The sequence below is a fragment of the Pseudophryne corroboree genome, chromosome 5, assembly GCF_028390025.1.
Source record: "Pseudophryne corroboree isolate aPseCor3 chromosome 5, aPseCor3.hap2, whole genome shotgun sequence".
In the NCBI taxonomy this organism is placed as follows: Eukaryota; Metazoa; Chordata; class Amphibia; order Anura; family Myobatrachidae; genus Pseudophryne; species Pseudophryne corroboree.
Genome location: NC_086448.1, coordinates 160,160,068 through 160,232,156, shown reverse-complemented (window position 1 = coordinate 160,232,156; position 72,089 = coordinate 160,160,068). Strand labels below are relative to the sequence as shown.

At 45.3% G+C, this 72,089-nt stretch overlaps 1 long non-coding RNA gene across 1 annotated transcript; it reads left to right on the top strand.

Moving 5' to 3' along the window:
• Positions 1-26,733: 26,733 nt before the first annotated feature.
• LOC134928882 (uncharacterized) lies at positions 26,734-52,998 on the top strand. The gene is made up of 3 exons (XR_010178097.1): positions 26,734-27,077; positions 44,075-44,238; positions 52,715-52,998. It is a non-coding gene; the product is annotated as an uncharacterized LOC134928882 (long non-coding RNA).
• Positions 52,999-72,089: the final 19,091 nt, after the last annotated feature.

Sequence of the window (72,089 nt, the reverse complement as noted above, 5' to 3'; positions counted from 1 at the left end):
GAGGTTGATCGCCCCCTACCTGAACAAGTGGCCCCCATAGTTCGAAGGTGTTGCTTTATTCAACCAACCCTTACGCAAACCAAAATGTTCAAAATAGGCTGACGGTGGCGGTTTACCGAGTACCCCACTCACTCGCCCACGCCGACCAATACGACCTGATCACACCGATATGGTGCTGGCGTACTCGACCTAGGGCCCCTGCGACTTGAACCTCTATTTACTGGAACCTGTGAGGGTGATCCGAAGAACACTTACTCTTTCCAGTAACTATTGGTTGTTGGATAGTTCCTGAGTGAGCAGCGAACCTCCCTTAAAATAAAAAAAATTACACAAATCACGTTAGAATGTACAAATAGCGTTTATGACCTTCGTACACAAATAGTACCGGTCAGGTTTACTAATGCACACAATTACGTGCGGTACAATCGTTCAGCACATAAGCAACTAATCTTATGTACGGAGCGACCAGTGGAATCGAAAATTGCGGCTGCGAATTCCTTCAGCCAGAGCTTGTATGGCCTATATGGGTGTTGCACCAACCCTTTCTTGGTGTTGTGCCTGTGGACTGTATAGCGGACTTCCTTGTCTGCTGTACCTGAACCTGCTGGTCTGCTATGACCTCCTGGTCTGTTACAGTATGACCTCCTGGTCTGCTACACTCTAATGCTCAAATTGTATGTTTTAACCAGGGATGCCTCCCTAGCCACCATGTACGTCACTTACACGCATGTACCTCACGAGAACTCGACTTTTCTTGTGGTTCAACCTCAAAAATTGTAAAAACAAACACTCACTCACCACATATACACTTTTGTTTCTATTTCTAGTTCTGCGCAGAAATTTCTCTTTAGACCAGATGTGTTACAAATTAGGAGAAGGATCTATTAATTTAAATTTCGAATTTTAAAATAGATTTGCGCGATTTATCGCCTTGCGTTATTTACTGCGTTGCGCTATTTATCGCGTTGAAAAAAAAAAATTAACGCTTGTGATTTGAGTTACGTAGGCGTACCCGTACGCTCCGTTGCGTAATATACGCTGCGTGCGTCGGCCCTTGGATTGCGTACACAAATCTCAGTCCTTTGTTAGAGACACGTGTATGCAAAGCAAAGATCCACCGTAACACAATTTATACGTTTATCAATGTAGATGATCCTTTATCATCTACCACGCACCACACTGACTTCGCCTTGTCTCTCAGGCACAGCTGTGTGTTTGTCTATACTTTAACTATATTACCTTTACTCTTAAACTATGAAATAGCGGCAAATCTCTCTCAGCACGTTTATCAACTATAAAACTGGCAAACAGGAGAGTGATATATGAAAATACACAAATGAAAAAAAAAGAAATGCAGATATGTGTGCGTGTGTACGCAAGACAGAAAAATAAACAGTTTTAAAAGAGACTAGCGTGTTGTTCTTACCTCCGGTTCCCGGATTCCTTCAGCACCCTTTACTAAGAGAAGCAGACGCTTATCCAAACAGCACTACGAGGAATATGATCTCCCGCCCTTTGCTGCTGGATAATGTCTGCTGAAATTACCTAGTGCAGATATGTGAAGGACAGGATGAGCCCGCAATTGCTAAAGCTAAATATTTATCTTATATAATACCCTTTATGAGGTCTAAGAACACTGTACGCTATCTACGTATGAAGTACCGTAAGGGTACGCACGTTGCGTAACAATCGCTTAGCCGTAGTCGAGACGCTCAAGCGTCACATTCGCTCACGGCCAAGAGATCACTGGCAGGCACGCTATTGGCTGCTGACTAACGTAATGATTCGCTATAGCGTAGCGGACGCTCGGGACCACGAGGAGATCACCAGCGGCGCTGACGCTCACAATGTTAAACCTTTATATCTAAACCATAAACAATGAAATATGCTGTAAAACCTTAGTGTAGAGATAGGGTGTAGATGCAACCTAGTGTAACCTTATTAACCCAAAAGCTGTCTGAGCGTCACCGACGCTCTGAGAATACTAAACACTATAAGAAATACACAGATACCGTGCTTAGGGTCCAACGCCTAATATATATATTATGAATGATATACTTGCAAAAGAATTAATACAAATACAAATCATACACTACAATATAACATAGACTACCTAACCAGATTAACTACACAGGAAATATAATACAATTACTATTTAAAGGAAAATAAGAGAGAAAGAGGAGAAGGGAGAGAGAGAGAGAGAAATTGGCCCACAATAACAAGAAGATCAATATAGTTGCGGAGAAACACTTACGCACAAGGGGAAACGATCGCATGCGCCTCGATATCCAGCTCCCGATTATCAGCAATGAGAACCGTTGAAGAGAGTGAACTGGATATGGTCGGCTTGCCTATTTATGCCCCACACACAATACAATTCAAGGGTCCCTACAATCTCATTGTTCATTGGACACAGGAATTCGGCTTCGCATTATAACAAAAGGTCATAGGTTGATTCATACAGGTGGGCTGTGACTGCTTCCAACTGTTCAGGTGGGTGGGACACTGAGTTTCCCGCCGCATGACTAAATAAGAACAAATAATAGTAAATGGACATAAACTTCTTATGTCCATAACTATTCGCACGAGCGATTAATCCGCTCCAAACCAACACCGGAATATTGCTATTTAAATACTCTTCCGATGGGTACCAAACACCACTGTATGACCCCTGTTAGACCCTTCGTACAATACAAAGAGGGATCTCTCTGTTCAGGAACATGCTATGTTAACTAAACTTTCAGAATCTATCAAAGGGACCATGATCTACAAAATACATTATATAGTGAAAATATGTAACGATTGAGTCGCACGCTACGATCACATAAACTCTACCGTAAATACGCATACCGTGCGCCTGCGGGTGCCCGCGACTGTGAGTATGCGCACGTACGGGAGAGCGCACGCATGCGCAGCACGGACCTGTGTGAGGTGCAAATATGGTAGTGTGCATAGAGATATTTTTCTGACTTTGACAACGGGTTGCCACTTGATGTGGTCTCTGACCGCGGATCCCAGTTTGTGGCCAAATTCTGGAGGGCATTTTGTTCCGATCTCCAGATTTCTGTCAGCTTGTCGTCAGGCTACCATCCGCAGTCTAATGGGCAGACTGAAAGGGTGAACCAGACCCTGGAGCAGTTCCTCAGGTGTTATGTCTCCAAGTGTCAGACTGACTGGGTTGCTCATCTGTCAATGGCGGAGTTTGCCTATAACAACGCGGCTCACTCTGCTACAGGGATCTCTCCCTTCCTTTGTGTGTATGGGCATCATCCTAAGGCCAATTCTTTTGACCCCCTGGACTCCACGCCTGGTGGTTCCTCTGTCATTTCGGTCCTTAGAGGTATTTGGAGGAAAGTGAAGAAAGCCCTTGTGTCTGTGTCATTAGTGACCAAAAGGGTTTTTGATAAGCGGAAAAGACCCTGCAGCTTCAAATTAGGAGACTTCGTCTGGTTGTCTACCAAGAATTTGAAGTTGAAACAGCCATCTCATAAGTTAGGCCCCCGGTTCATCGGCCCTTATAAGATCACCAGGGTTATCAATCCGGTGGCATTTCAGTTAGATCTGCCCCGTTCTTTAGGTATCAATAAAACATTTCATTGTTCCCTTTTAAAACGGGCGATTAGTAATCCTTCTTCCAGAGGAAGACCTTCCCCTCTTCTGATACGTGGCCAGAGGGAGTTTGTTGTTGAAAGGATTCTTGACTCCAAGATGGTTCGGGGTCGCCTGTCATTTTTGGTGCACTGGAAGGGGTATGGCCCGGAGGAGCGGTCGTGGGTGCGCAGTTGTGATCTTCATGCCTCCAGACTGATACGCTCTTTCTTCTCGCAGTTCTCCGATAAACCCGGTGGTAGGGGTTCTTTGACCCCTCGTCAGAGGGGGGGTACTGTTAGGGTCTCCTGCCCTGTGCTGCCACGTCGTCATGGCAACCGGGAGACAAGTGCTAGCGGAGTAACCTGAGCGCAGCTGATACTCCGGTTCGGGTCTTTTGCTGTGCAGTGGTTACAGGCATGGGATCCGGTGCTGGTTTTTGTGCTCACAGTCTGTGAGGTCTGAGGGGGGCGTGGACAGCACCTGCTTTATAAGGCCCCTTCTCAGCTTAAGCAGATGCTGCTGAATCTTTGTTGGTTAGTCAGTTCCTGAAAGTTAGCCAGTACTGTGTAGCTTTGTATTTTGTTGTTGCTTACTGCAAATAGGCCTGGGCATTTGGTACTACACTCTGCCAATCCAGACCTAGCAGTAAGACTGGAGTCAGTCGTTTAGCCTGCTGAGGTTCTTTTGCTATTCTGTGAACCCAGCAGGTTTGTGGCTGTACTTTCAGACCTGCCTGCATAATCCTCTCTCACTGTGCAGGGCGTCCATGTGTCAGTTTAGTGGCAGTAAGCTGAACCTGGGCCCTGCAAGTGAGAATTAGGATTGTGGAGACTGTCCTTGTGTCTATTATTCCATCTCTGACCAAGGAGTTTACTGCCACACCCGTTGGTAACCCTTTAGGGTTTTGCTGTTGCCCTTAGCAACAGCATTTCGGGTTCTCTACGTATTAAAACACAACATCTTGCTTTTTCCATCTAAGCATATCTAATACTAGGGAGACACCCAGTTTCTTAGCCTCTGGGCTTCTCTGTTCACTCTGTGTTGGTTTTGTTACCCTATCACCTTCTGTGTACGTTATGTCATATTTCCCAGTCTGTCTGTGAGTTCATTTGTTTTGCATCCCTCTCTGTTCAGACACCAGTACATTCCTGCAGGCACTGGTGTGTATAACAGTTCAAACACCAGTACATTCCTGCAGGCACTGGTGTGCATAACAGTGAGGGAGCCAGGAAGAAAAATCTTCCAAAAATTGTTTTGGATGCCCAGGTGGGCGGTAGATAGCTGCAACATGCAGAGAGAAAGGAGAGTAAACCCTAATGGAATGTACTTCAAATTATGTAAATGTGAGTGATGGAACCTGTGGTAGAACAGTGTATGCAAAAGATTGGGAAAGTAAAAGTCCAACTCCTCCTCCTCCTTTATGGTTATCGGGTCTGGAGGTGTGTGTAAAGTGGAGACCACCATGTGCCAGTGCTGTAGGGGAGGCTGTGTCAGATTGTGTGAGCCAGGTTTCTGTTATAGCCAGCAGATTGATGTTGTTGGATATGAACAGGTCATGGATGGATGTTAATTTGTTACAAACAGAGCGTGCATTCCATAAGGCACATTTTAGTGATCTGGAGGGTGATGGAAGACATGTGATGTTTATGAGGTTAGCTGGATTTCTATGTTGCTGTGAATCAGGTGAATGTGAGCGATGCAAGTGGCTGGGTCCTGGATTTGGTGAAATGTCACCAGCTATCAGAAGCAGAAGAGAGGGATAAATGTGGGTGTCAGAGGTTTGTGAAAGTTTTTTTTATGGTGAGAGGTTGTAGATGTTATTGTCAATGAGTATAGGGAAGTAAAAAATTAATGAGTGCTAATAAGAGGGGAGTGTAGAATTGAGGGGACAACATGTACAGAGGGCTGAGTTGCTGGGAGACTGAATGTGCAATGGTCTTTATGAATACTCCATGAAGAGCAATGCAGAAAATCAATTTGTGGAACATAGTTAGTTTGAGACGAAACCAGTGTTATCTAGGCTGAGAGTGTAAGGTTTCACTTGTTCAAGTTAAAAGTTCAGGTGCCTAATTACTGGTGTTGTTCTGCTGTATGTTAACTGTGCATGATAGAGCAAAGTGACAAACAGGTGGGGGTCATTCCGAGTTGTTCGCTCTGTATTTTTTTTCGCACCGCTTAGTGCGCATGCGCAATGTCCGCAGTGCGACTGCGCCAAGTAAATTTGCTATGCAGTTAGGAATTTTACTCACGGCTTTTTCATCGTTCTGGTGATCGTAGTGTGATTGACAGGAAGTGGGTGTTAATGGGCGGAAACTGGCCATTTTATGGGTGTGTGCGGAAAAACGCTACCGTTTCTGGGAAAAACGCGGAGTGGCTGGAGAAACGGAGGAGTGTCTGGGCGAACGCTGGGTGTGTTTATGACGTCAAACCAGAAACGACAAGCACTGAACTGATCGCAGATGCCGAGTAAGGTTGAAGCTACTCAGAAACTGCTAAGAGGTGTGTAATCGCAATTTTGAGAATCTTTCGTTCGCAATTTTAAGAAGCTAAGATTCACTCCCAGTAGGCGGCGGCTTAGCGTGAGTAAATCTGCTAAAAGCAGCTTGCGAGCAAACAACTCGGAATGAGGGCCAGGTATGTACAATCACATGCAAATCACAATGTAAATGGTTTTATACAAAATTGGTTGCATTTTGTTCTTAGAGGTCATGAGGATTGTACTTGGTAAAATATATACATACTAGTGGCAGCAGCTTCAGCACTAGGTGGAAGTGGATCTTGATCTTTCCCTATTTTACCCTCCAAATTTTTGTTCTCCATTTTTTAATGTGTGGAATTACATGCCAGTAATATATCTGGAATTAGACGGCAGTAATGTCTGGAATTAGATACCACTAGATAGATACCAGATCCCAATGTGACTGGAATGATGATGACCTATGCACAGTGACCGGACACTACCACAGCACCCTACAGCAACAAGATGCAGCACAAGACACTGTACTAGTATTAGTAATGTAGTATTACTGAGCACCACAAGACACTGAGCACTGATACTGAGCACTGATGATACTGAGCACTGATACTGAGCACTGATGATACTGAACACTGATAATGAACACTGATTATACTGAGCACTGATGATACTGAGCACTGATACTGAGCACTGATTATACTGAGCACTGATACTGAGCACTGATGATACTGAGCACTGATACTGAGCACTAATGATAGTGAGCACTGATGATACTGAGCACTGATACTGAGCACTGATGATACTGAGCTCTGATGATACTGAGCACTGATGATACTGAGCACTGGTATGGAGCACTGATGATACTGAGCACTGATAATGAACACTGATTATACTGAGCAATGATTATACTGAGCACTGATGATACTGAGCACTGATGATACTGAGCACTGATGGTACTGAGCACTGATACTGAGCACTGATGATACTGAGCACTGATGATACTGAGCACTGATACTGAGCACTGATGATACTGAGCTCTGATGATACTGAGCACTGATGATACTGAGCACTGGTACTGAGCACTGATGATACTGAGCACTGATACTGAGCACTGATGATACTGAGCACTGATGATACTGAGCACTGATTATACTGAGCACTGATACTGAGCACTGATTATACTGAGCACTGATGATACTGAGCACTGATGATACTGAGCACTGATAATACAGAGCACTGATACTGAGCACTGATGATACTGAGCACTGATTATACTGAGCATTGATGATACTGAGCACTGATACTGAACACTGATACTGAGCACTGATGATACTGAGCACTGATAATGCTGAGCACTGATGATACGAAGCACTGATACTGAGCACTGATGATACTGAGCACTGATACTGAGCACTGATGATACTGAGCTCTGATGAAACTGAGCACTGATGATGCTAAGCACTGATGATACTGAGCACTGATACTGAGCACTGATGATACTGAGCACTGATACTGAACACTGATAATACTGAGCTCTGATGATACTGAGCACTGATGATACTGAGCACTGATACTGAGCACTGATTATACTGAGCACTGATGATACTGAGCGCTGATTATACTGAGCACTGATTATACTGAGCACTGATGATACTGAGCACTGATACTGAGCACTGATGATACTGAGCACTGATACTGAGCACTGATGACACTGAGCACTGATTATACTGAGCACTGATGATACTGAACACTGATACTGAGCACTGAGGACACTGAGCACTGATACTGAGCACTGATGATGCTGAGCACTGATACTGAGCACTGATGATACTGAGCTCTGATGATACTGAGCACTGATGATACTGAGCACTGATACTGATCACTGATGATACTGAGCACTGATACTGAGCACTGATGATACTGAGCGCTGATTATACTGTGCACTGATTATACTGATCACTGATGATACTGAGCACTGATACTGAGCACTGATACTGAGCACTAATGATACTGAGCACTGATGATACTGAACACTGATACTGAGCACTGAGGACACTGAGCACTGATACTGAGCACTGATGATGCTGAGCACTGACGATACTGAGCACTGATACTAAGCACTGATGATACTGAGCACTGATACTGAGCACTGATTATACTGAGCACCGATGATACTGAGCACTGATACTGAGCACTGATGATACTGAGTACTGATACTGAGCACTGATGATACTGAGCACTGATGATACAGAGCACTGATACTGAGCACTGATGATACTGAGCACTGATTATACTGAACACTGATTAAACTGAGCACTGATGGTACTGAGCACTGATTATACTGAGCACTGATACTGAGCACTGATGATACTGAGCACTGATACTGAGCACTGATGATACTGAGCACTGATGATACTACAGAGAACTGACACTGAACAGCACAAGACACTGTACTAGTATTACTGAGCAGCATTAAAGCACTCTGGAATTGTCACCCCCCCCCCCCCCCAGATACCACTGTGACTGGAATGATGATGAACGATACACAGTCACAGGACACTACTACCACAGCACCCTACAGCAGCAAGATGCAGCACAAGACACTGTACTAGTATTACTGAGCAGCAATAAGCACTGATACTGAGCACTGATATTGAGATTTGCCACTGAGAGAATAAATAAATGATGACAATTATTCTTTAGTTTTACATAATAAGTGTAGCATTAGGAATTTTATTATATATACCATATTTTAATGCTTGTGTTATCTTGATGGATTAATGCTTAAGGTATCATAATTAAACAGGAGATTTATTTATGAGAACATTACCCATAAGATCTAAACACATTCAATGCAAAACTCTTCCTAAGGTGCAGCACACGAATAGGGATAGACCACCCTATAGAAACACAGTGGCCAATCACTCTGATACAGGGCCGGATTAAGCCTTGGGGGTGCCTGGGGCACTTAAGACAAGGGGGACCCTGGTGGAAGGCAGGGGAGTGTATTTTAGATTGTACATACCCCCCAACATGACCCATTCCAGGAGGGATAAAATACTGTTTACCTGCACTTCCTTCTTAATATATGATTGTTGTCACCTGTGTTGAACTATTTCATAGATATGAAAGGTGTTTTCAACACACGTGATTGCAATCATAACTTAATATACAGTAGCATGTTATCCCTCCAGGACTGAGTCATGTTAGGATGTATGGATTGTGTATATTAAATTTAATCCAATGGGGTATATTAGATATAAACTAATAGTTGAATAATGCCAGGTACATAGGACCCAGGCAGGGAGAAGGAGAAGATGGGATCCCTATGTCACTTACAGCTCTCTCCACCCTCCTATCTCTCCTCTGGTCGGAAAGCTCAATCGGTAGCTCATAAAACCTGATACTCTGCCTGTAATGCATACTGCCCTCCTCGCATTCTGGCTGTCTGGTTCTGCTACTGCGTGAGAGGGAAAGCTAACGATGTTGGTGTGCTCTGTATTGGGGGCCCCCTAACAAAGGGAGCCCGGGGTACTGTATGCCCTGCGACCCCCCCTTAATCTGGCTATGCTCTGATATTGGATAAGCTTTCCCTATGTAAACACTAATATTCTCACTGCTTAGGATCATTTTGAGGGCCAAACAAAGAAAATGACTGTCGGCTTAATTAGGCTTGAAACCCAACTACAGAGTTATTACAGTCTGCTGCATTAAATTCTGATTCTCAAAAATGTCATTCTTCTTTACCTTTTATAAAATGTAAAAAAATAAAGATTTGCAGTGTGATATTGGACAAAAAAAGGTAACAACTTTATTTTCAAAAGCAACAACTTAAGCACAAGTAACCCAGATCAACAAACATGGCTTGTGCTACCTTTCATGTAAGTACAGTACCACAAGATTGTCACCTAGAACCAGGGAATGGCACAACTAACCACTTCTTTATAGCATGAAGTCCATGTGACCCATCTGTTGAGGCAGAACTTAGCAGTTTGTCTTCTTGTCTATAATATCCACTTTTATCTTAAGGCTAGGCGTGCCTACTGGTACTGGGATGCCACCAGGACCTACGCTACTAAAGGTAGTACAAGCTTAAACCAGAGTGACCTGAATCAATGCCGGTATAGAGAAAGACTAAATAAGAGACAAGTAAACAGAAACCAGATAAAATAGGACAAAAGAAGAGACAGTGAGGATGAGGTCGAAAATATAAACTGAGCATAGTATGGGAGAACAGGTGTGCATGGAATATAAACCAGACAGGAAATTTGGGACAAAGAAAAATAAGATGTTAATGAAAGGACGGAGAGAGCCATCACTTAAACTAGCAGGAAAAGTACAGATAATGAGCTACCGCATTACTGGGATACCAAGCTAATGCTAGTGAGGGTTTGAAGAATAAACAGGAGTACTGGCACGCAGATGTGGTAAACAATACGTAGCAAACAGATAGAAGATAAGATAGTTACAAAGACAAGCAGTTCTGGAACAGGAACAGATATCAACTGCACACAGAATACTGGGGCAGATGTATTAAGTTCTGAGACTGCATAAGGAAGTGGTAAAGCAGTGATAAGCGCAATGTGATAAAAGCACCAGCCAGTCAGCTCCTAACTGTCATTTTTCAAATCCATAATGATTGGCTGGTGCGTTATCACCTAGCAGTGGGGCAGGTTAATACATCTGCCCCACTGCGAGGCTGGCCTGGACAAGAACCAGATTAAGTGCTTCAACCAGAAACTCTTATACAAAGAGACAAGGGCTCCTGCTGTGACCAGGCACTTTGACCAGCAAGGAGTGAGGGGCACACACAGAATATAAAGGGATCAAGAACCAATCACACACACACAGCCCAGACAAGCATCTCTTAATTAAATATACTGTGCAGCTGTCCCACTACACATACCACCCGTACCATGTCTCCCTAGCAACCCTGTGCGCCACACTGGCTAGCATCCCAGGTTGCCAAGGAGCCGTTGGCCGGGGATCGGAAGTTCGCTAGCGTCCAGTTAGCGACGACTAGACACTGCGGAAGTCACAGGCTGCAGCGGCTTGTGGCAGATACAAGGGAAGATGAAGGTAGACAAAGAGACAGAGAAACAGTGAATGGGTACAGAGACCAATTCAGTGGAGAAATTGCAGCAGGAGGGTATTTTCGAGAACAATAAGTATAGAGTAATAACCTTCTGATTTACCAGTGAGAAGCTCATTGGCGACCATAATGTGGGCAGATTAAGCGGAGTGGAAACTCTGTAAAGCAGATTGAAGTGGGTCTAAGAGGAGATGGGAGGAGAAGTATCAGATGAGGTAATTGTAGATAACCTGATCAAGGAGCCTGGAAGTATAGAGGAACAAAGACATTGTATAGGTGGGGCAGTAATTGAAGAGATTGACAATGTCAAGGGAGGGAATATGGTTAAGGGAGCAGGTGGAGGAGTAAAGGAGGGCACAACATTAACACCTGAAACAGACGGCCAGGTGGGGGATTGATGAAGGAGAATGATTGATGACGATGTTATGGTGGATGGAATTACTTTTGGAGGTGAAGTAGGAAGCAATGTCAGTTGCAGAGAGGGACAGACAGGGGGCTGAGAGGATGGAGATGAAGTTGGTGAAGAGGCGATGAGGTTTTGCATGTTGGAAATATGTGTGTATAGGCCTGAAATAAGAGCAGATTTCCTGTACACACCAGCAAATGCCCTAAGACAATGAAATGTCCAGTTACTTAACCAGTGGAGTGGTTTATTGAATAGCTAATGGAGCAGTCGTACTCACTGTTAAACATGCTGGTTGGATAGAGCGGAACTTGAGTGGAGCAGGGTGTCATACAGCTCACCAACTGGTGAGTGTATGTAGCTTGCGGGTAGCAGTGTAGGGTGCTGGAACAGTGTCAGGAAGGCAGATAAACACAGGTCTCACCATAACTACGTGAAAAACTACTTTCTCCACTGATGACACAGTGACATAATACTGCCGAGCATGCACAGTACTTAGGTCAGTGGCCATCTTAGTACAGGGAATAAAGTTTCCCTGTAGGAACAATATATAGTGGTCAGTGGCCATCTTAGTACAGGGAATAAAGCCTACCCATAGGAATAATATATACTTTGCTAAGTAGTGCACTCCATTTTCAACAATCCTGCTCACTTCAAGCTTCTTCATGTTTCTTAAATATTCAAATAAAGCATCTCTCTAGCAACCTCTACAAAATATAGGTTTAAACACAAGAAAATTTCAGTATATCACGTGGCTTTGGTCTGGTCTTCTGGGATGACATATCAGTAAGAGTTCCCTTACTGACAGCATGGACCATAGCAACACTCTCTTGTCTCACAAACTTGGGACTGCTGTCATGGTCACAATTTTTTTTTAATTGAGTCATTTTTATTGTTTTTTTTTTTTTTAAATAGACATCCACAAATACAATCAATTAATACAAACATTGCAGTACAATTCTTAAGTGTTAGGCCAATGTGCTTGGATTTTCAGAGCAGATCGTTTTCCAGGACAGTCAGTAAGTGATACATGTACAGTATATTACACTATTGATTAATTCATAAAAATAAATATATTTTATATAAAAAAAAGTATGTACAGTATTATAGTTAATTCCTTTATAGGATAAAAAGTAGGAGAAAGTGAATATATCCTTCTGAAATATATATACTGTACTTGTGACTATGTATCATGTATGTGAGGGAACCTAGGTGTATTTAATGTAAAAATTGCCATTTTAAATAGTAAGGGTGAGGATGTTTACATATATCATATATAATATTAAGTGGCTTAAGAGACAAAGGGGGTAATTCTGAGTTGATTGCAGCAGCAAGTTTGTTAGCAACTGGGCAAAACCATGTGCACTGCAGGAGGGGCAGATATAACATGTGCAGAGAGAGTTAGATTTGGGTGGGGTGTATTCAAACTAAAATCTAAATTGCAGTGTAAAAATAAAGCAGCCAGTATCAGTGGCAAACGCAGGATTTGCATGGGGGGGTTTCCAGAACTGGGCGGAGCCAATCACGGGGGTGGGGACTGAGGTGACCCAGTATATGCTGGGTCCGTAAAACTAGTGTGTTTGTGTGTGTGTGTGTGTGTGTGTGTGTGTGTGTGTGTGTGTATATATATATATATATATATATATATATCTACACACATATATATATATACAGGTTGAGTATCCCATATCCAAATATTCCGAAATACGGAATATTCCGAAATACGGACTTTTTTGAGTGAGAGTGAGATAGTGAAACCTTTGTTTTCTGATGGCTCAATGTACACAAACTTTGTTTAATACACAAAGTTATTAAAAATATTGTATTAAATGACCTTCAGGCTGTGTGTAAAAGGTGTATATGAAACATAAGTGAATTGTGTGAATGTACACACACTTTGTTTAATGTACAAAGTTATAAAAAATATTGGCTAAAATTACCTTCAGGCTGTGTGTATAAGGTGTATATGTAACATAAATGCATTCTGTGCTTAGACTTAGGTCCCATCACCATGATATCTCATTATAGTATGCAATTATTCCAAAATACGGAAAAATCCCATATCCAAAATATCTCTGGTCCCAAGCATTTTGGATAAGGGAGACTCAACCTGTATATATATATATATACATATATCTACACACACACATATATATATACATACACACACACATACATATACACGGGTGGTCTTCAGTATGCCGGCGGTCGGGCTCCCGGCGACCAGCATACCGGCGCCGGGAGCCTGACCGCCGGCATACCGACACTTATTCTCCCTCGTGGGGGTCCACGACCCCCCTGGAGGGAGAATAGAATAGTGTGGCGCACGTAGCGTGGCGAGCGCAGCGAGCCCGCAAGGGGCTCATTTGCGCTCGCCACACTGTTGGTAAGCCGGCGGCCGGCCTCCCGGCGCCGGTATGCTGGTCGCCAGGAGGCCAGCCGCCGGGAGATCGTAGTGAACCCATATACACATATACATAGCATATTAAACATGCATACATATATATATATATATACACACACACATACAGTACACATATATATACACATGTATATATATATATATATCATATGTGTGTGTGTGTGTGTGTGTGTGTGTGTGTGTGTGTGTGTTTATATGTATGTATGTATGTATATACATGTGTGTATATGTGTAGGCACATGGATATATATGTACTATAATTAAAATAAAGTAAACTTTTATTGCACTTGCAAGTGCCACCAGGAAGACAGCAGGCTGCAGAGGACGCTAGACAGTCATTAATAATACTCATGCAGCTTAAAAAAAAAAAAAAATTTTTTTTTTTTTTTTTTTTTTTTTAGTGGAGGGGGGTTTCTGGGTACTCGGAAACCCCCCCCTGGGTGCGCCACTGAGTATTTACCCTGCATAGAAACAATATAACCCACCCAAATCTAACTCTCTCTGCAAATGTTATATCTGTCCCCCCTGCAGTGCACCTGGTTTTGCCCAATTGCTAACAAACTTGCTGCTGCGATCAACTCAGAATTACTCCCTAAATGCATTCTATATTAGATGTGAAAATAGGTGATGGAGAAGAAAATTAACATACATAGGTATATCCTATATGAGATTATAAGAATAAGTGTAGATTGTGTTTGTTATGAGGGTGTGTGGTGCAATTGTGAGGAAATATATGTATCTTTATACAATTTAAATGTGAGTGTTGAAGGTAGATATAAATACATTTGTCCCATATAGAATTATAAATACTAATGATAAGATTGAAAGAAATTGAATTTGTCTTATATGGGATTGTGAGTGCTCATGATAAAGATGAAAGAATGTAAACTGTTTTATGTATCAAAGAAATAAAAAGGAATAGTGTAACACTTTTATACAGATTGTATATCTCTCCTCAGATCATTATCATGTACATTGACCAGTACAATCACATTGTAGCCCATATTGTTCATTTATACTGTATATTTGTTCTATCAATTTATAATTTATCATATCAATACAATCATAATATATCATCACAAAATACGGCCATATCTGAAGCTAATACTGCAGAAAAAAAAGGAAAAAAATTGAAAAAATAAAAATTAAATATTTAAAAAATAAATTATTATATTGATTATTTTGGAGTGTTATATACAGCTTGAATAATTACTAATATTGCTCATATGATTAGGGTCCTTCAGTTACAAGGTTCCCATTGCGTTCTTCCATATTGCAACTCTGGATTTAATCCAAGGATCCCATATATGATGGAACTTAGATTCCACTTCTCTGGCTTTATGCAGGTGGAGCCTCCCTCACCGTTACTGTTTCTCTGCCTAAATGGAGGATTAGTCATGCCTACGTGATAGCTCAGGTTGTTCAGTTGTTGCACGGACATGCGCGTTGAGGCATGACTACATACGCAGCATGCAATACACATCTTCACCACTGGGTGGCTAATGCTTCACTAATCCAGTACTGTAGAGTGAATAGCGGTGGATTGATCTACAAGCTCTGGCAAATGGTCAGTGATGACTGTAATGTGACTGTACACACAGACCAATCGTCAGACGGAGAGAATCAATTTAAAAAAAGAAATCAATTAATCAATCAATAAAATTAGTGTATACATACGCAAGCAATGGTCCATTGATGGGTTATGTAAACGTCCAAGTCCCGTATTCTAATCAATAAATAAAAATAGTGTATACAGATGCAATCGAACGTGTTAAAGCAATGGTCCATTGATGTTAGGCATACAGTACTCTATGTGAGCGTCCAAGTCTCATAGCCAATACAACAAAACCCATGGGAAGGGATAACTGCTTACATTTACACATGAGCTTGTGTCTCTATCACCAGGCATCATGGCTAAGCAGTGAAGTGTCCCGCACCCCATGCTCAGAGTCCCAGGTTCAATTCCCTAAGTGCAAATGGCTTTGTTTTTTTCTTTTTTTTTTCTTGACATTCATATATTTAAGAATCTTACATTCAATAGAATTATGCACACAGGAAAAGACCTGTTTCCATAACTAACTGTCGGGGCATCTGACACGCAAATCCATAGCACAGTACTGTACTGTTTTATGTACATTTACTCTTCCCCTCTCTAGTCCTTTCCCCCAACCAAAGCGACTATAGTATCAGCCCTTCATTTACATACTGTGTTGGCCTCCCTATGTTCCTGGATGCCAAAACACAGTGCTTAGCATCTCTGTACAGTATTTTCTATTTGAGTACTAAGTAGCATGAACAACTTGTAACGTATTCTGCTCTAAAGGCTACAACCGCAAATGTTATCTTTATAAGTATAATAGGGAGTGGTAAAAGCACCTTCCTAAGTTACTGGATACCAAAACACCAAGCTTAGTGTCTCTGTACAGTATTCTCTATCTAGCCAGAAACCCTGCACCCCGTGCAAGCTGGTCGGACAATTGGAGGGGACCCGTCACATGCTTGCTTGCTGTTTCCCTTTTCTGTGTCACATAAACTAGTGGCTAGTCTGTCCTGAAAGCCAAGATTCTCCTCTTTCGTATGGTACCAGTCTCGAGTCTCTGGGACACCCAGAACCAGAGATATCAGGGCACAAAATGGACCCATTTTCCCATAGTCTATAATGGGCCCATTAATTCAGACCCACCATGGGTTCTGACGCTTGCCATTAGCCTTGTGGGGATCACAGAAACTTGGGGTCAGTATCCTGTGGCAGTTAATCGTATCCCCTTCTATACCAACCTGGCTCTGAGCCAATTGGAACCCCAGAACTGGAGATATTAAGCTTTAAGCCCATTTTAATTTAATTTCATTTAATAGCTCACATAAACCTAACATCAATGGACCATTGCTTTAACACATTCATTTACGTCTGTATACACTATTTTTATTTATTGGTTTATCTATGGGACCTCATTGCCGCAGTGTATTTTAAATAGCATAATGATACGCACGTACAGCATTGCCCATACAATGTACAGTAAAGTAGTTCTTGTGCTGTAGTGCACTGTATTTCAATAGAGACCACATGCATGCGCAATGGTGACTTTAAAAAGTGACATCTGGTGGATGATCGCAGGTATTACACTCACTGGTAACGCCAACTGCCATGATAAAATCTGTGAGCCTCCCTATAACTAGGTATGCCGTCTTGCGCCCAGGCACGCTGCGATTCCGTGATCAGGACTAACGCCATAGACAGCATAGATGAGCGAGGCTTCATCTGTACACATATCTTTCATGTTGGACCATTATTCTAACCAGGGACATCCATGAGGAAAGGGCAGGGCTTTCAGGAGCCATCTATAGATGTGCTATGGAGACTCTAGCAAGTGCTCACATATTTGATATAAATTGCTGTTCACATTTATTAACAATATTTCCTGCCTTCACACCTAAACAACAGACCTGCAGAGTAATCAATACTTGGGGAATCCCTAGGTCACTTAAGACAGATTTAATTTGGTCCCAAAACAGGCTAATCTTGCTACAATCCCATATGAGATACCAGAACGTACCAACTCCTATTTTACATTTGGGGCATAATTCTAAAAATGTAACCAAATGGATGGAGTATAATATGTATGGTGTAATAAAAACAGTTGAATCTGCTAAAACATGGTCGAGGTAGTAGACCGTCTAGGTGATTCCAAAGCAGAGGCCAATGTCTCATCATCTAGAGGGCCCATGTCCCCTTCCCACTGGGATCTAAGATTAAGTAAATTATCAGTGTGATATGTAAAGCGCAATGGAATTTGCTGCGCTATATAAGAAACTGTTAATAAATAAATAAATAAATAATAAAATATAGGGACAGTATAAATGAATATGAAAGGGATAAAGATTTACGTGGATCTAAAGCTAGTAGAAACGATTTTAGTGTTGAGACAACCAAATCAGGAGGGGCCTCCAGATATTGCCTAAGCAAAGCATACCTAAACTGTAAATATCTAAAAAGTAACTGGAAGGTAACTGGTACTCCAGGCTAAGTTGGGGAAAAGAACGGAGAATACGATCATCATAAAGTTACCCAATAGTAGGTACACCCTAACTCCGGTAGAATCTTAAAGCTACATAGGGAGGTGTCTGTGTCTATCCCCGAGGACACTAACATAGAAAGCACCTGTTTCCAAACTCGTACCGCCTGCTGTAAAAGGGAAGGGCTAGTTTTAATAATATTACCACCCAACAAAGCCTGCAATGGGGTCAAACCTGGAGAAACAAGAATTGAATGTAAGGTGGCCACTGATGAGTCTTGTAGACACAGTTGTATATGAACCATTTAAGAAGCAGAATGGTAGTGCTGAAAATGTGAAAGTGCAAAACCTCCATCAAATTTGTGTCTAGTCAAAGTGTCATATCGTATACGAGGGCGGCGGCTCACCCAGAACAAGGAGGAGAGTAGGTTAGCCAATTTTCGAAAAACAAAAAGCGAAGGGATAATGGCCCTCATTCCGAGTTGATCGCTCACTAGCTACTTTTAGCAGCCGTGCAAACGCATAGTCGCCCCCCACGGGAGAGTGTATTTTCGCTTTGCAAGAGTGCGAACGCCTGTGCAGCCAAGCGGTACAAAAACATTTTGTGCAAAACAAGACCAGCCCTGTAGTTACTTATTCTGTACGATGATTGCTGCGACGAAGGACCCGGAATTGACGTCAGATAAACGCACTGCAAACGCCTGGACACGCCGCATTTTTCCAAACACTCCCAGAAAACGGTCAGTTGACACCCATAAATGCCTTCTTCCTGTAAATCTCCTTGCGATTGGCTGTGCGAATGGAATCGTTGCTAGAAGCAATGCAAACCACTGATGCTCTTTGTACCTGTACGCCGCGCGTGCGCATTGTGGTCCATACGCATGTGTAGTTTTTTTAAATGATCGCTACGCAGTGAACAACGGCAGCTAGCGATCAACTCGGAATGAGGGCCAAAGATTGGAGAATGCTGGAGGATATACAGTACAATTACTTAGTCTGTAAGACCATCTTAATTAGGTTTATTCTCAATGTAACTATAAGGGAAAAGGCAACTACAAGCTTTGACTCTATCTTTGACATATGCAAAAAAGGGATCTATATTAAGAGAAATAAAATCTGGGGTATTTGATTTCCAGATATTTAAATTGATCTACCCACCTTAAAGGAAGAGAAGTAAGCGGGATAGTGGGGCATCTATCTCAAAGAGGCATGACATATGATTTATCGCAGTTGCTCTTAAAGCCAGAAAATTCACCGAACTCATGTATGATATGAAAGGCTGCTGGAAGGGTATTAGAGTAATTGGCTAAAAATAGCAATAGGTCATCCGCATACAATGCAACTCTGTCCTATCGCCCAGACACCTGTAGGCCAACAATATCTGGATGTGATCTCAGTGTGCATGCCAGAGGTTCTATGGCTAGGGCGAACAGAGTTGGTGACAGAGGACATCCTTGGCGCATTCCTCGATATAAGGGGAAAGATGAAGAGAGCGAACCATTTACTAATATTCGAGTACAAGGCAGCTGCACCCACAGTGTAAACACTGGGCCTATACCCATATGTCACATTTCGTCCCACAGGAAGGGCCACACAATGGAATCTAATGCTTAACAGCATCGAGGGAGACCACAATGGATGAGGACTCCTCCCTATGGGAGATTTGGATATGAGTATGTAACCTTCTAAGATTGTCTAATCTGGACATACAGTACCAGGTATAAATTCTGATTGATCAGGGTGAACCACCTTCCTGATAACTCTATTAAGACTAGAGATGAGCGGGTTCGGTTCTCCGAGATCCAAACCCCCCCGAACTTCACCCATTTTACACGGGTCCGAGGCAGCCTCGGATCTTCCAGCCTTGCTCGGTTAACCCGAAGGCGCCCGAACGTCATCATCCTGTTGTCGGATTCTCGCGAGATTCGTATTCTATATAAAGAGCCGCGCGTCGCAGCCATTTTCACTCGTGCATTGGAGATTGAACGGAGAGGACGTGGCTGCGTTCTCTCCCTGAAAAGCTCCGTAATCTGTGCTCAGTGTGCTGCAAATATCTGTGCTCAGTTTACTGCAAATATCTGTGCTCAGTGTGCTGAAAATATCTACGTTCTCCACCTGAAAACGCTCCATGGGGGTAATTCCAAGTTGATCGCAGCAGGAATTCTGTTAGCAATTGGGAAAAACCATGTGCACTGCAGGGGAGGCAGATTTAACATGTGCAGAGAGAGATTGATTTGGGTGTGGTGTGTTCAATCTGCAATCTAAATTGCAGTGTAAAAATAAAGCAGCCAGTATTTACCCTGCACAGAAACAAAATAACCCACCCAAATCTAACTCTCTCTGCAAATGTTATATCTGCCCCCCCTGCAGTGCACATGGTTTTGCCCAACTGCTAAACAATTTCCTGCTGCGATCAACTTGGAATTACCACCCATATCTGTGCTCAGTGTGCTGCAAATATCTGTGCTCAGTGTGCTTTATTGTGGAGACTGGGGACCACCAGTATATAATTATACTTATAGTAGTACAGTACAGTAGGCCATTGCTGTATCTTGCAGCTCTGTGTCACTGCAAGTGTCCATTCCATATCTGTGCAGTATTTTTCTGAGCAATATATATAGTATTACAGTGCAGCATTTTGGTGACCCAACAGTATATAGTTGTGTACAGTAGGCCATTGCTGTGTCTTGCAGCTCTGTGTCACTGCAAGTATCCATTCCATATCTGTGCTGCATTTTTGTGAGCAGTATATATAGTATTACAGTGCAGCATTTTGGTGACCCAACAGTATTTAGTTGTGTACAGTAGGCCATTGCTGTATCTTGCAGCTCTGTGTCACTGCAAGTATCCATTCCATATCTGTGCTGCATTTTTGTGAGCAGTATATATAGTATTACAGTGCAGCATTTTGGTGACCCAACAGTATATAGTTGTGTACAGTAGGCCATTGCTGTATCTTGCAGTTCTGTGTCACTGCAAGTATCCATTCCATATCTGTGCTGCATTTTTCTGAGCAGTATATATAGTATTACAGTGCAGCATTTTGGTGACTCAACAGTATATAGTTGTGTACAGTAGGCCATTGCTGTATCTTGCAGCTCTGCGTCACTGCAAGTATCCATTCCATATCTGTGCAGCATTTTTGTGAGCAGTATATATAGTAATACAGTGCAGCATTTCGGTGACCCAACAGTATATAGTTGTGTACACTAGGCCATTGCTGTATCTTGCAGCTCTGTGTCACTGCAAGTATCCATTCCATATCTGTGCTGCATTTTTGTGAGCAGTATATATAGTATTACAGTGCAGCATTTTAATGACCCAACAGTATATAGTTGTGTACAGTTGGCCATTGCTGTATCTTGCAGCTCTGTGTCACTGCAATTATCCATTCCATATCTGTGCAGCATTTTTGTGAGCAATATATATAGCATTACAGTGCAGCATTTTGGTGACCCAACAGTATATAGTTGTGTACAGTAGGCCATTGCTGTATCTTGCAGCTCTGTGTCACTGCAAGTATCCATTCCATATCTGTGCTGCATTTTTGTGAGCAGTATATATAGTATTACAGTGCAGCATTTTGGTGACCCAACAGTATATAGTTGTGTACAGTAGGCCATTGCTGTATCTTGCAGCTCTGTGTCACTGCAAGTATCCATTCCATATCTTTGCAGCATTTTTGTGAGCAGTATATATAGTAATACAGTGCAGCATTTTGGTGACCCAACAGTATATAGTTGTGTACAGTAGGCCATTGCTGTATCTTGCAGCTCTGTGTCACTGCAAGTATCCATTCCATATCTGTGCTGTATTATTGTGAGCAGTATATAGTAGGACAGTGCAGCATTTTGGTGACCAGCAGTATACATATATAGTACAGTACAGTAGGCCATTGCTCTATCTTGCAGCTCTGTGTCACTTCTAGTATCCTGATCAGTGCTCAATATCTGCTGCATTGTTGTGACCAGTATGTATGATGTACTGTGCGACTTGTGTTATACACCTGGTGATTATACATCCTGTAATCTGTACTGAGCGATGTGTGAGATACACCTGGGGATTATACACCCTATATACTGTACTGTGTGATGTGTGAGATACACCTGGGGATTATACACCCTATATTATTATTATTATTATCCTTTATTTATATGGCGCCACTAGGGTTCTGCAGCGCCCAATTACAGAGTACATAAATAATCAAACAGGAAAACAGCAACTTACAGTTGATGACAGTATAGGACAAGTACAGGGTAAATACACATAGTTACATCAGCAGATGACACTGGAATAAGTATCAGGTGGCAGAAGACTGCTAGATGTGGTACAGTTGAAGATTATTAAAGTAAGACAAAGGATAAGCACATGAGGGAAGAGGGCCCTGCTCGTGAGAGCTTACAATCTAAAGGGGAGGGGTAGACAGACATGGGTGACACAGATGCGGTACATAGAGAACGTGGAACAGAGGGCTAGGATGAGATTTGGCTGGTTTGGTGAAGAAGTGGACCCCCAGAAGGCACAAGTCAATACTTAACATTGCAACATATTACTGGGCTATGCAGGAGAAAATTAAAAATAGGGAAAATAAATAAATAAAAGAATCGATAACTTCTACCGCTTTCAAAAAGGTCAATAGAAGCTGAAATAATGGATAACTACCTCATGGAAGCCAGATACAGTATACCAGACAGTACTTAGCAAAGTTAGGAATGAGTGCTTATGAAATACAGTAACATTTTGTCATAATATTTCAGAAACTGCATGGCTGGTCTCTTGCACTCTTTTGCTCTAATACACCACCTGCTTTAGGATTTATATTCAAAAACATTATGTCTCCATAATCCCAAAAACGTCAGTCTTCTTGGAAAGTGGTTTGTTCCTTTGTAAGGGAAAGAGAACAAATGTTCTCAAACAATGGTTTCTCAATTTCTTTTTCCTCTGGGAAGGGATTGTGGATTCGCAGGAATATCTGAGCATTTCTGTAATCAGAAAGCAGCGACTTTCTACAAATGTTTACGAATAATTCCAGTGATTTTGTCAGTTTCTTCCAGTGATTTGGACCAATAATACCATTGATTAGAACGAATAATTCCAGTGATTTGTTATTTTCTTCAAGTGATTTGGACCAATAATACCATTGATTAGAACGAATAATTCCAGTGATTTTGTCATTTTCTTCCAGTGATTTGAATTAATAATACCATTGATTAGAATGAATAATTCCTGTGATATTGAGGTGTTTGTGTCGCTTAGCTTAGCCGTCCAGCAACCACAGTGCACCTCTTTTTCTCTTTTCTTTGCATCATGTGCTGTTTGGGGCCAATTTTTTTAAGTGCCATCCTGTCTGACACTGCAGTGCCACTCCTAGATGGGCCAGGTGTTTGTGCCGCCCTCTTGGGTCGCTTTGCTTAGTCATCCAGCGACCTCGGTGCAAATTTTAGGACTAAAAATAGTATTTTGAGGTGTGAGGTGTTCAGAATAGACTGGAAATGAGTGGAAATTGTGGTTATTGAGGTTAATAATACTATAGGATCAAAATGACCCCCAAATTCTATGATTTAAGCTGTTTTTGAGGGGTTTTTGAAAAAAAAAAACACCTAAATCCAAAACACACCCGAATCCGACAAAAAAATTTCATGGAGGTTTTGCCAAAAACGCGTCCAAATCCAAAACACGGCCGCGGAACCTAATCCAAAACCAAGACACAAAACCTGAAAAATTTCCGGTGCACATCTCTAATTAAGACGAGTCAATAAATTTTTGGCTAAGATCTTGCTTCTGTGGAAATTAATGAGATGGGATGATAGGAGTCAGGAAGCTGGGAATTTTCCCCCGGTTTAGGTATGACAAGAATTATTGCCTCAGACATAGAGGAAGGGAGGGAGCCTTCTGCATATATGATATTAAAGAGGTTCAGTAACTGCGGAACAAATATTCTTGCATGTTTCTAATATATTTCAATAGATATTCCATCCGCCCCAGGGGCCTTACCACCTGGAATGAATTGATGGCTGCCTCCACTTCCTCCAGTGTCAAAGGATTATCCAGATATTCCCTATCCTCAACATAAAGTCGAGGGGATATATATATGAATATATATATATATATATATTTATACTCAAGGCATGAGAGTCACATGCTAACTGAGAAGTATAAAGGGTCTTATAGAAGGAGGTGAATATTTCTATTATCTCTAAATTCACTGTAGCTAAAGAGCCATCAAGTGACATTAGTTCTGGGATACAGTTATTAGGCCAAGCTTGTGCCAAGTGAGCTAGAAAACTAACTGCTCAGTCTGCCTACATATCTATTTTGTGTGATCAAAATAGCATTCTTCGACTAGCCATGTCTGTAAGATGGAGATTCCATGTCTCTTGGGCAGCTAACCACTAAATATGATCTAATTTAGACCTAAAATACTGCTTTTCTAAGTTTATACAGTACATCTAAATACCAGATCAGTCACCTTCTGCCTATAGGACCTTTTCAATTCTGCTACTCTAGGATCCACGTAAAAATGCCTTAAAGTCATCCCATACATATGACGTTGTAATACAAATTATATTATTGTGAAAAAATTCTTCCCAGAGTAACTCTAGCTCGGACCCCGCCCCCATTTTGAAGCAGCCATGTAGGGTGTAGTTTCCATAACCGTACGCCCTTAGGGCTTCCCAACTCTAAGTTTCTAAGCAATGGAGAATGGTCCGATATAGTTACATAGTTACATAGTCAGTGAGGTTGAAAAGAGGCAAAATGCCCATCGGGTTCAACCTGTATTCTGCATTAATCTGTTCATTTTATAATGTGCATGCTGAAGTAATGGTTTAGTGCCGATTTACAGCAATGATTCCTACCACTCCCAGATAATTTTAATGTCAATATGCTAAATCCTAAAGCCCTTGATACGTTTTCCTGTTAGAAATTTGTCCAATCCGTTTTTAGATGCATTTACAGAGTCTACCATTACTACTTCCTCCGGCAGTGAGTTCCAAATCTTTATTCCCCTTACGGAGAAGAACCCTTTCCTATGTTGCGTACGGAATTTTCTCTCTTCTAGCCTCAGTGAGTGCCCACGCGTCCTATACAGAGTTCTATACAGTACCTCTGGGTTTATATTCAGTTTGAGAGATTATAGGCAATAAGGTACTAGATAAAATATCATGTCTATGCAAGAAAAACAATTGATGGGCAGAAGAATAGCATGAATATTGACTAACCATAGAGTGCTTAAATCTCCAAGCATCTATCCATCCCAGTTCTGTTAAATACTTTGAAAACCCAGAGTCACCTTTATCAATGATGCCTGAAGAGGTACACCAACGATCAAGGGTAGGATCTATTATGGTATTGAAATCTCCAAGAGAAATTGTTGAGGTATCAGGAGAGGTGGCAATAAAAGTTGCTGCCCTTCTTAAAACATCATATGAAAATGGGTTTGGAATATACTGCCATTATGAACATGGGAGTTGCTAAGATGCAGCAATCGATAAAAACATAGCGATCATAAGGGTCTATCTGTACCGACTGTAACACAAATGGAACTGATTTGTTAATCAACACTGAAACTCTTCGGGAAGAGCCCACCCACGGGCGCTTAAGAGCTAGAGTTTAACCTCCTAACAAGTGTATCTCAGTAAGACTTGCTATATTTGGACCATATTGTTTGAGCATCTTGATAACCAATGACCTCTTCAGACAGTCATTGATACCTCTAACATTCCATGTAAGCAAATTACTGTAAGCATCTGTTAGGAAACAATAGATGTAGCCAGCGCAGCAGAGTAAAAAACAAAAAAAAACCATACAAATACAGTAATTACACAAGACATTCCCAAATCCCCACCGCCTCCCTGTACACCCCCCTCTTGTACACCCCCCTGGGGCTGAGGTATACGTAATGACTTAACCAGAAGCTAGCATTTGTGCGCTTCTGTGGGCATTCTTGTAGCTTGGGTTTTTGTACTTTAAATTTGTGTGCCTGGGACCATAACCTGTTGGAAATATTTGTGTACAGGCAGGAGGATATAGCAGAGTTTTTGTACACACCAGCGGCTGCCCTAAAACAACAAACAGCCCATTTGATTAACCAGTGGAGGCTTATTGAAGAGATAATGGGTACAACTGTACTCTGTGTTATACACACACACTGGTTGGATGGGACAGAACTTGAGTGGATACAGCTCACCAGCCGGTGAGTTTATGTATAGTAACTTTGCGGGTAATGGTGCATGATGCCTGGTATAGCGTCTTGGAGGCAGGTAATTGCAGGTCCCACCAGAGTTAAGTGGATGACCACTGTCTCTCACTGTTATGCTGTAACACAGTGACAAGATGACACTGCTCATGTGCAGTACTTAGGTCAGTGGCCATCTTGGTACAGGGAATGAAGCCTCCCTGGTGAAACAACATTGAGCCTGAGCAGTAGCACCAGGGTCGGCGCCACCATTAGGCAGCTTTAGGCAGCTGCCAGTGCCTATGGGCGCTGGCCACTGGAGGGCGGTATGCTCCACTTAAATACATTTTACTAAACAAATTCTATTTTTCTATGTAAGCCCGGGGGCGGCCGCGGCGAGTGTCTAGCCTGCCATAGCCATCACTCACCTCACCAATGGCAGTTGGTTTCCCTGCTCCATGTCTCTAACAGAAATAGACGGAGCTGCGGGTATGAGAGAGCAGGTCAGGAGACGGGCGCCACGCAGGCAGCCTAACAGGCATCCTAGGCGTCAGCGCTATGCCGTGCGCTTGTTTACAAGTGAGTGACTCACCCTGTGTGGCGCCCGTCTCCTGACCTGCTCTCTCATACCCCCAGCTCCGTCTATTTCTGTTAGAGAGGAAGAGCAGGGACAGGGCTGTCGGCATTATGCGGAGGAGCATCATTAGTAAGGACTGCAGCCCTTTTATCCCCGCCTCCGCCCTAGACTGCACAGCACTTCAAGTTCTCCCCTCTGGCTTCCATCAACGATCCCTCCCCCTAACATTATCATCATTACTACCGCCGGAAGCCCCAAGATGAGGATAGAATGGCAGAGGGGTGTCTTCTGCATCCGAAAGGCGAGAATGCACCGCTGTGGCACCAGGTTAGAACTCTGCTCCTGCACCCCCCAGTGATGTGCATGAGTTGTCACCATCACTGCCGCTGGACACATCCACTAGGGCTCATCTAGTTAGAGTTTCCTCAGGACTAGGATCAAGCTCAGCACACTGCCATAGAGAATCATACAGTATCAGTGTCTCTAATATGTTGCTCACTATGTCCACCCACTACACTCCCCCCTTTTCTCCTTCCTCAGCTTCTTTACTGGCAGTGAGGGGACTTTTGTCAGGCACACATGACCCAGGAAAAATACTGCAGGCACAGCACAATAAGTTGTACAAGAATATCAATATCTGCTTCTCTCTATCCCCTCCCTGCCACCCCGCGTCTCCTTATCCCCTCCCTGCCACCACGCATCTTCCTTTCCCCTCCCTGCCACCACGCATCTCCCTATCCCCTCCCTGCCACCACGCATCTCCCTATCCCCTCCCTGCCACCCCGCTGCCACCACGCATCTCCCTATCCCCTCCCTGCCACCACGCATCTCCCTATCCCCTCCCTGCCATCCCACGTCTCCCTATCCCAACCCTGCCATCCCACGTCTCCCCATCCCCTCCCTGCCACCACACATCTCTCTATCCCCTCCCTGCCATCCCACATCTCCCTATCCCAACCCTGCCATCCCACGTTTCCCTATCCCAACCCTGCCATCCCACGTCTCCCTATCCCAACCCTGCCATCCCACGTCTCCCTATCCCAACCCTGCCATCCCACGTCTCCCTATCCCCTCCCTGCAGCCCCGCGTCTCCCTATCATCCTACGTCTCCCTATCCCTTCCTTGCAGCCCCACGTCTCCCTATCCCCTCCCTGCCACCCGGCGTCTCCCTATCCCCTCCCTGCAGCCCCGCGTCTCCCTATCCCCTCCCTGCAGCCCCGCATCACCCTATCATCCTGCGTCTCCCTATTCCTTCCCTGCCGCCCTTTCAAGATTCTGCTACAGGGGCCCACAAAGTTCTACTTACAACCCTGGTGCCTATCTATAATACTGTATAAAACAACAGACTGTGGTATTATACTATATATGGATTTGGGGCTGGATGCATTTTAACTTGTGTGTATTTAATATAATATTTGTCGTAAGGGTTCTTTTTTCTGTTATTTTGCTGCTTCAGGAGGATCATCATACTGTTAACACAGCCTCTAGATAACGTGATCACTCCACTGTCCAAGCAACAGGGGGGGGGAGCAGAAATTTTGCCTAGGGTGCCGAGAAACCTTGCACCGGCCCTGAGTAGCACTCTCTATTTTCAACATGGAGCACTGGGAGGAGATGGGAAACTTAAAGTAGTATTATTTAGGTAAGTAGTGAAGAGGGAGAGAACGAATTTTAATTGAGGGAAGTCAGCAAAGGTGTGTAATTTCCTCCAGCGGCATTCAGCTGAGTGAGAGTATTTTGGGAGATAGCATGAACTGATAGTAACAAGAGAGAAAGCTTGGTTATGGCAGGAAAGTGTCATAAGGGGGATATGAATGCACCTGGGTAATTTTACATATACTGTACCACTATGTGATATAGTAACCTCAGTGTAGTGTGACCCCATCTGCTCATAGGACCTCTGTGGAGCTCTAAGAGAATGGAAAAAAAATGTATATGTTATGTTTGTGTTTTCTATCCAACCAGACAAATACCAAAACCCCCACCTACAAAAGAAGTCCAACCAAGGATGCTTGAGGAAAACACACTTATGCCTTATAGTACTGAAAATGAAAACAGAATCATTTGCATTTTCATTAAAATCAAAGAGTTGGTAATTACTAATAAAAATGTGTTAATTTAACGTTTTATGCCACCCAAATGAATATAGGAAGATTAAAAATAAGTTTTCAACTGAAATAGTAACAAACAATCTATCCATTTCAGTTGTTATATATTGCAAATCTCAAGCCAATGTTGCACCATGTACTTATACCAGGGGTGGGGAACCTTTGGCCCTCCAGCTGTTGTTGACCTACACATACCAGCATGCCTTGCTACAGTTTTGCTATTTGGCCATACTAAAACGGTTGCAGGGAATGCTGGGATGCATACAGGGGCGGATTGGGAACAAAAAGCGGCCCTGGAAAAATTTGTACTAGTGGCCCCACATGGGCAGCACCAGAGGTGTAAGGTCTAGCCATGGGCCATGGCAGCAGTACCCTCCCCCCAAGACTTTCCAGATAGTGGGCATGTCCAGCACCAAGGGGGAAGTTAAAAAAAGAAATAAAATTAAATATTATAAGCACATTATATGATACACCTTCAGAATTTAGGAAACGATATCATTCTTTAGAAATATATATTTTCTTGCTTATTACACCAACCGTATCCCAATCACTATTCACTCAATCTTATATGTCAGCCAAGCAGGCAGACAGAGCATACACTAGATCATTTGCAATCACAGGCTAAGTGGCAAAGTAATTTTCATATATGCAAATTATTTTGCATCTTATTCATTATGTCTATAAAAAGGACCACGTCCTCAAACAAAACAGGCCCCACGGGTGCGTCGGCCCACCGGGAATCTTCCCTGTGAACCCAATGCCCAATCCGCCTCTGGATGCATAGCTCAACAACAGCTGGAGGGCCGAAGGTTCCCCATCCCTGACTTATACAGTAGATTGTGTGAGTCAAGGCACATATCATAAGTCCCAGGTGGACAATAGACCTTGCAGTTTATGTGATGTAAAAGAATGGAGCAGCTAGCAACGGTTATTAGCTGACACAGTTAGTGGTTAGAAGTTATGTCAGTTCATAGTAACGTTGTTAGTCAATACCTCAATTAATTAGGAGCTCCTGTCACATAGGAAAGGTCTCTCTTCACACACTGAGCAATCTAGTGTAAATTCCAATGAAATACCCACATACTGCATGATATGGATATACTCAGCACGAGATAATTTAGGCAGTGCTAAATTACATCCATAGGTGCTGGAATGGACGGGGGGGCGCAAGGGGATATCTAAAAAAAAAAATTTGAGAGGCACTGTACAATGTATTTGGTTGTAGGGCGGAGTGCGTGTCAGGATGGAGGTAAATAATTCCCTTTCTGACTGCTCCACCTCCTCCTTTCTCCACCAACCTCCAGGGCCCTCCTCCCCCCTGCACCCAGCTCCAGTCCCAACAATGGGCCTAATTCAGACCTGATCGCTTGTTAGTGGGTTTTTTGCAGTCCAGCTTTCGCATAGTCTCCGCCCACCGGGGAGTGTATTTTAGCTGTGCCAGTGTGCGATCGCATGTGCAGCCGAGCGGTACAAAAAAACTTTGAGCAGTTTCTGAGTTGCCCAGAACTTACTCAGCCACTGCGATCACTTCAGCCTGTCCGGGGCCGGAATTGACGTCAGCCCTGCCCTGCAAACGGAATTGAATCAGACACCTGCCCTGCAAACGCTTGGACACTCCTGCGTTTTTCCAACCACTACCTGAAAACGGTCAGTTGCCACCCACAAACGCCTTCTTCCTTGCGATCGGCTGTGCGAATGGATTCTTCATAAAATCCATCGCACAGCAACAATCCGCTTTGTACCCGTGCAAAGCACCTGCGCATTGCGGTGCATACGCATGCACAGTTCTGACCTGATCGCAGCGCTGCAAAAAATGCTAGCGAGTGATCAGGCCTGAATTACCCCCAGTGTACGGCCAGTTACTTTGGGCTGGGCCCTTCTCTGAGACCAGCACTGCGCCCGTCTCACCTCCCACTTCATATGTTCCTTCCCTCTTCCCCCTCAGCTCCCCTTTCATATTTCTCTACACATCCCCGCAGCACCCCCCCCTTCCCTCGCAGCACCCCCTTTCTCATGTTCCACCAGATAAAGAAGAAAATGTAACTTGTAAAGTCTCATTACCCGCCATACACAGCCTCAGCTGGGAGCTATGAGTGGATCTATCTCTTCATCTTCTACATAAAGATTAGTCACTCACATGCTACAGTTATGTTTTAGGGGCATATTTATTATACACAGTTTTTGGGAAATCCCCTAAAAATGTTAGTACCCTTAAATAGTACATATTCCCTGAAAGTATTACAGGAGTTCCACAGCAGATATTTGTGCTTTCCCTATTTCAGATTGCATTAGCGATGATGTTAGCCATTGTAGACTACGGGGTGCACAAGTCCATAATTTACATTAAGTAAAGCAATCACGGATGCAATCGCTTTCTTTTAGACATTGCAGAGTCAGGCTCTTATCGGAGCGCCTGTCCCTAGATGTGATTTTTAATGCATCTGGGCAGAAATTAATTTCTTATTGCCCAAATACCATCAATAACAAATTCTATTTATCATGACTAAAACTCAGTAAATAATAAATGGACCCTTTATTGTTGTATTTATATTCTAATGCACTATTGACCCTCATTCCGAGTTGATCGCTCACTGCCGTTTTTCGCAGCGCAGCGATCAGGTTACTACAGCGCATGCGTATGCATCGCAATGTGCACGTGCATCATACGGGTACAATCAGCATCATTGCTTTGCAATGCTTCTAGCGACAAATTCAGTTGCACAACCTATCGCAAGGAGATTGACAGGAAGAGGGCATTTGTGGGTGTCAACTGACCATTTTCTGGGAGTGGTAGGGAAAACGCAGGCGTGTCCAGGCGTTTGCAGGGCGGGTGCCTGACGTCAATTCCGGGACCGGACAGGCTGAATAGATCGCAAGGGCTGGGTAAGTTCAGACCTACTCTGAAACTGCAAAAAACTTTTTCGTACCGCTCGGCTGCAAATGCGATCGCACACTTGCAAAGCGAAAACACACTCCCCCATGGGCGGCGATTATGCATTTGCACGGCTGCAAAAAGTAGTTAGCGATCAATCAACTCGGAATGAGGGCCTATTATCTGCATTCCCGATAGTGTCCTCTATGCTGTTTGTAATAAAAAGATGATAGACAGATAGACAGATAGGAGTATATTTACTAAAATTCGTATTTGTGCCGATTTGGAGGGAGATTCATCACGAATGACATCGAATGTGTAATTGTGCAACTTTTTGAATTTTTTACGCCTCATTTACTATGCTGCCGTATTTTACATTTTCGTGTTTTCCGATGTTGATGTCATTCGTTTTTTTTTGCAGTGTTTTACGGGAGTGAATAGTAAAACACTGCCGACATTACAACAATGAAACTCGGCCGGATCTGTGAGATCCGTGCAGGGTTTCATTGTGCATCTTTAAAAAAAAAAAAAATAGTTTAAAGTCTAAAAAAAAAATGCGTGGGGCCCCCCCTCCTAAGCAAAACCAGCCTCGGGCTCTTTGAGCCGGTCCTGGTTGACAAAATATGGGGAAAAAAAAGACTGGGGTTCCCCCATATTTCATCAACCAGCACCGGGCTCTGCGCCTGGTCTTGGTTCAAAAAATACGGGGGACAAAAAGCGTAGGGGTCCCCCGTATTTTTTAAACCAGCAGCGGGCTCCACTAGCCAGGTACATAAAGCCACAGCTGGGGGACACTTTTATATTGGTCCCTGCGGCCCTGGCATTACATACCCAACTAGTCACCCCTGGCCGGGGTACCCTGGAGGAGTGGGAACCCCTTACTTGTGGTTCTCCAAGTACCAGCTTGCGGGGGAGGCTTGCTGGGACTTGTAGTACTGCTACTAAAAACAATATTCACATTTTTGACAAAAGGCTATCAGCCCCCCATCCGCTGCCCTTGGATGGGGGGGACAGCCTCGGGCTTCACCCCTGGCTCTTGGGTGGCTGGAGGGGGGGGGGCCTTGATTTAAGGGGTTCCCACTCCTCCAGGGTACCCCGGCCAGGGGTGACTACTCTAGTTGGGTATGTAATGCCAGGGCCGCAGGGAATATAAATGTGTCCCCTGGCTGTGGCATTATGTACCTGGCTAGTGGAGCCCGGTGCTGGTTTAAAAAATACAGGGGACCCCTACGCTTTATGACCCCCGTATTTTTGGAACCAGGACCAGGCGCAGAGCCCGGTGCTGGTTTATGAAATATGGGGGAACCCGGTCATTTTTTTCCACATATTTTGTGAACCAGGACCGGCTCAAAGAGCCCGAGGCTGGTTTTGCTTAGGAGGGGGGACCCCACGCATTTTTTTTAAACAAAATTAACACTTTCCCACCCCTTCCCACTGATAAACATGCACGGATCTCACGGATCCGTGCATGCCTATCAGAACACAGTAAAAAAAAAGCAGGTCTATTTTAAAACTGCTTTTTTTTACGATTTATATTTATTCACGGCAGTGTTTGGCTATTGCCGACAGTGTTTGTGAAATACAAATTTTAGTAAATGACCGAGTTCTATAAATAACAGGCGTATTTGACCGATGGTGTATTCATTCATAAAATGTTTCTTGGACTTCCAAAAAAATCCGAATGCCCTCATCACTGCCGAGATTTGTGCTTAGTAAATTCCCGAGATGACACTTTGAAGAAAAAATGCAAAATCGGTCAAAATCGGGAGCTTAGTAAATTTCCCCCATAGATAGATAGATAGATAGATAGAAAGATAGATAGATAGATAGATAGATAGATAGGCAGAGATATCTATAGTAATATCTGACTCTGTCATGAGGTAAGGAGGCAAAATTTAGGGGCACCAAAATTAAATGATATATATCTTGCCCCAGCTACCTAAAAATACTGTGGCTCTCCTGATTGCATCCAAACTGCTTCCTCCAGGTCACACTACTGGTACTGGCCACACAAGTTCTGCTCTCCTGATGCACTCATTAAAGCTCATATATATTGATGCATGTTTGTAATATTCCTATATCAAATATTTTTCTTGGGTACCATCGCTGTGGGTTCTAATCTTGTTTCACCAGGTTCGGAGCACCCAAGATAGACAGTGTCCCTGACCGGCATATACACATGTAGCCATGCTCAGCTTTGCCACGATGCATACGCAGTGGCATGCTGGGCTGCGACTATTTGCACCTGGCGATCGCTCCATCCATTGATATTGGCATGCACATGACGTACGACCATTTACAGACACAGCTGGCACAACGCGGCAAAGATGAGGCTGGCTACATCGGTATGCATCTGTGTCCAGATCTAATTTGATTGCCTGTATGAGAACGTGCACTTACTGTACTTGACCTATACTTGCCTGACCCTTCCCACCCTACAGTAGTCCCAAGTGTAGTAAGGGTAAGATGACAAGATGGTGTTGGATCTGCATACAGACACAAGCGTAAGTCTGAAATGTACAGATGCAGCCACTCTGGTTGCATCCAGGACTAGTGAGCACCATGCGGGCATGTGCGAACAGTCACACCCGCGATTCATAGGAAATGTATTATGCAATTGCGGCTGTTAATATTTCCACCCGGGTGCGTGTAGTCACTGCTGCAGTGTGTGAGCACATGCATACACATCGCGGCAATGATGAGGTGGGCTACATCTGTATGTATATGACCAACTGTACAGTACATCAGACCCATTATTGTTTATAAGATAGCTGTCTGTAGTAAACATGAACAGGTTGAGTTTCCCATTTCCAAAAATAGGATTTTAATACCTACCGGTAAATCCTTTTCTCTTAGTCCGTAGAGGATGTTAGGGACTCCGTAAGGACCATGGGCACACTATAAGACTTTGGGGTAAATTTACTAAGATTCGTAATTTCCGAAAAAAGGTCAAAGTTCAATCACGAATGACATCGACAGTGTAAAACTGCAACTTTTTGAATTGATTACGATGGATTTACTAAGCTGTCGCATTCGGGTTTTTCTTTTCTTCCGATGTCGATGTCATTCGTGGTTTTTTACCTATTTTTACGGCAGTGATTAGCAAAACACTGCCGACTTTTTTTACAATCAATCTCGGCCGGATCTGTGTGATCCGTGCTGGGGTTCTTATTTTTTTTTTTTTTAATTAAACAATGTAAAATCCCAAAAAAAAATGCGTGGGGTCCCCCCTCCTAAGCATAACCAGCCTCGGGCTCTTTGAGCCGATCCTGGTTGCAGAAATATGGGGGAAAAAATGACAGGGGTTCCCCCATATTTAAGCAACCAGCATCGGGCTCTGCGCCTGGTCCTGGTCCCAAAAATACGGGGGACAAAAAGAGTAGGGGTCCCCCGTATTTTTAAAACCAGCACCGGGCTCCACTAGCTGGACAGATAATGCCACAGCCGGGGGTCACTTTTATATAGTGCCCTGCGGCCGTGGCATCAAAAATCCAACTAGTCACCCCTGGCCGGGGTACCCTGGGGGAGTGGGGACCCCTTCAATCAAGGGGTCCCCCCCCCAGCCACCCAAGGGCCAGGGGTGAAGCCCGAGGCTGTCCCCCCCCCATCCAATGGGCTGCGGATGGGGAGGCTGATAGCCTTTGTTGTAAAAGAAAAGATATTGTTTTTAGTAGCAGTACTACAAGGCCCAGAAAGCCTCCCCCGCATGCTGGTACTTGGAGAACCACAAGTACCAGCATGCGACGGAAAAACGGGCCCGCTGGTACCTGTAGTACTACTACTAAAAAAATACCCAAAAAAAGACAAGACTCACACACCGTGAAAGTATAATTTTATTACATACATACACACATACATACATACTTACCTTAAGTTCCCACGCAGGTCGGTCCTCTTCTCCAGTAGAATCCAAGGGGTACCTGTTGAAGAAATTATACTCACGAGATCCAGGGGTCCAGGCTCCTCGGGAAATCCAGGGGTAATCCACGTACTTGACAAAAAAAACAAAACGGTGTCCCGACCACGAACTGAAAGGGGACCCATGTTTGCACATGGGTCACCTTTCCACGAATGCCAGAAAGCCACTTTGACTTCTGTCTAAGTGGGTTTCTTCAGCCAATCAGGGAGTGCCACGTTGTAGCACTCTCCTGATCAGCTGTGTGGTCCTGTCCTCACTGACAGGCAGCACACGGCAGTGTTACAATGTAGCGCCTATGCGCTCCATTGTAACCAATGATGGGAACTTTCAGCTCAGCGGTGACGTCACTTTAGGTCAACCGCAGGGCAGAAAGTTCCCATCATTGGTTACAATGTAGCGCATAGGCGCTACATTGTAACACTGCCGTGTGCCGCCTGTCAGTGAGGGCAGGAGCACACAGCTGATCAGGAGAGTGCTACAACGTGGCACTCCCTGATTGGCTGAAGAAACCCACTTAGACAGAAGTCAAAGTGGCTTTCTGGCATTCGTGGAAAGGTGACCCATGTGCAAACATGGGTCCCCTTTCAGTTCGTGGTCGGGACACCGTTTTGTTTTTTTTGTCAAGTACGTGGATTACCCCTGGATTTCCCGAGGAGCCTGGACCCCTGGATCTCGTGAGTATAATTTCTTCAACAGGTACCCCTTGGATTCTACTGGAGAAGAGGACCGACCTGCGTGGGAACTTAAGGTAAGTATGTATGTATGTGTGTATGTATGTAATAAAATTATACTTTCACGGTGTGTGTGTCTTGTCTTTTTTTGGGTATTTTTTTAGTAGTAGTACTACAGGTACCAGCGGGCCCGTTTTTCCGTCGCATGCTGGTACTTGTGGTTCTCCAAGTACCAGCATGCGGGGGAGGCTTGCTGGGCCTTGTAGTACTGCTACTAAAAACAATATCTTTTCTTTTACAACAAAGGCTATCAGCCTCCCCATCCGCAGCCCATTGGATGGGGGGGGACAGCCTCGGGCTTCACCCCTGGCCCTTGGGTGGCTGGGGGGGGGGACCCCTTGATTGACGGGGTCCCCACTCCCCCAGGGTACCCCGGCCAGGGGTGACTAGTTGGATTTTTGATGCCACGGCCGCAGGGCACTATATAAAAGTGACCCCCGGCTGTGGCATTATCTGTCCAGCTAGTGGAGCCCGGTGCTGGTTTTAAAAATACGGGGGACCCCTACTCTTTTTGTCCCCCGTATTTTTGGGACCAGGACCAGGCGCAGAGCCCGATGCTGGTTGCTTAAATATGGGGGAACCCCTGTCATTTTTTTCCCCATATTTCTGCAACCAGGATCGGCTCAAAGAGCCCGAGGCTGGTTATGCTTAGGAGGGGGGACCCCACGCAATTTTTTTTGAAAAAATAATCACTTTCCCACCCCTTCCCACTGATATACATGCACGGATCTCATGGATCCGTCCATGCCTATCCAATCACGAATAAAAAAAGCAGGTCTGTTTTTTTTTAGCACTTTTTTACGAGTTGTAATTTTTCACGGCAGTGTTTGTTCTTTTTTTGCTTTGCACTTCTTAGTAAATGACCGAGATTCATACTTAAACAGCCGCGTTTTGACCGATGGTGTATTCATTCGTAATTTTTTACCTGAACTTGCAAAAAATTACGAATGCCCTCATCACTGCCGTGATTAGTGCTTAGTAAATTACCGAGATGACACTTTGATGAAAAAACGGCATCTCGGTCAAAATCGGGAGCTTAGTAAATTTACCCCTTTGAATGGGTGTGAACTGGCTCCTCTCTCTATGCCCCTCCTCCAGACCTCAGTTAGAAAACTGTGCCCAGAGAGACGGACATTTCGAGGAAAGAATTTATTGTTTAAACACGGTGAGTGTCGTACCAGCTCACACCACGAACATACCGCAGAACATGGCATTCAATAGAATACCAGCCAACGGCATGAACAATACACAGCCACATGCTGAGAGAATATGTAACACAACCCGTGTGTCAACAAAACCAATAATAAGACACTGCATGCCATGGCATGAACAACGTCAGCAACAGCCTGACAGAAAAGAAACACCACAAGAGTGTAACCATAACCAATAACTGCAGACACAGTACGCACTGGGACGGGCGTCCAGCATCATCTACAGACTAAGAGAAAAGGATTTACCGGTAGGTATTAAAATCCTATTTTCTCATACGTCCTAGAGGATGCTGGGGACTCCGTAAGGACCATGGGGTTTATACCAAAGCTCCAGACCGGGCGGGAGAGTGCGGACGACTCTGCAGCACCGATTGAGCAAACAAAAAGTCCCCATCAGCCAGGGTATCAAACTTGTAGAGCATATCAAAAGTGTTTGAACCCGACCAAGTAGCCGCTCGGCAAAGTTGAACCGCCGAGACTCCTCAGGCATCCGCCCAAGAAGAGCCCATCTTCCTAGTAGAATGGGTCTCCACTGACTTCGGTAACGGCAATCCAGCCGTAGAACGAGCACGCCGAATCGTATCAGAGATCCAGCGTGTGACAGACTGCATAGACGCAGGCGCCCCAATCATGCTGGGAGCATACCGGACAAACAGAGCCTCTGTTTCCCCAATCTGAGCCAAATTGGCGACATAAATATTCAAAGCCCTGACTACATCGAAAGACTTTGAATCAGCTAATGCCTAAGTAACCACCGGCATCAAAATAGGCTGATTTCTGCGAAACCCAGAAACCACTTTTGGCAGAACTATTATCCGAGTTCTCAATTCCTCTCTATCCACATGGAAGATCAAACAGGGCTCTTGTGAGACAAGGCCGCTACTTCCGACCCCCGCCTTGCGGACGCCAAAGCCAATAGCATGACCACTTTCCAAGAGAGAAATTTTAACACAACCTTTCACAAAGGTTCCAAACAGTGTGACACAAGAAAACGCAACACCACGTCAAGGTCCCACGGTGCCAACGGGGGCACAAATGGAGGTTGGATGTGCAGTATTCCTTTCACGAAGGTCCGAACTTCCAGAAAGGTTACCAATTCTTTCTTGAAAGAAAATTTATAAGGCCAAAACCCAAAACCACACTTAAATGGAGCCTAACTTTAGGCCTGCACCCACACCTGCTTGCAAAGAATGGAGAAGAACGACCCAGCTGAAAGTCTTCCGTAGTAGCCTTCTTGGATTCACACCAAGACACATATTTTCTCCAAACACGGTGGTAAGGCTTTGCCGTTACTTCTTTTCTAGCCTGAAGAAGTGTGGAAATGACTTCACTGGGAATACCCTTTCTGGCTAGGATATGGCGTTCAACTGCCACGCCGTCAAATGCAACCGCGGTAAGTCTTGATACACGCCCGGATCTTGCTGTAACAGTTCCTCACGTAGAGGAAGAGGCCATGGATCTTCTTATGAGTAGATCTTGAAGAACTGGAAACCAAGCCCACCTTGGTTAGACCGGAACAATGAGGATCGCCTGAACCTTTGTTCTTCTTACGTTTATCACCTTCCGAAGAGTGAAAATGGAGGGGACACATAGACCGACTGAAAACACCCAAGGTGTCCCGAGGACGTCCACTGCTATAGCTTGAGTGTCCCCTGACCCGGAACAATATCCCTGAGCAGTGGCGTCACAAGGGGGGTGCGGGGGGTGCGGCCCGCTCCCGGGTGTCACCCGCCGAGGGGTGACACCAAAATGCCGGCTCCTGCAGAGTGACAGAAGCCGAGTGCTGCACTGTTATATTATGTGCAGCACTCTGCTCCTGTCACTTTGTAGGAGCCAGCACTGCAGGGACAGCACCTCCCGAGAGTCAGCCCTCACCTCCCACACCCCCCAGTGGAAAAAAAAAACGGGTGTCGGGCCGCGAAGCCCCGCCCCTCCGCAAAGCCCCGCCCCCTTTGCGTACCTGCAATGGTTTAAAAACGGGTTCCGCCCGCGAAGCCCCGCCCCTCTATTTAAGCCCCGCCCATTCCCGCGAAGCCCCGCCTCTTTTATCCTCGCTGCCGCACCGGGTGTCACAGAGGTGAGTGACGCCTCTGTCCCTGAGATCTCTCGTTGAGGAGAGACGCCAACATGTCCACTTGAGGCACTCCTCAAAGACTTGTCACTTCAGTGAAACTTCTCGATGACGACTGTATTTCTCCTGGATGGAGATCGCGTCTGCAGAGGAATCTATTTCTCCGTCGTTCACATCTGGAACAAAGACTGCTAATATAGCGTTTACCAATCTTTCCACCCAGCGGAAAACTTTTTCGGCTTCTGCCATTGCCGCTTTGTTCCTTGTTCCGCCCTAGCGGCTTACTTACACCACTGCTGTCAAGTCGTCCGACAGAATTAACACGGGCAGATCACGAAGCATATGTTCATTGAAAATAGCTCTTAATTCAAGAAAGCCTATTGCAGACAAGCTTCCCAGCTTGACCTTTTCCTCTGGAAATACTTCCCTTGCAAAGACTGCTCCCCAGTCTCGGAGATCTGCATGCATGGACACCAGGATCTCATCCTGGATTCCGAACCTTCGTCCCTCTAGGAGGTATGACTTGAGCAGACACCACAGCAGCGATATCCTGGCCATTAGGATTATATACCGGCGCATGTGCAGGTGTGACCCGGACCACATTTCCAACTGGCCCCGTGAAAACCACTCTGGCATTTGACCTGCTCACCGAAAAGGCCTCTTAGGCCGCACCCATCTTCTTAATCAATGGAACATATTAATAGATAGTCACTGCAAATCTGATCCGACTCCGGATCCTCAGACCTCTTTCCACAGGAACACACAGAATTTCAACCGTTCCGTATCTACTCTGATACCCACCTCCGACGTCTGCGTCGTTGGGAACAACAGCCTTCCCCTGTGGTGAAGAATAGTCAGAGAGAAAACAACGATTTGCACCACTTGTGTCTTGACCTCGCCTTAATCAGGAGAGTGTCCCAGTACAGAATAACAATGGCTCTTACTATTGAAAGAATACCATCCTACTGCCATCACTCCGGTGAAATGGCAAAGACAATCCTGGATATCAACCCAGGTAAGCTGAATGCGGAGAAAAACGCATTTAAACCCCTTTCTACCTTTACGTGCTGGAGCTCCCTGGTCTGAGATATTCCATCCTGTAGTTCAACTTCGTAAGGAGAAAGCTTTGTTTTTCTTTTCTTTTTTTCTTTCTTTTTTTTAACAGGGACAGCAGGACAATGCCCTGAACCTGACGCAACTCTGGTATGGCGTTGCGTACTACCTCCCCTTCCAGAGGGGAAACGGCAAGATCTATTTGAAAAATCAGTGAGGGGAAACATCTGTAAACGCCAGAATGTCCCCCTTTGGATTCTATAATTAACTCACAGGTCCAAGTTCATTCCCGGACTGACTGGAAAGTAGTAGACGAGTTCCCACCGGAGTGGGCTCCAGCCAGATAGACCCAGCGACATGCGGTGGGTGTGGTAGAAACAGAAAATGACATCCGCTTCTGCGAACCTAACAAGGCTGCAGAACTCTTACCTTTTCATCTTCCACTATGTGCACCGAAAGGGAAAAAAGATCGGTATTGAACCGGTTAAAATGACTGCATCCCACAACAGAATGCGTCACCAACTGTTGTGAAGGAATCTAACGCACAAAGTTAGATTTACCAGTAGTATTCACCAAGATTGACTGAACTGAGGCATCCCCAAACAGCGGTACACTGTACCAGGAAGAAACTCCAGTATCTCTCTGAGTCAGCCTCAGCATTCCCCCGGCCACACCTCCTGCAGTCGCACGGCAGCCTGCCGCAATGTTATAGAGAAGAATCAACATAAAAAACATCCCCTCTCTCTTTAGGGTAATTCTATCCGATGCCTTTCCGAATATAAACACTCCCCCCATGTGCATGTAATGCATACTTGCCTACCCTCCCGGAATGGCCGGGAGGCTCCCGAAAAACGGGTGACCCTCCCGGCCCCCCGGAAGAGCAGGCAAGTCTCCCGATTTACGAGGGTCACCCCCTGCCCGCCGCCCACTTAACGAGTAAAGTGGGCGGTCCGGGCAGGCGATGAAGCGATTCTTGTTGAATCGCGTCATCGTAACCACGCCCCCTGCTGTATAATGCCGGTAATCGCGGCATTACACTGCGGGGCGGGGCTTAAATGATGCGATCCAGAAGCCACGCCCCGTTCCGCCCCCGACCTACCCCCGTTCCGCCTCCGGCCCACCCCCGTTCTGCCTCTGGCCCGCCCCCCTTGCGCGTCACCTGACTGCCAGCCCCCCCTGCTGAGCCGACGGGCTGCTCTCTCCGGGAGAGAGCAGCCCAGAAGTCGGTAAGTATGATGTAATGCAAATAACTTCAAAGTGTAGAAATAAAATATCACTTAGCTTCCTGTATACGATCCTTTGTGACAGGGCCCCGTGCCGACCAGGAGTTGACTTTCACAGTATTCTATCCGCGGCGGGAAAATAATAAACACTCGGACTTCTCGTGAGGATCTGAGACCAACTCGTCACGGCTGACAAAGAGCTTTATCAACAGAGCGACCAGCACATGAGAAGGAATACTTTTACTTCAGCATTCATTAAAACTTGCAATATGAATATACATATTTAAATACACATATACACACATATCCTCTGTATCAATATATATATATATATATATATATATGTATCATACATATAAGCATTTTGTCCAGAACCCCAGGGTCCCTAGTGACATTAATGTGTGCTGAATGTGTACGACCATGTACTGAATGCCCAAGTTGTGGATCTGACCAGGAAACCGTATGGTCGACATAAAATATAGAATTTTTCCGACAACAGGGAGTGGTAATTAGGTAAAAATAACATTCTTACGACCCGAGGGGTCCGAGGGAAGTATATACACATACATTTAATATCAGTCCCCCACAAATAAAAGCACTACTGTGCCATAGCTACAGGCCCATGGAACCTACAGGTATAGGTTATTGACTTCATGTTAATTTACCCCCAGTAATAACAGATGGTGCCGACAGGTCACCCACATACTACTGTGTCACCCATACAGTGTTTACTTTTGAAAAAGCATACAACTACCGACCTGCTGACACTTGATGTACAGACCCAAGTACCACCAGGAGTCGGCAATGCGGACAGAGGGATTCCCATAGCCAGCTCGTGGCAGAGCACACACACATGTCGACACATGAGTACTATAAGCTATCATGGGTATATGTGACAGGGAAAACAACACAGAATACCAGTACAACTCATTAACTAACATGCCCATTATAGTGTATAGTGCTATATTTTCTCTTTTTGCACTAAAACCACCTTGCCCCCCCCCCCCCCCCCCCTTCGTTTTCCACTGTTAGCTGCCTAACTGTGCTTTTTGGCGGGGACCTGAGGAGAAAATGGCGCTGTAACAGTTTGTGAGGGCTAAGCCCCGCCCCCTCTCGGCGCGCTTCAGCCCCTCCTTTAATATTCATATTTATACTGGCGGGGGTCCCTATACAGTGCCTATGCACTGTATATATCTTTTGCCAGTTCCAGGAAAGAGGTATATTGCTGCCCAGGGCGCCCCCCCTGCGCCCTGCACCCTTGTAGAACCGTTGGTGTGTGGGAGCAATGGCGCGCAGCGCGACCGCTGCGCTGTACCTCTGACCTGAAGTCTTCTGCTGTCACTGAAGTCTTCTTTTTCTTCCAATACTCACCCGGCTTCTGTCGTCTGTGAGGGGGGTGCGGCTTCGGGAACAAGCAGCTAGGAGCACCAAGTGATCGAACCCTCTGGAGCTAATGGTGTCCAGTAGCCTAAGAAGCAGAGCCCTTAACTCAGCAAAAGTAGGTCTGACTTCTCTCCCCTCAGTCCCACGAAGCAGAGAGCCTGTAGCCAGCAGGTCTCACTGAAAATGAAAAAGCTAGCATAAAGTCTTTCCAGAGAAACTCAGTAGAGCTCCCCTAGTGTGTGTCCAGTCTCTCCTGGGCACAAAGTCTAACTGAGGTCTGGAGGAGGGGCATAGAGGGAGGAGCCAGTTCACATCCATTCAAAGTCTTATAGTGTGCCCATGTCTCCTGCGGATCCCGTCTATACCCCATGGTCCTTACGGAGTCCCCAGCATCCTCTAGGACGTATGAGAAATGCTTTTATCCAGAAGTATTTTGGATATTGGCTTTTTCCATATTTGTAATAAGTCATCTACTGTAAGGCAGCACAAAGTGTCCCAGTTGTTTCTAAGGTGAGAGGTAACTTACCATTGGGTGTCTTTTCCAGCGCCGTCTTTGTGACCTCTAGCTGCCGATAACTGCTTCTACTTGCTGCAGATGCAGGAATTGAGCTCTGTGACATTGGCCAGTTGCAGGCCTGGCGCTAGCTACTCAGCAAAGGGATGCAGTGCAGGGAGGCGCCAGGCTGGAGAAGCGCTCTCCCTGCTCTGCATCCCTGTGCTGAGCTGCTGTTTCATCTGCACACTCTATTACAGGCAGCGGCACCGGCAGTATGAAGACTCCTCTCCCCTCCTCTGTGAAGAGCTGTGTGAGGACCTAAAAGGGGCGGATATATGCAGGAAAAAGCGGCGGCGCTACACGGGACAAGGCTGCAGCCTGCAACACTGGAGGATAACATGCTACAGCCAGCCTAATTTAGGTAAGTGGATGGAAGGAGAGTGAGTGAGTGGAAGTGTGTATGTGTATACAGTATCTGTGTACTGTATATGTATGTGTGACTGCGTATGTGTGTAATGTATGTACAGTATGCGTGTATGTGTGTGTGTATGTGTGTGTGTGTGTGTGTGTGTGTGTGTGTGTGTGTATGACTGTGGCATAATGTGTGTAAGCTTCACTGGTACAAGGGGCGTTACATGTAAGCGTCTCTGCTACAGGGAGGCATTGCGTTTGTAAGCATCACAGGTACAGGGGGCATTACATGTAAGCGTCACTGCTACAGGGGGGCATTGCATGTGTAAGCGTCACTGGTAGAGGGGGCGTTACGCGTAAGCATCACTGGTACAGGAGGCGTTACGTGTGTAACGTGTGTAAGCGTCACTGGTACAGGAGGCGTTATGTGTGTAAGCTACACTGGTACAGGAGGCATTATGTGTGTAAGCGTCACTGGTACAGGGGGCGTTATGTGTGTAAGCATCACAGGTACAGGGGGCATTACATGTAAGCGTCACTGCTACAGGGGGGCATTGCATGTGTAAGCGTCACTGGTAGAGGGGGCGTTACACGTAAGCATCACTGGTACAGGAGGCGTTACGTGTGTAACGTGTGTAAGCGTCACTGGTACAGGGGGCGTTACGTTTGTAAGCATCACAGGTACAGGGGGCATTACATGTAAGCGTCACTGCTACAGGGGGGCATTGCATGTGTAAGCGTCACTGGTAGAGGGGGCGTTACACGTAAGCATCACTGGTACAGGAGGCGTTACGTGTGTAACGTGTGTAAGCGTCACTGGTACAGGAGGCGTTATGTGTGTAAGCTACACTGGTACAGGAGGCATTATGTGTGTAAGCGTCACTGGTACAGGGGGCGTTATGTGTGTAAACATCACTGGTACAGGGGGCATTACGTGTGTAAGTGTCACCGGTACAGGGGGTGTTATGTGTGTAAGCGTCACTGGTACAGGGGGTGTTACGTGTGTAAACATCACTGGTACAGGGGGCATATAGTGTAAGAGTCACTGGTACAGGGGGTGTTACGTGTAAGCATCACTGGTACCAGGGAGCGTTACGTGTGTAAGCGGCACTGGTACAGGGGGTGTTACGTGTAAGCATCACTGGTACAGGGAGCGTTACGTGTGTAAGCGTCACTGGTACAGGGGGAGTTATGTGTCTAAGCATCACTGGTACAGGGGGCGCAACGTGTGTAAGCGTCACTGCTACTGGGGGCATTGCGTTTGTAAGCGTCACTGGTATAGGGGGCGTTACGTGTAAGCGTCACCGGTACAGGGGACGTTACGTGTAAGTGTCACTGATACAGGTGGAGTTACTTTTAAGCCTCACTGGTAAAGGGGGCGTCACGGGTGTAAGTGTCACTACTACAGGGGGCGATGTGACTGCTACAGGCGGCATTGTGTATAAGCGGTACTACCACATGGGGCATTGTGTGTAACCTGGCCAGTTGTCAATAAAGTTTGTAAAAAAAAATATCTCTCTGTTGCAGCTGCACAGGATGAGACTCATGAGAGAGGTGAGTACAGAGTGCAGGCATCACAGAGGGAGTGATTTTTATTGCTTAGGCTCTGGCCACACATAGCGGCCAAGCGGGACTGTCGCACATGTGTTGGCGCCTGCATAGGCCCGGAGAGCGGGTCACCGGTGGGAATGGCGGCACAAGGGTGGGAGCGCAGCTCTGACAGGCTGCACTCTGGAAGGCTCAGCGGCACACTGTGTACGGTGCTGTGACGGGCGTCCTGGGCCAGCGCAATCACCCTACACTGGTCAACACTGCTAACAGGGGCTAATCCCGCTGTTAGCGAAGAAATACCTCAGGCAAGTATAATACAATAAGTGCTGGAAGACGCGCCATTACAGGGGGCGGGACTTCTCCTCAGAGCGGATCCAGCACTCACCAGCATCACTTTCTCCCTGCAGTTCATCAACAGAGACGCTGGCAGGGAGCGCTGCCCTCCACATAAGAAACAGTGGGGCAGATGTATTAACCTGGAGAAGGCATAAGGAAGTGATAAACCAGTGATATGTGCAAGGTGATAAACACACCAGCCAAACAGCTCCTCACTGTTAATTTACATATGGGAGCTGATTGGCTGGTGCGTTATCACCTAGCACATATCACTGGTTTATCACTTCCTTATGCCTTCTCCACGTTAATACATCTGGCTCACTGTGTTATAGATAAGGGGGGAGTGTAATTCGATACTAGCTATCCTGTTAAGGTTCAGCTAGTCAGAGTTTTTTCTCTGACGTCCTAGTGGATGCTGGGAACTCCGTAAGGACCATGGGGAATAGCGGCTCCGCAGGAGACTGGGCACAAAAGTAAAAGCTTTAGGACTACCTGGTGTGCACTGGCTCCTCCCCCTATGACCCTCCTCCAAGCCTCAGTTAGATTTTTGTGCCCGGCCGAGAAGGGTGCACACTAGGGGCTCTCCTGAGCTTCTTAGTGAAAGTTTAGTTTTAGGTTTTTTATTTTCAGTGAGACCTGCTGGCAACAGGCTCACTGCATCGAGGGACTAAGGGGAGAAGAAGCGAACTCACCTGCGTGCAGAGTGGATTGGGCTTCTTAGGCTACTGGACACCATTAGCTCCAGAGGGACCGACGAACACAGGCCCAGCCTCGGAGCTCGGTCCCAGAGCCGCGCCGCCGGCCCCCTTACAGAGCCAGAAACAAGAAGAGGTCCGGAAAAATCGGCGGCAGAAGACATCAGTCTTCAACAAGGTAGCGCACAGCACTGCAGCTGTGCGCCATTGTTACTCAGGCACACTTCACACTCCGGTCACTGAGGGTGCAGGGCGCTAGGGGGGGGCGCCCTGAGCAGCAATGTAAAACACCTTGGCTGGCATAAATACACCACATATAACCCCCAGGGCTATATGGATGTATTTTAACCCCTGTCAGAACTCACCAAAAAAGCGCGAGAAAAGGCCGCCGAGAAGGGGGCGGAGCCTATCTCCTCAGCACACGGGCGCCATTTTCCATCACAGCTCCGCTGGAAGGACGTCTCCCTGACTCTCCCCTGCAGTCCTGCACTACAGAAAAGGGTAAAAAAGAGAGGGGGGGGGGCACTAATTTGGCGCAGTTTTAATACTAACAGCAGCTATAAAGGGAAAAGCACATTTTATAGTGGTATTCCTGTCTATATATAGCGCTCTGGTGTGTGCTGGCATACTCTCCCTCTGTCTCCCCAAAGGGCTAGTGGGGTCCTGTCCTCTATCAGAGCATTCCCTGTGTGTGTGCGGTGTGTCGGTACGATTGTGTCGACATGTTTGAGGAGGAAAATGATATGGAGGCGGAGCAATTGCCTATTATACAGTTGTCACCCCCTAGGGAGTCGACACCTGAGTGGATGAGCTTATGGAAGGAATTGCGTGACAGTGTCAGCTCTTTAAGACAGACAAATGGCAGACACAGACACGGATACTGACTTCAGTGTCGATGATGAGGAGACAAACGTGACTTCCACTAGGGCCACACGTTACATGATTGAAGCAATGAAAAATGTATTGCATATCTCTGATAATACAAGTACCACTAAAAAGGGTATTATGTTTGGTGAGAAAAAACTGCCTGTAGTTTTTCCTGTATCCGAGGAATTAAATGAAGTGTGTGATGAGGCGTGGGTTTCCCCCGATATAAAACTGATAATTCCTAAAAGGTTATTGGCATCGTACCCTTTCCCGCCAGCTAGGGGAAACACCCCCTAGGGTGGATAAAGCGCTCACACGTTTGTCAAAACAGGTAGCACTACCCTCTCCTGATACGGCCGCCCTAAAGGAACCTGCCGATAGAAAGCTGGAGAATATCCTAAAATGTATATACTCTCACACGGGTGTTATACTGCGACCAGCAATCGCCTCAGCCTGGATGTGCAGTGCGGGCCTGGCGTGGTCGGATTCCCTGACTGAAAATATTGATACCCTAGATAGGGACAGTATATTACTGACTATAGAGCATTTGAAGGATGCATTTCTATATATGTGTGATGCACAGGGGGATATTTGCCGACTGGCATCAAGAGTTAGCGCGCTGTCCATTTCTGCAAGAAGAGGTTTATGGACGCGGCAGTGGTCAGGTGATGCGGATTCTAAAAGGCACATGGAAGTATTGCCTTATAAGGGGGAGGAGTTATTTGGGGTAGGTCTGTCAGACCTGGTAGCCACGGCAACTGCTGGAAAATCCACATTTTTACCCCAGGTAGCTTCTCAACCTAAGAAGACGCCGTATTATCAGGCGCAGTCCTTTCGGCCCCATAAGGGCAAGCGGGCAAAAGGCGCCTCATTTCTGCCCCGTGGCAGAGGGAGAGGAAAAAGGCTGCAACAAACAGCCAGTTCCCAGGAACAAAAGCCCTCTCCCGCCTCCGCAAAATCCTCAGCATGACGCTGGGGCTTTACAAGCAGACTCAGGCACGGTGGGGGCCCGTCTCAAGAAGTTCAGTGCGCAGTGGGCCCACTCGCAAGTGGACCCCTGGATCCTTCAAGTGGTATCTCAGGGGTACAAATTGGAATTCGAGACGTCTCCCCCTCGCCGTTTTCTAAAGTCTGCTTTACCGACGTCTCCCTCAGACAGGGAGGCAGTATTGGAAGCCATTCACAAGCTGTATTCCCAGCAGGTGATAATCAAGGTACCCCTCCTACAACAGGGAAAGGGGTACTATTCCACACTATTTGTGGTACCGAAGCCGGACGGCTCGGTGAGACCAATTTTAAACCTAAAATCCTTGAACACTTACATACAAAGGTTCAAATTCAAGATGGAGTCACTCAGAGCACTGATTGCAAACCTGGAAGACGGGGACTATATGGTGTCTCTGGACATCAAAGATGCTTACCTACATGTCCCAATTTACCCTTCTCACCAAGGGTACCTCAGGTTTGTGGTACAGAACTGTCACTATCAGTTTCAGACGCTGCCGTTTGGATTGTCCACGGCACCCCGGGTCTTTACCAAGGTAATGGCCGAAATGATGATACTCCTTCGAAGGAAGGGAGTTTTAGTTATCCCTTACTTGGACGATCTCCTGATAAGGGCAAGATCCAGGGAACAGTTGGAAGTCGGGGTAGCACTATCTCAGATAGTGCTGCGCCAGCACGGTTGGATTCTCAATATTCCAAAATCACAGCTGATCCCGACGACACGACTTCTATTCCTAGGGATGATCCTGGACACAGTCCAGAAAAAGGTGTTTCTCCCGGAGGAGAAAGCCAGGGAGTTATCCGAACTAGTCAGAAATCTCCTAAAACCAGGCCAAGTCTCAGTGCATCAATGCACAAGGGTCCTGGGAAAGATGGTGGCTTCTTACGAAGCAATCCCATTCGGCAGATTCCACGCAAGAACCTTCCAGTGGGATCTGCTAGACAAATGGTCCGGGTCGCATCTTCAGATGCATCAGCGGATAATCTTGTCACCAAGGACAAGGGTGTCTCTCCTGTGGTGGTTGCAGAGTGCTCATCTTCTAGAGGGCCGCAGATTCGGCATTCAGGACTGGGTCCTGGTGACCACGGATGCCAGCCTGAGAGGCTGGGGAGCAGTCACACAGGGAAGAAATTTCCAGGGCTTGTGGTCAAGCCTGGAGACATTACTTCACATAAATATCCTGGAGCTAAGGGCCATCTACAATGCTCTAAGCCTAGCAAGACTTCTGCTTCAAGGTCAGCCGGTGCTGATCCAGTCAGACAACATCACGGCAGTCGCCCACGTAAACAGACAGGGCGGCACAAGAAGCAGGAGGGCAATGACAGAAGTTGCAAGGATTCTTCGCTGGGCGGAAAATCATGTGATAGCACAGCAGTGTTCATTCCGGGAGTGGACAACTGGGAAGCAGACTTCCTCAGCAGACACGACCTCCACCCGGGGGAGTGGGGACTTCACCCAGAAGTCTTCCACATGATTGTGAACCGTTGGGAAAAAACAAAGGTGGACATGATGGCGTCCCGCCTCAACAAAAAACTAGACAGGTATTGCGCCAGGTCAAGGGACCCTCAGGCAATAGCTGTGGACGCTCTGGTAACACCGTGGGTGTACCAGTCAGTGTATGTGTTCCCTCCTCTGCCTCTCATACCCAAGGTACTGAGGATCATAAGAAGGAGAGGAGTAAGGACTATACTCGTGGCTCCGGATTGGCCAAGAAGGACTTGGTACCCGGAACTTCAAGAGATGCTCACAGAGGACCCGTGGCCTCTACCTCTAAGAAAGGACCTGCTCCAGCAGGGACCCTGTCTGTTCCAAGACTTACCGCGGCTGCGTTTGACGGCATGGCGGTTGAACGCCGGATCCTGAAGGAAAAAGGCATTCCGGATGAAGTCATCCCTACCCTGATCAAAGCCAGGAAGGATGTAACCGTACAGCATTATCACCATATTTGGCGTAAATATGTTGCGTGGTGCGAGGCCAGGAAGGCCCCTACAGAGGAATTTCAACTGGGTCGTTTCCTGCATTTCCTGCAAACAGGACTGTCTATGTGCCTAAAATTAGGGTCCATTAAGGTTCAAATTTCGGCCCTGTCGATTTTCTTCCAGAAAGAACTGGCTTCAGTTCCTGAAGTTCAGACGTTTGTCAAGGGGGTACTGCATATACAGCCTCCTTTTGTGCCTCCAGTGGCACCTTGGAATCTCAATGTAGTTTTGGGGTTCCTAAAATCACATTGGTTTGAACCACTCTCCACTGTGGACTTAAAATATCTCACTTGGAAAGTGGTAATGCTGTTAGCCCTGGCTTCAGCCAGGCGTGTCTCAGAATTGGCGGCTTTATCCTATAAAAGCCCTTACCTAATTTTTCATACGGACAGGGCAGAATTGAGGACTCGTCCTCAATTTCTCCCTAAGGTGGTTTCAGCGTTTCACTTGAACCAGCCTATTGTGGTACCTGCGGCTACTAGGGACTTGGAGGACTCCAAGTTGCTGGACGTAGTCAGGGCCCTGAAAATATATGTTTCCAGGACGGCTGGAGTCAGGAAATCTGACTCGCTGTTTATCCTGTATGCACCCAACAAGCTGGGTGCTCCTGTTTCTAAGCAGACTATTGCTCGTTGGATTTGTAGTACAATTCAGCTTGCACATTCTGTGGCAGGCCTGCCACAGCCAAAATCTGTAAAAGCCCATTCCACAAGGAAGGTGGGCTCATCTTGGGCGGCTGCCCGAGGGGTCTCGGCTTTACAACTTTGCCGAGCAGCTACTTGGTCAGGGGCAAACACGTTTGCTAAATTCTACAAATTTGATACCCTGGCTGAGGAGGACCTTGAGTTCTCTCATTCGGTGCTGCAGAGTCATCCGCACTCTCCCGCCCGTTTGGGAGCTTTGGTATAATCCCAATGGTCCTTACGGAGTTCCCAGCATCCACTAGGACGTCAGAGAAAATAAGAATTTACTTACCGATAATTCTATTTCTCGTAGTCCGTAGTGGATGCTGGGCGCCCATCCCAAGTGCGGATTGTCTGCAATACTTGTACATAGTTATTGTTACAAAAATCGGGTTATTATTGTTGTGAGCCATCTTTACAGAGGCTCCTCTGTTATCATGCTGTTAACTGGGTTCAGATCACAGGTTGTACGGTGTGATTGGTGTGGCTGGTATGAGTCTTACCCGGGATTCAAAATCCTTCCTTATTGTGTACGCTCGTCCGGGCACAGTATCCTAACTGAGGCTTGGAGGAGGGTCATAGGGGGAGGAGCCAGTGCACACAGGTAGTCCTAAAGCTTTTACTTTTGTGCCCAGTCTCCTGCGGAGCCGCTATTCCCCATGGTCCTTACGGAGTTCCCAGCATCCACTACGGACTACTAGAAATAGAATTATCGGTAAGTAAATTCTTATTTTTTATCATAATAAAAGCCTATAAGGGTGTGGTGTGGCTGGCTCCTTGTACTCTGTGACTCTCTGAAGGTATTCCGGGGGGGGGGGGGGGGGGAATTGTTATGACATTTTCCTGTGTGTGTAACCCACTGTACCATATTTGGGGGATTTTGTACTGTAATGCAGAATGTATATCTTCTCCTGGGGAGTCTATACCATGCTCAAAACTGTACACATCTCAGGCTTCAGTGGCAGATCCCCCTGGGGTGGCCTCCATAAGGTGTACTTTCACATATATTTCTTCAAATATGTCCCATGCTGGGAAGAAGCCACAGTTTTGAGATGTCTGGGGAATCAAATCCCACAGCTTTGCCTCTCACCCCAACTACGTACCCTGAAAAGCGTATACTTGCCATATAATGCAACTGACATATGAGGGGTGCAACATATAGTTTGAGGCTAATAGGGATGAGGAATATTTTATTTATAGATATATATATATACATATACATATATATTAGAGATCAAACGAAGAGCGCACTCATGAATAATAGAAAGATACAATTTTGATCAATATCAATCAAATTTTGCTTCAGAATAGATACGAAAAACTCGCCTCCCCAGCCTTTAGAAAACAAAACACACATTTTTTTTCCCAGGGACCAAATTTGGAGGGACAAGAGAGAGTTGATAAACAAGGAACTAGAATCCAGTCCAGTGACCAGTGTAAAAAAGGAAAAAGAGGATATAAAAGAGGCAAGAGAGGAGGAAAGAGGAAGAAAAATAAGAAAACAGAACTCCCGGTAGAATTAGAAGTATTTAATCTGTCCAGTCAGAAATTAAGTGGGGAAGAAATTAAATTATTATCAAAAGGATTGTCTTTTGCCCCAAATACAGCACCCAATGGGTTTGAATTATTTATTGATACTAATAAATTTGTAAGGAGTCTGACATTAAAACAACATTTTGCAAAAAATAAAAAATCGGGATCATTTGATATGGAATCTGGTAATAAAAGGTTTAAGAAAAAAAATCAAATTATTACCCTGTGGAATCACGAGGGGCATTTATAGATACTTTTGCTACATTAGTAAAGAAAGATCTAGATTAAATATGCAATAAGGATAAGAAAGTTAGAGATAGTCTTACCCCGGGTGAAAGAGGTGCTTTAAAATCATTAGAGGGAAAACCTGAATTGGTCATTAAAATGGCTGATAAGGGTGGAGGAATAGTGGTGATTGATAGAAAAGATTATATACAGGAGTGTAATAGACTTTTAAAAGATATTAACACATACACTGAATTAAAGGAGGATCCAACAGAACAAATAGTGGAGGAAATCAGACTGTTATTACAGAAAGGTGTTAATAATCAAAGTATTAGTCAAGAAGAGTATGCATACCTATTTGTTCCTCAACCTAGAATTCCTATTTTTTAGAGCCTTCCAAAGGTTCATAAGTGTTTAAAAAAACCACCTGGTCGCCCAATTATTTCGGAGATTGGGTCTGCAAGTTCATGTATCTCTGAATTTATTGATGCGCACATTAAGGAATATGTTGTGACATTAAATTCATATGTTAAGGATTCCACACAAATTCTGCAAGACTTGAGTAATTTAAAATGGAATACGAGCTTTCTATGGGCTACAATAGATGTGGAAGCTTTGTATACTTGTATACCTCATACAGGAGGACTGGAAGTGGTTAAAATGTTTCTGGATACAGATGAGAATATAAATTTAGAGAAAATAGAGTTCATATTGGAGTGTATTGAGTACATTCTTAAAAATAACTATTTTAGATTCCTAGATCTGTTTTTAAACCAAGAATGTGGGGTTGCGATTGACACACTATATGCCCCGAGCCTAGCAAATCTATATTTGGGAAAATGAGAAAAGGAATCCATAGAAAATAATAATCTGTTCATATCAAATATATGTCTATACAAAAGATTTATAGACGACATATTGATTGTCTGGACAGGTAATGAAGTGCAGTTTAAGGAATTTATGCAATATCTGAATAATAACACTTTCAACTTACGATTTACCTTTAATCTTCAGAAAAAAAGTATTGAATTTTTGGATCTTGTTTTAGACAATACAGATTGCCAAGGACGTGATGATATAAAAACATATACTTATATTAAGAAGACAGACCGTAACAGTTACGTACATTATAAGAGCTGCCACTATAAGAAATGGTTAAACAATATACTATACTCTCAGTTTATTCGATTGAGACATAATTGCATGGATTTGGGACAATTTGAGGAACAAGCAGCTGTTTATAAACAAAGATTTGAAGATAAACAATATCCTGTACATGCAATTGAGGACTGTTAAAATAAAGCAAAGAATAGAGAAAGATCTGAATTAATTATATATAAACAGAAGGAAAAAGAGTCTTTGAGTGTGAAAGTTCCATTTATAACGAGGTTCAATGTAAAAGGTGGAGAAATTAAAAAGGTTCTACAGAAACACTGCAGAATTTTGTGTCTTGATCCATATTTAAAAGATATAATCCCAAAACAACCTGAGGTGGTATATAGAAAATCATGTTCTCTGAAGAGCAGATTAGCTCCGAGTAACCTGAAAAAGATTAAAGATACAGAACATCCAAATAGACTACAGGTTTTTTTTGCGTGTACAAAATGTAAAGTATGTAAATTTGTGAATAAGGACAACAAACAATTCTCTAATTCTAATAATCAAAAAACCTGGAAAATAAAAGGGAAATTAAGTTGTCTAAGCACACATGTAGTATACATACTAGAGTGCAGATGCGGGAAGCGATACATTGGTAAAACTAAACGTCCACTAAAATTACATATTTTGGAATATACACGTAATATTACTAATAAGGTAGAAAATCATAGTGTCCCGCGACACTTTGCGGAATGCTGTAATTCTAGTCTACAGGGGTTCTCATTCAAAGCTATTGAAAAGGTTCAAGGTGATGATAGAAAAGGGGACTTATTGAAGTACCTCTCACGAAGGGAAACATTTTGGATTTATACACTGAATACATTTGCTCCATTTGGCCTAAATGAGGGGTGTGATATTGTCCCCTTTTTGCATGATTAGTTAATCCGTGGACAGCAAATCGTATGCCGATGGCAGTGGTATAATCCCGACCGGTATATTTGACTATGCTGCACACGGATGTAAGGATCTAAATATCATAAATTTTGGTTATTTCTTATTACTACAGTGTATATGTGAGGTATGACCCTTTAGATAAAGAATTGTGTAAAATACATTGTAAAAACTATACTAACGTCATCTATATACTGTGTTTGAAATGTTTTATGTAAAGGCTCTGACGTCTAGTGAGGATCCGCTTGTATAAACTAAAAGATAAGATTTAACCTTGGATGATAATATAGTGTTCAAAGAAGCAAGTGTTTTAATATAATAATAGATCTGTAGAAATTGGGAAGCAGAACCTCAGAGAGGTCTTAGCCTACTGTTTAGAGTATGTTTTGTGTTATCTGAATGCCTCTAGTGAGAAGGGAGTTGTTTTAAGTGATTAATGATAAACAGATGATTCAAAAGCATTGCCCAGAGAGGGTATAAATAGGAACAACTTGTGGAAGTAAACCACATCCCCTGATGAAGTCCCGATTGGATGAAATGCGTTGGGAGTGGCCTGAGACGTGGATGCTGTAACGTCACCTGCTGGAATCAGAGCTGGTTGAGAAGCAAGCCACAACATCGCTGTACAACGGCTAAGTGACTGTGCCATTCATGCTGATCTTTTTTAACCCTGATGTACGTGTGCATATCTTTTGAGTAAAAATTGTATCTTTTTATTATTCATGAGTGCGTTCTCCGTTTGTTCTCTAGTCTTTACCATACTCCGGTGGCACGGAGTGGATTGAAGCAACACTTGGATGATGTGAAAAAAACTCTGATATCCTAAGGATCTTTTGCGCAATGACTGACCATTGTTCCACACATATATACTGTGTATATATATATATATATATATATATATATATATATATATATATAATGCCTTCCCACTATTTAGAGCGTTAAACTCCTTATTTGGGAAAAACTGAGTACACCCAGAGATATAATCCACATCCCTAAAGAGTGTCTAAATTGTCAAAGAGGGTTGTGTTACCTGTCCTTGGTACAACCTCCATAAAGGATTAGACTGATCGCAGATTGAGACTACTCTCTAATACTGTGCACTAGTACAGGTGTGGCTCAGAGATCCTCGCTTGTCTAGATCTCAGGGACTATAGTTACGTGGTCAGGCTCCTTACTTAATGATTTAGATTCTATGTATAGGAGTGACATTTGCTTGTTTCTATGTCACTTACAGTATTCTACAGGCTTCACGGCTGGTGGCCATGAAGGAGATTGGCCTGCGTCACGCCGGGGCCACTACTCTGGCAGTTTAGACAAGCAGGGGATGGTGGCTACACCAATGGACTGCAGATACAGAATCCAAGAAAGGTATGGCGGGTCCGCCCTTCACAGGTGAGGTCCTGTTGGGACGCACTGGATACGTGAATGTCCATGCCAACTGTGGGTAAGTCGACATATCTTCCTTCCGCAGCTGCACAGACCAGGAAATTATATCTTATACCTACACTGCAATCCCTTCGAACCTCATGGTTTAAACGTGAGTCCAAGGGTTCCTCCACTTCCTTTAGAGGACGTTGGGGAAAATCCAGAAAACCTGCACCGCCAGGTTCCCTGGGACGGATTTCGGATTCTGCCTTCTCAAACCCTTCGGTTTGTCGGTGGACCTCACTGCCTGGCGATCAGGCAAGTGGGAGACTAAAGAGATTTCAGTTAAACATCTGGGCAATATCCTGCCTAGACCCCTGGAAACGGTTAGGTTGCCCAGGGGTGCAGACTGGAGTTTCTTATACTCCCGCATCACAGATTATTACTAGCTTCTCGGACAAGAAGTACACTACTGCTGGAAGCTATTCAAACATTTGCCAACCAAATGTCATTGTTCCAGTTCCACCTCACCTACAACACAAGGGTTATTACTCAAACCTGTTTGTGGTACCGAAACCGGACGGTTCGGTAAGGCCAATATTAGACCTAAAAACATTGAACCCTACTTGAGGAAATTCGAATTCAAGATGGAGTCTCTGAGAGCGGTGATTTCAGGTCTGGTGGAGGGGAAATTCCTAATATCCCTAGATATCAAGGATGGGTACCTTCACATTCTGATCTGGCCGCCTCACCAGGCTTATCTAAGATTTGAGATGCTGGACTGTCACTATCAGTTCCAGGCACTGCCATTTGGCCTCTCCACAGCACCAAGGGTATTCCCCTAGGTGATGGCAGAGATGATGCTACTCCTCCGCAGACAGGGAGTGAGCATAATTCCATACCTGGACGATCTGCTGCTAAAAGCATCTTCCTGGGAGAGGCTGTTACAGAGTATTGCTCTCTCAACTCGCCTACTCCAGGATCTGGGGTGGATTCTGAACCTTCCAAATCACATTTGGAGCCGACAGAAAGCGTTGGTGATCCAATCTATGGTCCAGGATGTCCTGAAGCCAGCCCGGGTATTGGTTTGTCAGTGCATTCGCCTTCTGAGGAAGATGGTAGCCTCCTACGAGGCTTTACAGTACGGAAGATTCCACGCACGGTTCTTCTGACTAGCTCTCCTGGACAAATGGTCGGGATCACATCTTCACATGCACCAGCAGATTCGCCTGCCGCCGAATGCCAGAAATGTCACTCCTCTGGAGGCTGCAGACTTCTCACCCCGAGGGCCGCAGGTTTGGGATTTAGAATTGGATTCTTCTAACCACGGATGCAAGTCTCAGAGGTTGGGGAGCAGTTACCCAAGGGGAGGACTTCCAAGGAAAGTGGTCAAGTCAGGAAGCTCTCCGTCCGGTAAACATTCTGGGACTAAGGGCCATAGACAATGACCTTCCACAAGCGGCACATCTTCTGAAAGATCAAGCCATTCAAGTTCAGTCGGGCAACGTCAGGGCGGTGCCCTACATAAACAGGAAAGGAGGAACGAAGAGCAGAGCTGAATCCTCCTCTGTCAGCAATCTTCATTCCGGGAGTGGACATCTGGGAAGCAGACTTCCTCAGCAGACGCGATCTCCATCCAGGAGATTGGGGCTTCTATCCAGAGGTATTCGCAGAGGTAACAATGGCCTCTTGCCTCAACAAGAAGCTACGGAGATACTGTTACAGGTCAAAAGACCCACAGGCAGTGGCGGTGGACGCCCTGGTAACTCCGTGGGTGTCCCAGTCAGTATATGTGTCCCCTCCACTTCCACTCATCCCATGGATTCTCAAACTAATAAAAAGAACAAGAGTTCAGGCGATCCTCTTTGCTCCGGACTGGCCAAGAAGGGCTTGGTACACGGATCTTTTGGGATTACTCTTGGAGGATCCGAGGCCTCTTCCTCTTTGCGAGGACCTTCTTCAAGACTTACCGCGGCTACGTTTGACGGCATGGAGGTTGGCCACGCATCGTTCATTGCTGGCGCCTCCACACTGAAAGATATGAACGGTATCTTGTTCATTAATGAACGAGATCGTTCATATCTTTCAGTATTCTCGCCCGGTGTGTAGAGCCCATTACGCTGAACTCGGAGGCGTAGCTCTGCCTTACACAATCACTGGCGGCCCGCAGACTTAAAAACAGGACAAACTGCATCCTGGATTGAACCAATATGGAATGTAGCATGTTGCCTTCAATTCCGGGACGATCCTGTATTATACAGGATGGGTGGCAACCTTACTCATACTTCACTGTTGTGATGGTGACTGCTGAGGAATGGACATTGGGCCTAATTTAGACCTGATTGCAACAGCAAATTTGTTCTCTATTGGGCAAAACCATGCGCACTGCAGGGGAGGCAGATATAGAGCGCATCCGGAAAGTATTCACAGCACTTCACTTTTTCCACATTTTGTTATGTTAGACTTATTCCAAAATTGAATAAATTCATTTTTTTCCCTCAAAATTCTACACACAATACCCAATAATGACAACGTGAAAAAAGTTTTTTTTTTGAGATTTTTGCTAATTTATAAAATATAAAAAAACTAAGAAATCACATGTACATAAGTATTCAAAGCCTTTGCCATGAAGCTCAAAATTGAGCTCAGGTGCATCCTGTTTCCACTGATCATCCTTGAGATGTTCCTACAGTTTAATTGGAGTCCACCTGTGGTAAATTCAGTTGATTGGACATGATTTGGAAAGGCACACACCTGTCTATATAAGGTGCCATACTTGACAGTGCATGTCTGAGCACAAACCAAGCATGGAGTCAAAGGAATTGTCTGTAAGCCTCCGAGACAGGATTGTCTCGGGGCACAAATCAGGGGAAGGGTACAGAAAAATATCTGCTCCTTTGAAGGTCCCAATGAGCATAGTGGCTTCCATCATCCGTAAATGGAAGAAGTTCGGAACCACCAGGACTCTTCCTACAACTGGCCGGCTGTCTAAACTGAGCTATCAAGGGAGAAGGGCCATAGTCAGGGAGGTGACCATGCACCCAATGGTCACTCTGTCAGAGCTACAGCATTCTTCTGTGGAGAGAGGAGAACCTTCCAGAAGGACAACCATCTCTTCAGCAATCCACCAATCAGGCCAGTATGGTAGAGTGGTCAGACTGAAGCCACTCCTTAGTAAAAAAGCACATGGCAGCCCACCTGGAGTTTGCAAAAATGCACCTGAAGGACTCTCAGACCATGAGAAACAAAATTCTCTGGTCTGATGAGACAAAGATTGAACTCTTTGGTGTGAATGTCAGGCGTCATGTTTGGAGGAAACCAGGCACCGCTCATCACCAGGCCAATACCATCCCTACAGTGAAGCATGGTGGTAGCAGCATCGTGCTATGGGGATGTTTTTCAGCTACAGGAACTGGGAGACTAGTCAGGATAGAGGGAGAGATGAATGCAGCAATGTACAGAGACATCCTGGATTAAAACCTGCTTCAGAGCGATCTTGACCTCAGACTGGGTTGACCGTTCATCTTTCAACAACCTTAAGCACACAGCCAAGATAGCAAAGCAGTGGCTTCAGGACAACTCTGAATGTCCTTGAGTGTCCCAGCCAGAGCCCAGACTTGATTATAATTGAACATCTGTGGAGAGATCTGAAAATGGCTGTGCATCAACGCTTCCCATTAAACCTGATGGAGCTTGAGAGGTGCTGCAAAGAGGAATAGACGAAACTGCTCAAAGATAGGTGTGCAAAGCTTATGGCATCATATTCAAAAAGACTTGAGGCTGTAATTGCTGCCAAAGGTGCATCAACAAAGTATTCAGCAAAGGTCTTTAATACTTATGTACATGTGTTTTCTTAGTTTTTTATTTTTAATAAATTTGCATAAATCTCAAAAAAACTTTTTTCACGTTGTCATTATGGGTATTGTGTGTATAATTTTAACGGAAAAAAATAATTTATTCCATTTTGGAATAAGGCTGTAACATAACAAAATGTGGAAAAAGTGAAGCGCTGTGAATTTCTGGATGCACTGTAATATGTGCAGAGAGAGTTAGATTTGGGTGGGTTATATTTTTTCTGCGCAGGGTAAATACTGGATACTTTATTTTTACGCTGCAATTTAGAGTTCAGTTTGAACACACCACACCCAAATCTAACTCTCTCTGCACATGTTACATCTGTTCCACCTGCAGTGCACATGGTTTTGCCCATTAGAGAACAAATTTGCTGCTGCGATCAGGTCTGAATTAGGCCCACTATTAGGTTTGCGCCACACATAGCATTTTGAATTGGGGCCAAAAATCTTTGTTTTTATCTAATCTATAACCTTGTCCCAAATTTTAGCTGGATCACTCGGTTTTTGCCACATTCCAGACATGCATTGATGTGATTTTTCTTCAGTAATAGCTTTTTCCTAGCCACTCAGGCCAGTTATATGTAGAATTCATGATATGGGTGACTGGTGCATCTTCATTCCAGACTCAGCCGCTAAACTCTGTAGCTCCTTCACGGTAAAGGGCCCTACACACTGGGCGATGTAATCAACCAACGATATATCGATCAACGATACATCGATGGGCGATTCAGTCTACACACTGGACGATATTGATGGTCAGTTTGGATGATATGAGAGTACAATACATCTATATCGTCCAAATTGACTTGCATGTTTAAACAACGATAGATCAACGATGAACGATCGCGGGGCCGATGCATACACACTGAGCAATATGAATGATTTATCATTCATTGCTAAACGAGATCGTTCATATCGCCCATACACATCGCCCAGTGTGTAGGTCCCTTAACAGGTGGCCTCTCTGTGGCTTCCCTCGTAATCCTCCTTCTTGCTCTGATGCTGAGTTATGAGAGACTGTTGTCTAGGCAGTGCCTGTGTGGTATTAAGCAGCCTCCATTCAGTGTCGGAATGGGGCATGAAGGGCCCACCGGGGGAGGGTGTTGTTGTAGGGGTCTATGCTTAAGGTTGTGGCCAGGCTCCACTGGGGTGTGGCAAGCCACCACAGAGGTTTGGCTAACTATTACAGAGTACTTGGTAAATATATAATAAACCATATTCTTGTGAAGTATCATGTAACATAAGTATAATGCATAATTAACGTGCACTAGGATAGGAACTTGATCCCTAGAGGAGGAGGGGCCCACCGGTGGTTTCCCATGTTCCCCTGTGGCCAGTCTGACCCTGCCTCCATTCACTCACAATTGATTAATAAGTGCTCACTGGAATAGCCAAGCACTTAGATATTATTTTGTAGCCTTTTCCTATCTTGTGCGCCTCTACAACTGTATCTTTTTAAATACTATGGGGTATATGCAATTGCGGCCGAATTCCCGAAAATGTCGAAAAACGGGACATTTTCGCCCAAAAAACAAAAAATCGACAATGCAATTCAGTACTTTTCGTCAAAAAAACGGACTTTCCAAAATCGACTTTTTGAAATTCGACATTTGACAAATTCGACATTTCTGCAATGGTACAAATGCGGCATTTCGACAAAAGTATATTCAATTGAAGATTGTAAATTCGACAACAGTGCTTTTAGACAGTCAATTCGTCATTTTCAATCCGCCTCACTTTGCTGGCGGAATCTAATAAAAAAAATTAAAAACATGTTTTTTTTGTGTTTTTTTATTGGTAATAGCATATCTATTTATATTAGAAGGGATTAGGTACTTGGTTTGTCTATTTAGGAGGCACAATTATTTTTTATATATTTTTAAAAATATTTTTTTATTTTTTTTATGGAATGGGTTAAAAATAAAAAAAATAAAAATGCGTGGGGTCCCCCCTCCTAAGCATAACCAGCCTCGGGCTCTTTGAGCCGGTCCTGGTTGTAAAAATACGGGGGGGGGGGGGGAAATGACAGGGGATCCCCCGTATTTTTAGAACCAGCAACGGGTTCTGCGTCCGGTCCTGGTGCCAAAAATACGGGGGACAAAAAGCGTAGGGGTCCCCCGTATTTTTGGAACCAGCACCGGGCTCCACTAGCTGGACAGATAATGCCACAGCCGGGGGACACTTTGATATCGGTCCCTGCGGCCGTCCCATTAAAACCCCAACTAGTCACCCCTGTCCGGGGTACCCTGGAGGAGTGGGGACCCCTTCAATCAAGGGGTCCCCCCCTCCAATCACCCAAGGGCCAGGGGTGAAGCCCGAGGCTGTCCCCCCATCCAAGGGCTGCGGATGGGGGGCTGATAGCCTTTTTGTCAAAAATTTAATATTGTTTTTAGTAGCAGTACTACAAGTCCCAGCAAGCCTCCCCGCAAGCTGGTACTTGGAGAACCACAAGTACCAGCATGCGGGGGGAAACGGGCCCGCTGGTACCTGTAGTTCTACTGCAAAAAAAATACCCAAATAAAAACAGGACACGCACACCTTGAAAGTAAAACTTTATTACATACATGTCGACACACACACATACTTACCTATGTTGACACGACGTTCGGTCCACTTGTCCAAGTAGAATCCACAGGGTGTACCTGAAAATAAAATTATACTCACCTAAATCCAGTGTCCTAGTGATGTGCACCGGAAATTTTTCGGGTTTTGTGTTTTGGTTTTGGATTCGGGTCCGCGGCCGTGTTTTGGATTCGGACGCGTTTTGGCAAAACCTCCATGAAAATTTTTTGTCGGATTCGGGTGTGTTTTGGATTCGGGTGTTTTTTTACAAAAAACCCTCAAAAACAGCTTAAATCATAGAATTTGGGGGTCATTTTGATCCCATAGTATTATTAACCTCAATAACCATAATTTACACTCATTTTCAGTCTATTCTGAACACCTCACACCTCACAATATTATTTTTAGTCCTAAAATTTGCACCGAGGTCGCTGGATGGCTAAGCTAAGCGACACAAGTGGCCGACACAAACACCTAGCCCATCTAGGAGTGGCACTGCAGTGTCAGGCAGGATGGCACTTCAAAAAAATTGTCCCCAAACAGCACATGATGCAAAGAAAAAAAGAGGCGCACCAAGGTCTCTGTGTGACTAAGCTAATCGACACAAGTGGCCGACACAAACACCTGGCCCATCTAGGAGTGGCACTGCAGTGTCAGACAGGATGGCACTTCAAAAAAATTGTCCCCAAACAGCACATGATGCAAAGAAAAAAAGAGGCGCACCAAGGTCACTGTGTGACTAAGCTAAGCAACACAAGTGGCCAACACAAACACCTGGCATATCTAGGAGTGGCACTGCAGTGTCAGGCAGGATGGCACTTCAAAAAAATTGTCCCCAAACAGCACATGATGCAAAGAAAAAAAGAGGCGCACCAAGGTCGCTGTGTGACTAAGCTAAGCGACACAAGTGGCCGACACAAACACCTGGCCCATCTAGGAGTGGCACTGCAGTGTCAGGCAGGATGGCACTTCAAAAAAATAGTCCCCAAACAGCACATGATGCAAAGAAAAAAAGAGGCGCACCAAGGTTGCTGTGTGACTAAGCTAAGCGACACAAGTGGCCGACACAAACACCTGGCTCATCTAGGAGTGGCACTGCAGTGTCAGGCAGGATGGCACTTCAAAAAAATTGTCCCCAAACAGCACATGATGCAAAGAAAAAAAGAGGCGCACCAAGGTCGCTGTGTGACTAAGCTAAGCGACACAAGTGGCCGACACAAACACCTGGCCCATCTAGGAGTGGCACTGCAGTGTCAGGCAGGATGGCACTTCAAAAAAATTGTCCCCAAACAGCACATGATGCAAAGAAAAATGAAAGAAAAAAGAGGTGCAAGATGGAATTGTCCTTGGGCCCTCCCACTCACCCTTATGTTGTATAAACAGGACATGCACACTTAACGAACCCATCATTTCAGCGACAGGGTCTGCCACACGACTGTGACTGAAATGACTGGTTGGTTTGGGCCCCCACCAAAAAAGAAGCAATCAATTTCTCCTTGCACAAACTGGCTCTACAGAGGCAAGATGTCCACCTCATCATCATCCTCCAATTCCTCACCCCTTTCACTGTGTACATCCCCCTCCTCACAGATTATTAATTCGTCCCCACTGGAATACACCATCTCAGGTCCCTGTGTACTTTCTGGAGGCAATTGCTGGTGAATGTCTCCACGGAGGAATTGATTATAATTCATTTTGATGAACATCATCTTCTCCACATTTTCAGGAAGTAACCTCGTACGCTGATTGCTGACAAGGTGAGTGGCTGCACTAAACACTCTTTCGGAGTACACACTGGAGGGGGGGCAACTTAGGTAAAATAAAGCCAGTTTGTGCAAGGGCCTCCAAATTGCCTCTTTTTCCTGCCAGTATACGTACAGACTGTCTGACGTGCCTACTTGAATGCGGTCACTCATATAATCCTCCACCATTCTTTCAATGGTGACAGAATCATATGCAGTGACAGTAGACGACATGTCAGTAATCGTTGGCAGGTCCTTCAGTCCGGACCAGATGTCAGCACTCGCTCCAGACTGCCCTGCATCACCGCCAGCGGGTGGGCTCGGAATTCTTAGCCTTTTCCTCGCACCCCCAGTTGCGGGAGAATGTGAAGGAGGAGCTGTTGACGGGTTACGTTCCGCTTGACTCGACAATTTTCTCACCAGCAGGTCTTTGAACCTCTGCAGACTTGTGTCTGCCGGAAAGAGAGATACAACGTAGGTTTTAAATCTAGGATCGAGCACGGTGGCCAAAATGTAGTGCTCTGATTTCAACAGATTGACCACCCGTGAATCCTGGTTAAGCGAATTAAGGGCTCCATCCACAAGTCCCACATGCCTAGCGGAATCGCTCTGTGTTAGCTCCTCCTTCAATGTCTCCAGCTTCTTCTGCAAAAGCCTGATGAGGGGAATGACCTGACTCAGGCTGGCAGTGTCTGAAATGACTTCACGTGTGGCAAGTTCAAAGGGTTGCAGAACCTTGCACAACGTTGAAATCATTCTCCACTGCGCTTGAGTCAGGTGCATTCCCCCTCCTTTGCCTATATCGTGGGTAGATGTATAGGCTTGAATGGCCTTTTGCTGCTCCTCCATCCTCTGAAGCATATAGAGGGTTGAATTCCACCTCGTTACCACCTCTTGCTTCAGAAGATGGCAGGGCAGGTTCAGGACTGTTTGGTGGTGCTCCAATCTTCGGCACGCGGTGGCTGAATGCCGAAAGTGGCCCACAATTCTTCGGGCCACCGACAGCATCTCTTGCACGCCCCTGTCGTTTTTTAAATAATTCTGCACCACCAAATTCAATGTATGTGCAAAACATGGGACGTGCTGGAATTTTCCCAGATGTAATGCACGCACAATATTGCTGGCGTTGTCCGATGTCACAAATCCCCAGGAGAGTCCAATTGGGGTAAGCCATTCTGCGATGATGTTCCTCAGTTTCCGTAAGAGGTTGTCAGCTGTGTGCCTCTTATGGAAAGCGGTGATACAAAGCGTAGCCTGCCTAGGAACGAGTTGGCGTTTGCAAGATGCTGCTACTGGTGCCGCCGCTGCTGTTCTTGCTGCGGGAGGCAATACATCTACCCAGTGGGCTGTCACAGTCATATAGTCCTGAGTCTGCCCTGCTCCACTTGTCCACATGTCCGTGGTTAAGTGGACATTGGGTACAACTGCATTTTTTAGGACACTGGTGACTCTTTTTCTGAGGTCTGTGTACATTTTCGGTATCACCTGCCTAGAGAAATGGAACCTAGATGGTATTTGGTACCGGGGACACAGTACCTCAATCAAGTCTCTAGTTGCCTCTTAATTAACGGTGGATACCGGAACCACGTTTCTCACCACCCAGGCTGACAAGACCTGAGTTATCCGCTTTGCAGCAGGATGACTGCTGTGATATTTCATCTTCCTCGCAAAGGACTGTTGGACAGTCAATTGCTTACTGGAAGTAGTACAAGCGGTCTTCCGACTTCCCCTCTGGGATGCCGATCGACGCCCAGCAGCAACAACAGCAGCGCCAGCAGCAGTAGGCGTTACACTCAAGGATGCATCGGAGGAATCCCAGGCAGGAGAGGACTCGTCAGACTTGCCAGTGACATGGCCTGCAAGACTATTGGCTTTCCTGTGTAAGGAGGAAATTGACACTGAGGGAGTTGGTGGTGTGGTTTGCAGGAGCTTGGTTACAAGAGGAAGGGATTTAGTGGTCAGTGGACTGCTTCCGCTGTCATCCAAAGTTTTTGAACTTGTCACTGACTTCTGATGAATGCGGTCCAGGTGACGTATTGTTAGGCGCCGGGGTCCGCCCGTCCGTGCGGCCCGGCGCCTAGCAACTAGGGACGCCGCAGGCAGACAGCCGCCGGCTCCCTAGCAACGTCAGACGCCGGGCGCACGGAGCCGCTCTGACCATAGCAACGGGGACGCCACAGTCGGACCGCGTTCCCCGTTGCTAGGTCTAATTATCAGTGCAGTGTTTTCCTGGCCGTGCAGCATGCAGCTGCACGGCATATAGATTGATTGTCCTGTCTGGATCCTGATTGGAGGGGTCCTAAATAAAAGCACTCTTTGGACTCCTCTCAGACGCCGGTGATAGCTTCCTGTTTGCCTGATTCTGCTGCAGAGAGAGTTCCCAGTCCCGGTCTGTTCGTTTGTTCCTGTTCTCAGTGATCCTGTACTCGGAAGTTACCATCTGTTCCTGGAGTCTGACCGAGCACCTTTAACATCTGGTGGTGTTCGTGAGTCGCGGCTCTGCCGTGTGCTGCGGCTTGTCCGCTACTATTTATTATTGTGTTTATTTTGAGTTCTGGAGCTTTGCGGAGGATTCCGCTTCCACAAGATCCACTCTGGTGTCCAGCGGTGCCGGATAGGAGTGTCGGATCCGTGGATCTTTGGTTGTCCTTTTCCCTGGCGGCTAGTCCGCACATACCTTTTGATTTAGTTATTTAGCTTGTAACCCCTGGCTTGGTTGCTTAGTCAGAGGGCCCCTTGTTATCACCCTGTCTCGGACTTCCCCTTGTCTCCCATTAAGACCTGCGGGGGCATCGGGGTTGGGCAGACATAATCCGCCCTTCGAACGCGGCTGCCATGGGCTCAAGCAACCATAGTCTCGCAGGGGATTTCTGATAACACGGGCGAGACAACGGAGTTAGGGCGCCAGGGGTTACTAGGCTCTCCAGCTCCCACAACCTGTATTTCATTCCTGTACTCAGATCTCTGCCATTAGATCTTCCCCAGTCTGGAGTACAGGAATCGTAACATTATCACCGGCCCAAAACAAAAGAAAAAATTCCAACAGGAGTTAATTTTTTCACTTATCCAGTTGGGAGAATTTTGTCGGCCTCATGAATCCCACCGGTGTTGGGCCAAATCCTGGCCAGTTTTTGGTTAGTCAGATTCAGGAACTTACCCAGATGGTTCAGGATCTGTCCCTTCGGGTGAGCTCACAGGAAGATCTGTTACGGACTTCCCCGAGGGTCATCCCTGAACCAAAAATGCATCTGCCTGACCGTTTTTCTGGGGATAGAAAACAGTTTTTTAATTTTAAAGAGTCTTGTAAACTGTATTTTCGTTTAAGACCAGTTTCCTCAGGTACGGAGGCACAGCGGGTTGGAATTATAATTTCTCTGCTTCAGGGGGATCCTCAGACCTGGGCTTTTGGTTTAAAGACAGACGATCCGGCCTTATCGTCTGTAGACGCCTTTTTGAAATCTTTAGGGCTATTGTATGACGACCCTGATAGAGAGGCATCCGCAGAAAGTCAGTTGCGTGCTCTAAGACAGGGTAGGAATCCTGCAGAGAATTATTGTACAGAGTTTCGCCGTTGGTCGAACGACTATGGCTGGAATGATCCTGCCCTGCGCAGTCAGTTTCGCCTCGGCTTATCTGAATCTATAAAAGACAGCCTCCTTCAGTATCCCGCTCCTGAGAACCTTGATAAACTCATGGAGCTCTCTATTAAAATAGATCGTCGGCTCAGAGAGCGGAGGACTGAAAAAGGGGCATCAGTAGTTTCTTTTCCCTGTGTTTCTTCCGTTCCGGTAGACATGGAGGAGCCTATGCAGATTGGTCTCTCCAAATTGTCTCCGGAAGAAAGAACCAGGAGGCAAAATTCTGGTTTGTGTTTGTACTGCGGAGGTAAGGGACATTTTGCCCGTAGTTGCCCAAACAAGTCGGGAAACTTCCTGACCAAGTGAATAGTGAGGGGGTTCACTTTGGTCTACAGCTCATCTCCTCAAATAATTCACTATTGGTTCCTGCTAAAGTTTCTTATGACAGCCTCTGTTCCTCGGTCTCTGCTTTTGTGGACAGTGGAGCTGCAGGAAACTTTATGGACTTAACATGGGCCAAGGCCTTAGGTATTCCTCAGGTAACCTTAAGTAGGTGTATCACCATGCATGGTTTAGATGGGAGTCCCTTATCCAATGGGGTTATTTCTCTATGTACACCTCCTGTTTTGCTCTCGGTGGGAGCTCTACATTCTGAAAAGATTGAGTTTTTTCTTACCCATTGTCCAGCAGTTCCTGTGGTTCTGGGTCACCCTTGGCTGGCCTTTCATAATCCCATCATAGATTGGCAGTCTGGGGAGATCCTACAATGGAGTACCATCTGTGATAAAGAATGTATTACACTTCCTATCCGAGTAGCTACTGCCAGGTCCGCACATATTCCTGGAGAATACCAGGATTTTTTGGATGTGTTTTCCAAGGGCAATGCGGATATTTTGCCTCCCCATAGGCCTTATGATTGTACCATTGAGTTAATTCCTGGTGCCACGTTGCCTAAAGGAAGGTTATATGCTTTGTCTGGTCCTGAAACTGTGGCCATGAATGAGTATGTGAAAGAAAGTCTTGAGAAAGGGTTTATCAGGCCATCTAAATCCCCTTTAAGTGCAGGTTTTTTCTTCGTAGAGAAGAAGGATGGTTCTCTCAGACCCTGCATTGACTTTCGAGCCCTGAATAAAATCTCAGTAAAGAATACTTACCCTCTGCCTCTGATCTCTGTCCTCTTTGATCAGCTACGTTCGGCTGTTATTTTTTCTAAGATTGACCTGAGAGGAGCATATAATCTCATTAGAATCAGATCAGGGGATGAGTGGAAAACGGCATTCAGTACTCAATCAGGTCACTATGAGTATCTGGTCATGCCATTCGGCCTATCTAACGCTCCGGCAGTCTTTCAGGATCTCATTAATGATGTGCTCCGTGAGTTTCTGGGAAGATTTGTTGTGGTCTATTTAGACGACATTTTGATTTATTCTGACTCTATAGAACAACATGTTACCCAGGTGCGTCAGGTACTTAAGAAATTACGTGAAAATCACTTGTATGCCAAACCGGAGAAGTGTGAATTTCACGTCACGGAGGTATCCTTTTTAGGGTACATTATTTCCCCTCGGGGATTCCGAATGGAACCTAAGAAGCTCCAAGCCATCCTGAGTTGGGCGCAACCCACCAACTTAAAAGCAATTCAGCGCTTTTTAGGGTTTGCAAACTACTATAGAAGGTTTATTCACTCTTTCTCTGACATAGTTGCTCCCATTGTGGCACTCACTAAGAAGGGAGCAGATCCTACCAATTGGTCATGTGAAGCTAAAGTATCTTTTCAGGCTTTGAAACAAGCCTTTGTCTCAGCCCCTGTCCTTAGACATCCCAACCCAGAATTACCTTTCATCGTTGAGGTAGATGCCTCGGAGGTTGGTGTAGGGGCTATCCTTTCTCAGAAGGATCCAGATTCCCTTGAGTTACATCCTTGTGCCTTTATGTCCAGGAAATTCTCATCTGCTGAATCCAACTACGATGTTGGTAATCGGGAGTTGCTGGCTATTAAATGGGCTTTTGAGGAGTGGAGACATTGGCTTGAAGGAGCGACCCATACCATTTCTGTTTTGACGGATCACAAAAATCTTCAATACATTGAATCAGCTAAGCGACTGAATGCCCGACAGGCTCGTTGGGCTTTATTTTTCACCCGTTTCAAATTCATTATCACCTTCAGACCTGGTTCCAAGAATACCAAGGCAGATGCCCTCTCACGCAGTTTTCTTCCCGTTCAAGACAACAGTCCTGTTACACTCATACTTCCGCCTTCAGTCATTCAGGCAGGTCTCACACAGGATGTTTTTTCTCAATTGAAGCTGCTTCAACATCAAGCTCCGGGAAATACTCCTACTGGTCGTCTTTTTGTTCCCGAGTTTTTGAGAGCAACTGTTTTGAAGGAATTTCATGATAGCAAAGTTGCAGGGCATCTGGGAGTCGCTAAAACTTTTGAATTGGTGTCCCGCTCCGTGTGGTGGCCTGGTCTTTCTAAAGACATTAAAGAGTTTGTTTTTTCATGTCAGGTCTGTGCACAGCATAAAGTTCCCCGTTCTTTGCCTATTGGTCAACTTATGCCATTGAATGTTCCTCTTAGACCACGGTCGCATATCTCCATGGATTTTGTGGTGGATCTCCCTCTGTCAGCTGGATGCACAGTCATATGGGTGGTAGTGGACCGTTTTAGTAAGATGGCTCATTTTATTGGTCTTCCCCGATTGCCATCTGCCCAGGGATTGGCAGTCTTGTTCCTCCGTCATGTTTTCAGACTCCATGGGTTACCCACTGATATTGTTTCTGACAGGGGTCCACAATTCATTGCACAGTTTTGGAAGTCTTTTTGTGCTTCGTTAAAAATGAAATTATCATTAACCTCCGGTTATCATCCACAATCAAATGGACAGACTGAGCGAGTGAACCAATCCTTAAAACAATATTTGCATTTGTACTCGGCCAAACTCCAAAATGACTGGTCTGAGTTCCTTCCATTGGCAGAGTTTGCTTATAATAATGCCTGTCATTCCTCCACCAATGTATCTCCATTTTTTGCAGTTTTTGGTTTCCACCCCAGAGCTAATTCATTTTTCCAACATTCCTCTGTCTCCTCTCTGGCCCTGACCTCTCATCTTAAACTTATTTGGAAAAAAGTGCACATAGCTCTCAGAAAAGCAGCTTTCAGGGAAAAAGATTTTTCGGACAGGTTCCGGCGGCCGTGCACTTTTAAAGTAGCAGACAGGGTGTGGCTGTCGACTCGCAATATCAAACTTCGACAAACCTCAGCCAGATTGGGTCCTAGATTTATTGGACCATTTCTCATTATCAAAAAAGTCAATCCAGTTGCCTTCCGGTTACAGCTACCAAAAACGTTACGGATCGGAAATACCTTCCATTGCTCTTTGCTCAAGCCATATGTTTCATCTAGCAGATTTCCTCGTAAAAAACCTCAGGGGAGATCACCAGTTAATGTACAGGGTCAGCAGGAGTTCGTGGTTGAGAAGGTTCTCGATTCCAAGTTGTCCCGGGGTCGGCTCTATTTTTTGGTACATTGGAGAGGTTATGGTCCTGAGGAAAGGTCGTGGGTCCTGGATGAGGACCTTTATGCCCCAAGACTCAAAAGGGAATTTTTTCAAGAATTTCCTCAGAAACCCGGATTTAGGGGTTCCTTGACCCCTCCTCAAGGGGGGGGGGTACTGTTAGGCGCCGGGGTCCGCCCGTCCGTGCGGCCCGGCGCCTAGCAACTAGGGACGCCGCAGGCAGACAGCCGCCGGCTCCCTAGCAACGTCAGACGCCGGGCGCACGGAGCCGCTCTGACCATAGCAACGGGGACGCCACAGTCGGACCGCGTTCCC